At 29.7% G+C, this 72,089-nt stretch overlaps 1 protein-coding gene across 1 annotated transcript; it reads left to right on the top strand.

Moving 5' to 3' along the window:
- The first annotated feature begins 17,039 nt into the window (after nucleotides 1-17,039).
- LOC141904656 (uncharacterized) lies at nucleotides 17,040-58,916 on the top strand. Its single transcript, XM_074793288.1, has 4 exons — nucleotides 17,040-17,080; nucleotides 31,169-31,278; nucleotides 35,033-35,162; nucleotides 58,506-58,916. Exons 2-4 carry the CDS (start codon nucleotides 31,197-31,199, stop codon nucleotides 58,753-58,755), a joined length of 462 nt encoding a protein of 153 aa, XP_074649389.1. The 5' UTR covers nucleotides 17,040-17,080; nucleotides 31,169-31,196; the 3' UTR covers nucleotides 58,756-58,916.
- The last annotated feature ends 13,173 nt before the right edge of the window (nucleotides 58,917-72,089 follow it).

The following is a 72,089-nucleotide window of genomic DNA, read 5'->3' as shown; positions in this document are numbered from 1 at the left end:
TTGTTAATTCATCAAATGGAATTATAATATCTATGTTTAAATAATTTACAATCTTATTTAAAAAGAATTCATAATTTATTGAATCTGTTATTCTATTTTCCAAATGATACATTAATATTTGTTTAAATATTTTTTTTTATATTTTCCATATCTTCTTCTGTTAATTTAGGTTTTTCATAATAATCGTTAAATAATAAATATAAATACATTTTCTTTTGTTTTGTGTTAAATGTTGACGGAATAATTGTTTTTATAATATCTTTTTTAGTTATTTCACCATTTTTATTTTCTATTATTTTCATTTTTCAAGCCATTGCATATATTCTGGTGTATGATCTTCTATAGAAAATATTTTAAAAATTTCATCTAGATAATTTAATTTTGGATCTATGAGAAAATTTCTAGTTTTTTCTTCACCCCATAAATTCTTTTGCCATCCACAATCAACACAAAATAACAGTACCTTCTTGTCTTAAGGTCGCATAACTACATTGTGGACATTTTCGTTTATAATTTATTGGTAATAGATCTTCATTAAGCTCCTGGTATTTTCTTACGTTTTCTTTATGTTTTGTTGTTCTATTATGTCGATTTGAATTACTTGTTGTAATAATCAATTTACAATATTTACAATAATATGTTTTTCTTGTTAATATATTATATTGTTTTTCTAACTTTTCAACTGTTTCTTTATTATCTGGTAACGTTTTCTCATATTTTATTTTTTCTAATAAACTATTTTTTCTTTCATTGAATTCAGTTTCAAATTTATTAGAAATTTTATCTATATGTACTTTACGAAATTGATGATTCTCCCAATCTTCTATACTATATTTTCAGCGTTATATTTTATTCGACAAGGCTCGCAGAAATGATCTTTTATATTATCCTTGTCATAGAATAAGAAAGGTCTTTTTCAAATAATTTCAGGTTCAACTTCAACAGAATTACTATTACTTTCATTACTATCAACATTAGCCGTTGCGCCATTAATTTTACACTTCTCTGAATGTTTTTTAACATAATTTCTTGAGAATAATTTATTACATTTTGGACAGTTTAGTTTAGGGGGTTTATAATTTTCATCATGTTTTTTTCATATTTTCACATTTTCATATGTCGAGCCATATTACTTTTTCTTAGAAGTTCACCACAAATTTCACATGCTATCTTCTCATCCATTTATTAAGGAAAAATTTTATTAAAATTAATTTTTAGTGATGAGCGGTAATTTTTTTATGTTATAAATAATGGTAGAATTAAAAGAATACAGAATATTTGTTGATTCTAGAAAACTTACAAATTATAAATCACATAATTTACTAATACAATTAGATAGAGAATTTAAGAATTGTGTTGATTTAAAATTAGTAAATATAAGTTTATGTAACTCATTTTACAATATATCGGATAAAAGTCTAGAACATTTAATTTTTTCAATCTTTTACAAAAAAGGAATAAATGGTTTTTTATATATTTAAAACCAGGATTATATAATTTAGATACATTAGCACAAGAAATTAATAGAAAAGCTCGAGCTAAATTAGGAAGTGATTCCGGATTTAGTATTAGAATTTTAAAAAGTGATAGTTCTAATAAAATAAAGATTAGGTTAGCTAATGACGAACAATTTAAATTTACAGTAAGAAAACCTCTAGGTAAACTGTTAGGAATTAACCCAAATTGTTACAGCATACGCAGAAGGTAGATCAAACTTAATACCTTTTACACACTTTTATATTTATTGCAATTTAATTGACCCAACAAAAACATTTGAAGCAACTAAAGATACAATTTGTAATTCTAGTATATTAAATATTTTACCATTAAAAAATGTTAAACAATTTGGAACGCAAATAAATTATAATTTAGCTGAATGTGATTTTGAACCTAGTATTCCACATTTCAATAATTTTGAATTAGAAATAAGAAATCATAATGGTTATTTAATTGATTTGAATAACTTTCCTGTGATATATGAATTAGTTATAAGATGTAAAGAGTAATTTTTTCACTATATAAATGAATATAACTGTTGGACCGAGTATATGTTTTGGGTTTGATTTTAAACGTGAGAAAGAAATGAAATTTAACATTAATGATGTAATTACACATATCAAAAATATTGCATTTTCTAATGAAACAACATTTGAGTATGAAACAACAATAGATAAAGAAACTTTAAATGTAGAAAAGATTACTAATTTAATTAGATAATCTTTAAGATTTTATGAATTAGATGAAGGTTTTATCATAGATGATATCAAAAACATATTAACCAAAATATATGATAATCATAAAAGTAGTAATGAAATAAATGTTGAAATAATTATAAATAAGATAACTAAATATTTTGAAGATAGTAATTTTTTTGATTAAAAAATGAGTGATAATAAGTGGATAATAACTGGATTATATAATGGAGCATTACTATCAGTTGGAACTGTTGGTTATTCAATGGTATTAAAAAAAGTATTTAAAATGGGAAGTGTTAATGTTGATAGATTTGATATAAATGATATTTTAAAATTAACATTAGCAGTTACTTTATCTAATTTCACTATTGATTATTTGGAAAAACAAAAATATATTCCTCCCATATAAATGCGTAATTATTTTACTAAATAAATGGCTTCTGCAATTATAACTATTATAGGATCGGCAATTGTTAACGCTTTAGCATTTACTGGTGGCGGTTATTTATTTAAGCATATTGATAAAAATAGTTCATTAGGAGAACAAAGAAGACATAATTTAGCATTAGAGAAATATGATAAGGCAGCAGAAGAATACATAGAAAAACGACAAAACTATATGGATTATATTAACAAGGAATTATATGATCAGAAGATTTCACATAGAGATTTTCAATCAGTTGATGATGCAATGAGTTTATATAACGCAGTAACCATTAAAGAAAAATTACATCTATACAAACCACAATTATCAGATTATTATACCCCAAGTAAAGAACAACAGAAATATGAAATAATTTGGATTTTAGGTGGAACAGTTATTGTTATATTTGTAGCATATACATTTACTAATTAGTAATTTTTTTTCTAAATAAATGGAAGATAAAGTTGATAGTATTGATATTATTCCTCATGATATAAATAAAAATAAATTAAAAATATATGTAGAAAAACAAATATTAGAATTTGAAAGTGACTTAAAGATAAAAAAGAAAAAATATTTAAAAAGTAAAATTATATATTATCTTATTATTAGTGGTTCGGTTACAATTAGTTCTGTAATAACATTTCTAGCAATATTCAGTCCATTAACACCTTTAGCTATATCAATTGGTGTATTAGGATTAAGTTCAAGTGTTTTAACTGATATAAGTTCAAAATTAAATATAAAAAGTAATAAAGAAAAAATTAAAACTAATATAAAAGAAATTAATAAATTGAAGAATACACTAGATTATATAATAAGTTTGAATGGTCATATAACAGTTGAAGAACAAGATAAATTATTAAAAGAATTAATAAATTATTAATTTTTTAATTAAATAAATGGTAGATAGTTTTCCAAAAGCTTTCCAATATAATAAATCAATTAATTATAATATTCCAGCAATAGATTTTAATAAAGATATTCAATATAGAAATGAAGTTTTAGATTCATTAACTAATTTAGAAATTTATGTTACTGAAACTAATAATTTTAATGCAAAGATGGAAAATATATTTCATGCATATTTAATTAATTTTAAAAAATTGAAAGATGAAAAACAATGGTTATTAAAATCTAATATGAAGTATTGGCAGAACCAATTAAATTTTGCTGTTTATTTGTGCAACAACAGGTTGTGGAATTAGTTGGAATGATCATTTGAATAATTCTAAATATAAATTAATTCAAAGTTTATTTAGATTTCATCCATACTTTCAAATCAGAATAATATTAAATGAATTAGAGTGCGCTTTACCAGGATCTAGGCATTTTAAAGAATTAGATAATAATATTAATTTATCAAAGTTTTACAAAATTTGTAATGAATTTAATATAGATATAAATAATTCTGATTTTAGAACAAAAATTGGAACAATAAGATCACTTCCTTGCCCTAAAAAGATTGCAGAATATTGTGCACTTCCCATACCATCTAATAGTTTTTATAATATCTATAGTAATAAATTAGGTTATGGTAAAATAGAAACCAAGGATTTAGAAACAATTAATTTCAATAAATTACCGAAATTTTATGATAATTTAAAACAAGAAAACAATAATGGTTGGGTTTATTTCATTTTAGAAAATAATGAAGGTTTTACAAAATCAGGTATACAAAGAATAAATCAATCTATTAGAACTTATTTGATATGTATTTTAGGTGCGCAAGTTGAAACAAGATCCCCAATAATTGGAAATTTAAATACATCATTTGATACACAGAAACAATTCAAAGTATTATTTGAAGATTCTATTCATAATGATAAAAATAGATCGATTCCAGAAAACATTGTAAGATATTAAAATTATTTAGATAAATCACATATTAGATTAAATCATTGTATAGGCCCTAATCTTTTTATTATTTCTAATGATTTAGTATTAAAGATGGGAAATATAATTGGTTATAATAATCTAATTAAAACTGCAACAAAAAATAATTCATTTGGATTGAATGATATAAATAAAAAGATTATTACTGCTCCAAAATTAATGGAAGGTGAAAAAAATAAAAAACACATTCAATCAACAGGAACTAAAACTAAGAATATTAAATTAAATAATGATTCTAAAATAAAAGATTACAATACTGCAGAAAATATTAAAACTGATAATATTCAACATGATATAATTAAACTAAATGATGATAATAAATCCCATGAAAATACTAAATAAACTTGTATAGGAATTGTTATAGGAGGAATATTATATTTTAAATTTTAATTTTTTTATTATATAAATGGATGTAGAAGGAGAAGATATTGGAATGGATACGTATGATGAACCCGGCATAACTGAAGAACAACAACCTGATTTTAGTGAAACAAGTTCTAATGATGGTAATGAGCCAGGATATAATAATAATTTAAATATGCCTGATTATATCAAAAATGCAGAATCACAATTAAATCCTGAAAATTTAGACCCAGATTTAGTAAAACAAGATTTAGATAATTTAAACAAAATACCTAAATTAAAACATATAATTGAAAATTCTGAATTTAACATAAATGATAAAGACGTTGGACCATTAGCACATAAATTAAAATTTTTAGATAATGGTAAATGTTATTATCGTTTGAAAATTGATTATTATATTGATATCACTAATCAAAGGACAAAACTAAAAACAATATTAGCGGAATCAACTTTGAAAAATTTAGAAACATTTAGAATTAAGAGAATAAGTAATAGTAATGAAATAACTGATGTTACACAAAAAGAAAGAGATGATAATATAGACGTATTTAAACAAAGAATTAATGAATTATTTGAAATAATCAAAAAGAAATCAGAAACAGAAACAACTTCTGAACAGAATATAACTTCCAAAACTAGTAAACTTAAATCAAATAAAGTTCCAATTGAAAAACTTTTACCGAATGGATTAATTGATGCAACAGATCAAGAAGATTTAAATAATATATTTTCTGTTGAAGCAATTAGAGAAATTAAAAGTATAAGGCTTGCATCTGATAAAATTGCGCATGATAAAAGTATAAGAGATTTTAAAATTAGAACTTTAGAAAAAGAATTAACTGATAAAAATAAAGAAATAGAACAATTAAAGTCTGATTTAGATCATCAAGTAATTGATGAAATAGAATATAGACAAAAAGAATTACGTTTAGAAAAAGAAAAAGATGATTTAGAATATAACATAGAATTACAAAAAGAAGAAATTAAATTATTGTTAAAATCATATGATTATAATATAAATAGATTAAAAGTTATTTTTAAAGATTTTTTGATTAAACCAAATTCTGAAATATCATTGAAAGATAGAATAAAGTCATTATTTAAATTAGAAGGAATAACAATTCTTTCAATTCTAACAGCTGTAACTATGTTATTTACAACAATTGGTTTAGCAATATCAAATGCTTTAAAATCTACTCCTACTCCAAATAAACCGGATAAACCCCCGAATGATAATAATTCTATACAAGATAAAGTTAAAGATGGTTTAAAGAAATTAGCAAAATATTTATGGGAACTATCTAAAAAATCTGCTGCAGCTTTACCAGGAATTATTGCATCAATTGTTGGTTTTATATTGAAATCTGCTGGGAATATTCTTAACTTTGCTGCTGAACATATTATTTTATTTTTAATTACAGTTGTAAGTGCTATTATTTTTGAATATGATATCAAAAAGATATCAAGAAAAAATAATAAAAAATAAATCATTAATTTTTTTGTTAAATAAATGAGTGGGAGTTATATAAGTCCTTCTAAGATTTCTAGAATATCTAATGCTATTAAAGCAGAAAGATCACATCATATAATTACTCATAATCCTTCAAATATTAATCCCGATGAAACTTTATATGTTAGAATTCCTAGATTAACACAAAATACTTTTTATGTTCCAAATAGTATTTATTTATCAGCCGATATAAAAGTAACCGGTCATGATAATAATTATGTTGTCGATAATGTTGGGAGATATTTGATTAAAAAATTAACTATAAAGATTGGTTGAGAAACAGTTTTCTCATTAGATGATTATAATCTATTTATGCATTATAAAGATTTATGGTTAACTAAAGAAAATAGAAATAATATGATATTTCAGGGTATTCAATCGGAAAACCATAATAAATTAAGATCTGAAGCCAATAATGCAGTAGTAACTAATGCTGTAGATAATTTGATAAAAACGATTTATGGAAGCAAATATAAAATTCCATTAGACTTTGAATTGATAAATAATAATGCGCCTTTATATAAATACGCAATTCAAGAAGACGTTATATTCGAAATAACATTTGCTCCTGTTAATGAAATTGTAATACCTAGCGTTAATAAAGATATGAGTTATAAATTATCGAATATATGTTTAGAATATGATACAGTAACTGATGAAAATATTTCAAGTATAATTCAAACTAAATACAATCAAGGATTTTCATTATTATATGATTATATTGATAAATTTAAAACTGTAACTATTTAATGCAAATGATGAAATTATTAATGAGAATATTAACTTCCCAAGAAGATCTATTAAAGGTATATTAATATATTTAAAGGTATATTAAATTTTTACCATTGCAACATATACTAATGGCGCAATAAATGTTGATAATTATTATAATCCTGAAATAACAAAAGTAGAAATAACTATCGAAGGAATAGCAAATATAATATTTTGTCAAGGAATGAGAATGATAGATCAGTGGCCAGAAATTAGAAAACATTTTATGAATGAAAAAGTAAAATCATTTGAAAATTGTAATATTAATCAAATTGATTATTATACCGGTAATAAATATGCATTATGGTTAGATTTTAGAACAACAGAGGAAAATTCATTACATGGTTCTGGGAAAAAACTGCAAAATACTAAAGATGGAATACAATTATTCATGGCGAAGAAAAGAGGCAACAATTTCAAAATGCACATTTATATTATATCTGACGCACAATTAAATATTGTGAATTCACAATTAGATAGTATTCAATATTAGAAATATAAAGTTAAAATTAACGATATATAAGTGGGCGGTAAAAAAACTCCTAATACTAAAGAACAATATTTAAGAAATTTATATTACAACCCTGAGAGTTGGGTTACTTATTCTTCTACCAAAAATATATGGCGTCAAGTAAAACAAGATAAATTAGATAAGATAATCCCACAAAATTTAGTTAAATATAAAGATATAAATGAATTTATGTTAGAACAACCAACATATACAACACATAAAAAAATTGTTAGAAAATATAAAACTAGTAAAACTATGGTAAGTTATGTAGATCAACAGTGGCAAGGAGATTTAATTGATATGAAAAATGTTAAGAAACATAATGATGATTATTGGTGGATATTGAATATAATTGATATTTTTAGTCGTTATGTATGGAGTTTCCCACTTTATAGAAAAGATGCTGAACAAACATCAAATGTTTTAAGAAAATTTCTTTCGGATGATAAACTAAAACCAGAAAAAAAAACAATTTGATGATGGAAAGGAGTTTGATAATTCACTTGTTCATGAACTCTTAGATAATCATAATATTAAATATTTTTCAACAAAATCGGATAAAAAAGCGGCAGTTGTTGAACGATTTAATAGAACATTAAGAACAAGAATGTGGAAATATTTTACAGCAAATAATACTTTTAAATGGATTGATGTTTTACCAAAATTGATAGAAGGATATAATAATTCTTATCATTCTTCTATTGGAATGAAACCTATTGATGCTAGAAAACCTGAAAATGCTGAAATTGTTTGGAATAATTTATATGGAGCATTTCTTGTAGATGATTCTGGTGAACCTAAATTTAAAGTTGGTCAAAATGTTAGAATTTCTAAGTATAAAAAGATATTTGACAAAGGATACGATCGAAATTTTACTAGGGAAATATATAAAATAAAAAAGGTAATAACAACAAAACCATATGTCTATAAATTAGAAGATTTAGATGGTGAAGAAGTTGATGGCTACTTTTACGAAGAAGAATTGAGTTTAACTACTGAAAATCTAGAACAAGAATATAAAATTGAAAAAGTATTTAAAACAAAAACTATTAAAAGAAAAAAATATTCTTTAGTAAAATGGGTTGGATGGCCAGATAAATTCAATGAATGGATATTGTCAAGTAAAATTAAAAAATGTATAAATGAATAAGGAATTATTTATATTTGAACCTCATAATATGTTAATTTCTGGTGTAACAAATTGTGGAAAAACTTATTCTATATTAAACTTATTAGAAACTGTTTATAAAAACTATTTTGATAATATAGTATTATTTTGTCCAACATATGAATTTAATCAAACTTATGATAGAAATATTACTAGAAATAATAAATTTATTATATTAGATCCTAAAACAGTAAAAGAAAATTTAGATAATAATTTATAAAGGATCAAATACATTATTCATTATAGATGATTGTGCAAATTTACATGATTCAAAAATTAGAGAGAGTGAGTTATGTTATTTAGCTTTTTCTGGCAGACATTTTGGGATAACAACTTGGGTTTTAAATAAAAATTATAATTCAATTGTTAAAGACTTTAGAGAAAACCTTAGATTTCTAGTTTTATTCTACAATAAAGATAGAAAATCGATGAAAAATGCATTTGAGGAAAATGATATTATTCCACATGATTTACACAATGAATATATGGATAAGTTGAAAAATATTAAAAGATCAAAATTACTATTTAGATTACAACACCCATTTAAATATGAATTTATTTAAATTCAACTAGCTTGTTAATATAGTATATTTTTAGTTACATTCTAATTATTAGTAGTTGGAACAAAAGTCAACTAGATTTAACAATATTTTAACTAGCTTGTTAATCTAGTTTAATTCTAGTTACATTCCAGTTGAATTCTAGTTATTAGTAGTTGGAACAAAAATCAACTAGATTTAACAAGAAATAAATAAAAACAACAATATTTCAACTAGCTTGTTAATCTAGTTGAATTCTAGTTACATTCTAGTTGAATTCTAGTTGCAACAACACAATTAATTTTTTTGTTATATAAATGGGAGGTGAAAAGAAAATAAAATCTAAAAATGGTGATGTTCCAATTGAAAAAACTTTAGATGATTTAGGAATAACAGAAAACATTAATTCCAGATGATGGTGCTTTTAATAATGTTACAACAAATAATAATTATGAATATTATCTTTATTGTAAACATCAATTAGAAATATTAATAGCATCTGGAAAATGTAAAAATTTTGTCGGTAAAAATTTAACTTATTATGAATTAGATACAATGAAATCAGATGAAATTATTAGATTATTTAAGATTTATGAAGCCGCGAGAACAGCTAGAATTAATGACGCGATATCAGAAAATGTAGTAAAAGGTTATAGTAAATTATGTAATTATATACTACCAATTGAAGATGAAAATAGATTATATTCCGATTTAAAAAATGACTATTTAGTTATGACTGAATTAAATAAATGGATTGGATATTTATCATTTCAATTAGGCGGATTTATGACATTATTATCAACTGGGGTTATAACATTTTCAAATATTGAAAGTAAAAATATTTCTATAATAAATGAGCGAGGTGGAAGAAGTGAAGGAATTAACTGTGAAGAAAAAACCGAGATCACAGAAACAAATTGAATGGTCTCGGCAATTAGGAATTAAATCAAAAGAATATAAAAAAGCTGTAAAAGAAAAAATAAGTAATAAAAATGTTAATAAAAATAGTGAAAATATTGTTATTTCTACTCCTTCTAATGATAGAATATTTGATAAATGTCTATATTTTACAGTTGGATTTGTAATTGTATTCATTTTGATTGGGTGTAATTGGTATAAGAAATCAAATAAAATTCATGATATTTATAATTCTGAAACAACTGCTATCAAAAATGAAAATACTTCTGAAATTCCAAAATTGACAATAAAAAAAATGGATTAATATTTTAGAAAAAAAGCAAAAAAAATAATTGAATATCTCACTACTTTTGTCTATCTATGCGGAGCAATTAAATTGTCCAGATAAGTCATTTCGGATTATAGATATTCATTATTTTTATTAATTTATTTTGTTTTTACTTGAATATTGTATTACAGTCGTTTCTTATTATTAGTTTTTTGTTTAAATTGAAAGATGGCAGCACTGGGTGTGATGCTAAAATGAATATTTGAATTTGAATTTGAATTTGTTAATCAATTAACATGGTAATTGATTACTAATTTGATTAAAAATTATATCATAATTAAGTTAAAAATCCATAATTCATTCATCAGTTTTCATTCTTATATTCTTTTCATTCGGAATAATTTATAATTTCAAATTTCACATATTTTTTTAGCACCAGCAACATTTACTTTTAGCTAAGTATATAAGGCAATTCATTCAACCACTGGAGTTCCGCCGGGCTTGGCTTGCAGGGGCATTTCGAAAATGCACCTTTGTCCACCCTCCGTGGTTCTCCTTCAAGTTCGACTTTCGATCCTCCTTTCGGGGGTAAGGGGTTGATAGGAAATGCATTAGGCGCCTTTAATATAATGTGTTTCCTGTCAACCATTGAAGGAGAATTGGCGAGGTGTGGGTCACAGGGGTGTAAGTAGAAATGCTTGGGGATAGGTATCTCGTGGCGCCTCTCAATAACGGGATGCTTATCCCCTAAAAACTCTGTAAGTCAAGTCGGGTGGTTTTGCTAAAACTTACCGTAAAAACATTGAAATATTCCTTTTAATCACGAGAGGTAATATATCCTCCTGTCCTGTGTGTGTTGTATGTACTGCGTGCTTATCATATAACTGCTATAACAACAACGTTGAATTGCAACACCTGTTTGATCGATCAATATTCAAATGAAGCACTCTCTTATAATAACATGTAACAGATGTTTGACTGTATGATTGTTTTTTTTGTAAAACGACTAAGGTCATTTTGGATTCTAGATATTCATTATTTTTATTTTTTATTTAATCAACAATTTCTAAATCATGATGACCGTCTTCATTTTTCCCATGGTAGATTATTTTAAATCCTTCTAAATCTTTTAATTCCTCTGTACTCAATGAAACCCATTTATCAGGTAAAAATACTTTAAATTCTCGCGATGTACTAACATTACAGTAGCTTAAATTCGCTGATACTTTCTCTCCATATTTAGTTTTTATCTTTTCTAATTTCAATATTTTATGTTCAATTTCTTTTGTAACATCAACTAACTTTTTTATTTCAAATTTTTTTTTGCTGGTTTAATTCTGTTATTTATTGTTGCTAAGAATGCTTTTCTATCTCCCATTTATTAGGAAAAAAAAATTACTTGTGGTGGTGAGTGGTGTCTCGACCGCTCGACCTCTGGTATGAAAGCCTACTTTCCCAATTACTCATACATACATACATACATACATACATACACACATACACACATACACACGCGCACACGCGCACACACGCACACACGTACACACACACATATATATATATATATATATATATATATATATATATATATATATATATATATATATATATATATATATATATATATATATATATATATATATATATATACATTAATAGATGGGGAAAATCTTAAGGATTTCATCTAGACTGTTCCACATTTTTTTTGGGCCATTAACTTTAAGTGAAAAACGTCCTGGTATCGCAACGGGTATTGGAACTCTTTTGAAGGAAATTTTAAGGAAAAAAAGGGATATATGTGTTATCTCAGATAATGTTACAATAGCTTCGGTGACAAAAAAATAAATGAATGATAACATTTGTCTAAGTACATTTTGAGACAAAAATTTCGATAGTTTACCAATGTTACCAATAAATCTTGCTAATTTTTTGTAATTTGTGTGATGTGGGATTTCCAGTTTAAACTGCTATCTTTCTGAACACCAAGGAATTTAGTCTCATGAACTTATAATGGATAATCTAGCATCATTGATAAATATATTGATAGAATCTTTGAGTTTAGCACGGCTAAATACCATATAGTGTGTTTTAGTTAAATTCGGTGATAGCCTATTTGCACGAAACCAAATATATAATTTGGATAATTCAGAATTTACAATTTCAGTTAGAGTTGAATATTATCAGGAATATTATTAATAGGGTATATAATAACAATAATAATAAAAATAATAATAATAATAATAATAATAATAATAATAATAATAATAATAATAGTAATAATAATAATAATAATAATAATAATAATAATAATAATAATAATAATTGGGTATCTCCTATCAAAGTAAGAACAATTCCAGAAATGGAACTCATGGCTGAATTTCTCGTATCACGTTTGGCTACTTACATTAAAAAATCGATGGATTCTCGACTACATATTGCTACACATATTTGGTCCGATAGCCAAATTGTTCTGTCTTGGATTATTTCCGATAAACAATTAGTTACAATTAGAGTACGTTTGTTATGAATCGGATTTTAGAAATTCGAAAGTTGACCACTAAATGCATGTCATACTGGCATTACTGTAACAGTGAACGTTATCCTGCAGATCTTCCTTCACGTGGGATTTCTGCGGATACTCTTGCTTCGTGTGAATTGGAAAGAGCCTACATGGCTATCAGAGTCTCAGCTGCCAAATTTTCATTTTGATACTGTTTGTTGATTGTGCAAATAATTTTTTCGTAACTGTTACAGCTATGTCAGTTAGATCAAATACTTGTTACGGTATACACAAGGCTATGGATATTGATAGCTTTCATTCGTTGAATCGCCTGTTGAGAGTGACGGTTCGTGTATACAGATTTGTAAATATGCCACTGCGTAAATGTTTTGTCCCTCTTTTAGATCCAATCACTGTCGGAGAACGCGGATTTGGAGAATCAATGGGTGTTCGGTATTCAGAGTGAAGGGTTTGCTGATGTTACGTTCCAATTCGAAGCCACGACCAGTTTTGGTAAGACAGTTAAAACTTTTTTTGACGGATGGCGTCCGTCGCTGCGGGGGAGAATACAGATTGCTAGGCTTCCGGTGAAAACGAAGTACCCAATCCTGTTGCCGATAACCCATCGATTCACGTTTTTGTATCTCCGTTACGTCCATCGTATTCAGGTAATGCACGAAGGTGATAATGGAACAATAGCATTTGTTAGACAGAAAATTGGGTACCACAAATTTGTCGTCGTACACCTCTTTGATACAAAAGTGTGTGCCTTGTATTAAGGCTGGCACTGGTAAACCATTCGTGTTACCCGATTCGGCTCCATTACCCGCCCTACGCATTCAGAAAGCGCCACCCTTTTCAGTAGTTGGTATTGATTATACAGGCGCTTTGATCGTAAGAACCGAATCATTTGATGCAAAGGTTTATATTTGTCTTATTACACGCGGTATTTCTAGAGCATTACATTTAGAAGTTGTATCTGACCTAATAATGCTTCAACTTTTTTTCAACTTTTACATGCGCATCCGAGAAACTCTCGAAACTATTCAATCACTGAAAATCTTCCCATTCATGGCCCAGAATGGGGTCGAATGGCGTTTCATTCCAAAAAGAAGAGCTCCGTGGTTCGGAAGATTCTGGGAAGTGGTTAGTTGGAATAGCAAAAAAAAACTGTCTGAAAAGAGTCCTCGGTCGTGCAAAACTTAACTATGATGAATTGAACACTGTTGTCATTGAATGTGAATATAAAATTAATGATACCCTTTAACATATGTTGATAGTCGCGTTTTAGAACCAGAACCACTAACTCCTCCTCACTTAATGTACGAGCGCAGAATATCGACACTTCTGTAACCTATTACTGATGCTGGCGATGACTGAATCGTCGGCAGGAGCATCGCGCCGTACACGTGAGGCATTACTGGGGTAGATGGAAAAAATGAGTACCTCGCCGCACTCAGGGTCAGTCCGGAAATAATCAGGAAACAGTGAAATTAGGTGATATCGTTCAAATCCACGCGGAAAAGCCTCGTCTTACATGGCGTTTGGGTATCATTGAAAAGTTGAATCGTGGAAATGATAATTGTGTGCGATCGGCGGTCGTGCGAACCGCTAAGGGTCGAACGAGCAGACCCATTAATAAGTTGTACCCGCTTGAGATAAATCATCAAGAATTCAAGAATAACAGGAGGCACAATCAGAAAAAGTGAGTAAACTCATTCGCCCAAAACGAGCTGCTGCCGTTGCAGCCTTGCAGAAACTTTGCTCCGGGAGAATGTCGGGACTCGGTCCTATGGAGTGACTCAACTCTGTTGTTATTACGAATGTCACTCAGCTGTCCAGTGAACTGTATATTTCCGAATTCAATACTATTTGTTATTGATGGTCTGTGACCGTCATATTCGCTGCATATAAATATCTGTGTATTAATAAATCGTGACGCATTTTGCAAGATCAAACTGATCGTCGTACTGGGCTCTTGTTCTCTGGTCGTCTCTCTCGTCTAATACTACAAATACATCGCTATTTAATGATGGCTTTTTTAAAGAATGATCGATATCATATAAGAGATGTTTATTAAGTAGTAAGTAGTAAGCTACGTTTTCCGATTAAAAGCACTGTCGAGTGAATCCGCTGACAACAGGATTCGGCTCTTTTTTCCTTCCATGACACATCATATTCGAATCAATTAATGTACCTCATTCCATTCGATAGGAGATATTCATGAGTCAGATCGAGATCGTCGATTAGTCAGAAACCGTCACCCAAGTTCAATCGCAACAGGTCAAGGACAAGTGGCTTCTCCCGCAATTTAAAAGGATGTCAGAAATGTCAACGCAACAAGTTTATTCAACACAGCGGTGCACCTTTATCTCACCAGCTTAATGTATGGATGTTGTGTTTCTATCATTTCGGGGTTTCTATCATTTTACTTTTATCTCTATTAACACATTAACACATTTGTGTAATCAAAAGATATGTGATGTATTTTATTATTATACAATTCAAATAATCCCAAAGGATCGGATTACTGTTGTGTACGTACTACCTAGCTGTTTTAAATGATACCGAACCGGATGGGCTATCATTGTATTCCACAGACATTTATCAGGCGTCATCATCTTTGTCCTTCCTTTTAACTCAAAGTCCTTCCTTTTGATAAAAAAGTCCTTCCTTTTGATAAAAAAGACCTTCAAAATTTGATTTCTATGTATTTTTCACGTGCAATCCTGTTGTGAATTCGACTTTTGAAGTATTTTAGTACTTAGGCCCGGTAATTAATTCACTTGTTAATGAGATTGATATACAGGAACGTGTTATGGAATTACCCTGGAATATATGACTCGTCTGATACATGACTAGTATTCCGGCCAAGGCATTGCGAAAAGGTTCCCATATGGGCTCTCATTTTACTGGAAAGCACTTTTTTCCGAGTGAAAAAGTCCTTCCTTTAGATTCTAAAACGGCCAAAAAAGTCCTTCTAGTTCTTCTTGTTATCATGGCCTTACTACTGGAAACCCAGTTTATTGCTTTAAGCAATACGCTTTCTTAAATGGTGATTGTGGGCTGCTAGGTGATGCACTTTATTGGTTTGTCAGTACGTATTGTTGATTTCAATGTTTTTTGTATCAAGATGTGTTTATTTCTGATTATGTTATATACATTCATAAATAAAGTGGTTTATAAGAAATTCACATAGAATACCACATCTTTGTTTCGTTCTTGTGGAGTTCAGAAAAAAATGAAACATATAATCAGGCTTTTAATGAAGAGAGTTCATTTAAGTGAAACAACTAAAGGAAAACAATAAAAAGAGAAAAAGAACACATTTACGAGAAGAAATATCATACGACCGTACGCACGTGCGTTTGTGGTATCCAGGTTGCATTATTGGTTGCATTTATGAACCTAGGCTCAGAAAAAGCGTACAACCTATATTTGTGTAATAAATGATGTAGTGTTTGTCGGTGCACGATTTTATGTTGAGGAATTATTTTCTGTCATGAAACCCAGCCAAGATATATTTCCATCAAATTAATTCTTTATTGCGCATCAAGTTTGGTAACACAGCAAGCTGGTATGAAAATATACGAGTAGGTTACAGTAAAAGCGACAGGCGAGGTCATGGACATTGGATAACGCATGGTAGGTATGGGAAAATAGAACCATGGTCGAATTGACTACCCCTAGTTCACATGAAATGCGTGGATGAGCTAGGAGGTTAATCCAGCCTCCATTAAAGCATGCTAAATTATATTGACAGCTTTCTATTTTCTAAGTCCTTAATTGATTTCGCCAAACTAATAACAGTATCATTAATAGTCAGACGGGATGCACAACATGTTTTCCCTTTACTGCAATTACAGGTTCCCACAATTTGATGACCCCGATGTTATGCACATACGTAGATATAATGATCGCCCTACCAACTTATATTACGTAATCAGTACAGACACCATTAGTCATCATTTGTAATCGCATAGGCTTAGAACACATCGCACGTCAGTTTTTAAGGTATGTTTTATAGGAAAAAGAAATTCATGTACGTTTTCAAGATTTCTTCAAAGATCAACTATCGCTTGATAAATAGTTTCTGTTTTTAACGATTATGTTAGGCCACACAAAGAAATACCCTAGTTTCTCATCAGATTTTTTTCGGAAAGCGACGAGGGCAGGCGAATTTTATTTCTATTGCTTTTTTATAAAAAAGTTGATATAAAAAGCTCAACCTGACACTTATAGAACAGACGCGGAGGGAAGTTTTTTTACCAATGCCAAACAAATACCAGTTAAGCAAGTAGAACACGCAAATAACTTTAATTAGAATCCCCAAAACCTATAAAATCAAACTATATCGACTCATTTAATCGAAACTGAGACAATCACTTTCGCTAGTTTCGCGCTTCCTCGAGATGAAGTCAAAGGAAACGAAACTGGCGCTGTTTTTTGTCATCGTCAATGTGGATTACCAGCACGTCGAGGATGAGCATACAAACGCCCACAGAAAAAAAGCCACTGTCGTACACTACACAACTATGCGGGCGAGCGGGTTTTAATTTTTTATTAGAAAAAGACGATTGATGCTTTGTCGATGCGCATTTGTCTTTTTGATTTTTATTAGAGGGACGTTTTTCATGATGCGGGCGGCATTTGACTTTCTTGAGAAACTAGAGTATTTCTTTGCGTGGCCTTATGATAAATTTTAGCGATTATAAGTGATAGATTACATATATATTACTGATTCAAAAGTGTAAATTAGGAGAAATTTTTACATCGATTTACAGATTCATCTAGTTTTGAAATCCCGTGCATAAGGTAACGTTGCATCGAGATATCTGGTAAAAAGTAGGTTCAAATGCGGAAATTTACTTCCATGTTCGCCACAGGGGTGCGGCTGATTGATTGAAGGCGTCCTTAATATAGAAATTAAATTTCAGATAGCATCTGATAGCATTTTTAATGATGGTCTGATATTAGCTCGACTGGAATACTTGTTTTATCGTTTATATTGTATCCAAATCTTGATTGATATAAATATCTTGGCTGGGACATGATGGAAAAGAACAGACCAGGCATCACAGAAAACGGGAGAAAACACTTTTTCGTCACTTGTTGTCTATCGTAGGAATCACGATAGAGTTTTACTTGCTTCCTCCAAGCTGCCAAAATGGCTTGAAAAGACTTGAGTGTTTGGATTACGTGACTAGCATGGGGGAGGGGGGGGGGCAGTAAAGTAAGACTGGCCTCCGTTTTGGTATGTTCGCCATAAAGTGATTCGCAAGCCAACCACAAAATAGAGGGGTATGTATCCATTCATTATCACTGCAACCTATGTATGTGCCTGGGGGAGCACCAGTGATCGTAATTATAACGAAAACATCGGCCAGGAAAAATCAACATAGGTGGGATAGCGGAACCAACTGCACTGGCACAGGCACCTGTCCTCACTAACTACATTATACGATGACTTTCCTCGTATACCAATGACATTTCTTGGTTTAGGGCATAGAGAAATAAATGCCACTTTCATCAAAACTGCAAATTCGACTTCCATCATTTCGTAAATCCTTGCCGCCTTCGAGACGTGTTATCTCTTTTACAAAATTGGAAAATCAGCAACCAATAACCTCCTCTGATGTGCAAAAAGCTCTTGGGACCGAGAAGTTTTTTGAGGATTTGACAACAAGGTGTGGGTGGCGTGTCATGAAGGGATTGTACGATCCTTTCCAGATTTGTTATCTTTTAATATGGTATTTTTGTTGTCCGCATTCATACATCGTTGGACGGTATCTAACAGTTCTTCTTAGGCTCTCCCTTTTTTCCCCATACTCTCAATCCAGTTACACAACTTGCTCTCAATGTCTTATCCTAATATGGGCTGTGGGCCACTCTTTTCGATTACTTCAGGCCCTTCAGCTAGTCTGTCTCTTAAAGTAGCCTCTGGTATACCATATGCCCGACTAGATGCCCGAATGATAGTTCCCGTTCTGATAAAGTTTAATCGCTTTTCTAACGTCATCCACGGAATATGATCGCCTATAAGAACCCCTTGCTATCCTAAAACAGTCGATTTTTAACTTTAAACTGAAATCGCCTTAACAACATCCTGTACATTACTTGTAGGTCTAGTTATTTAAATGATATCGACCAAATCTAATTTCGCCTCAATCGTGAGTAGATATGAAAGAGTCCCAACTGATGAAAATTAATACATAATCTAAAATTCATCTGGAAATAGGCCAACAACAAGAATGTGCTTGTGTTCTTGAGATTTTCAATGGAGGTGGTTAAAAATTAGATTTAATCCAATAACACTCCAATTGGGATATTTCCGTTTATCTGGAGTATCAAATTGAGGATTCCACCAATGACATGTTAGGAACCGCCAGGTTCGCTTGTAGATAGTTGTCGTCTGCGTTCGATTCCATCTGCATTTCGAATAGATCTTAATCATCTTTTTTCTTAGATGAATCAATACTTAAGAAAATTACACCGATATACGAGTAGAAGGATGATATATTTGGTGTGTGCTGTGATACTATATGGGATGGGGAGTCTAAAAATCCATTTCAAAGTTCATTGAAAATGAACTAATTTTGACAACGATCGACCTACTTCTCGTCACGCAATCTGGCGGGATACCTGGTTTTGCTACATTCTCAATGAACCCAAATAAAGAAACCATAATACAATTTAAAGATTCTTATGCATTATTCTTTGTACGAAGCATTTTGCCTGAAAATAAATTCAAGTATTGCAAAGTAATCAATATTCTGATTTTTAGTTCTCTTTTCCAGTAAAAATTCAAGTAAAAGGAACATATCCTTCAGGTATAATGGTGTGAAATAAAGTAAGATGGTTAAAACGATCCTTTTATGTCAAATCCACACAAATCATACCAGTTTTTGGCGTAGTGTTTTTTTGCGTACCGTATGCATAGCGTTACCTAAATTTAAGGGAGAAAAAGAATTATTCAAACACGTACTAACCTCATTATTACAAGGAACCGCCAAGTAAAAATTCTTTTGACAGAGTGAATCTACAGAGATCCTGAAATCTAAAAGATGTATAAGAATCATTGCTGTCAAATCATAAGTTTTTTTGGTTAAGGGGGCTCCTAGGTGTTATATTTCTAAAATTTCCAATCACAAGATATTGAATTGAGTGACAAACTAGAACCCCAAGTTAATTTTCAAAATTGTTTTTGGACCAGATTATCCCACGGCCAGTTTGGTGTATAGGAGTAAAATATCAGTTTTTCTCAGAAGTAATAGGGAATATGAGGGTTCATACCAAAGGTCGAAGGGTCGTGCTCATAAAAAATAAATTCTCGTACGCTAAAATTTATTTTTTATTTTTTACTCACTCACCCCTTCAACCTTTAACCTGAACCCCCATATTCCCTATTACTCCTAATAATTTCATATATATGAATAATATATAAATGAATAACTTCTAAAATCAATTTTGATAAAAAATTTGATATTAAAATGGAAGCACTACTAAGAAGTACTACTGTCCAACATGTAAAATCAATATAGATAAATCTCAAAAAGCAAGACATAATAAAACTAAAACACACTTAGAAAATAAATTAAGATTATAATGTAAAGATGATATATTAGAAACTAAATTAGAAGAATTAAAGAATGAATAAGAAATATATAAATGTGATACGTGTAATCAATCATTCAGTAACAAAAGATATTTTAAAGAACATTTAAAATCTAAAAGTCATATTAGAATATATATGAATAATGATATTTTAGGTGAAGATTATTTTGATAATGATAATAATAAACCGAAGACAATTAAAAGAATAAAAGATATTCTAAATAATAAGAAATCATATATGGAAAATGTTAGAAATTATATTAATTCATTAGATAATAAAAAAGATATTGAAATAACTGATGCATTTAAAATTGATATTGGTCCCGCTGCAATCGAGTTTAAATTTCATGAAGGTAAAACATTAGAAGAAAATAAAAAACATTTAGAAAATATGAAAAATATTATAAAAATAATTACAGACGTAGAATATCCTAAAATTAGTATATCCGCTTAAGTTAGATTTTTAGAATCTGAAGATAAACAAATATATAATATAAATTATCATTCACAACATATCATTTCGAAACAGCAAATAGATGATAGGTTAGATAAATTTTATAATGAAATAAAAAGTAAAATAGAAGATAAATATTTTGAAGGATCTGGTTTAATATTCGATGAAATAATATTTATGACTTTACATGTGTACAATACAAAATATAAGTTAACTAAATCAAAACAAATTGATGAAAATAATTTATCATATTATAAAGATGATAATATTAATGGATCAAGTTATATCAAATTACCATTGAAAACTAATGCTATCATAAATGTACAAAATGAAGATAATAAATGTTTTTTATGGACAATAATTAGTTGCTTACACCCAACAGAAGATATTACACATAGTTTTAGATTAACAAATAATAAACAATTTGAAAATAATTATAAGAGAGACAATTATCCTGTTAGAATTAGAAATATTCCAAAAATAGAAAGTGATAATAATCTAAAAATAAATGTATTCGATTTAATTAAATTATCAAATACAAAGGGCAATAAAATTGAACATTATACATTAGAACCTTTATATCTATCAAAAGATTATGATTCAAATGGGGTTATAGATATATTATATTATGAAAATCATTATATGTGGATAAAACAAATAGATGTATTTTTTAGAACAGAAAATGATCACCATAAAATATATCTATGTAGAAAATGTATAACTAAATTTAGTAATGAAAGTGCATTATTAAATCATAAACAATTATGTGAAAATCATGATTATTGTAAAATGATTTTACCAAATGAAAAAGATAAAATATTAGAATTCAAGAAATATAATTACAAGAATAAAGTATTTTGAATCATTAAATAAAGAATTAACTGATCAAGATAGAAAAGAAATATATTATAAAAGAAAGAAATTAAATTCTGAAAATGATTTCTCAGAAGAACCACCAAAAACAAATACTATTAAAAAGATTCATCAATCAGCTGCGTCTTTTGGATTATATATAAAATCAGACTACCCAGAACTAATTGAAAGTGAATATTATCATTATAGAAATGAAAATGTCATCAATCATTTTTGTGACTTATTAATTGAATATGAAATAAAGTTTAATGAAAAGTTAAATGAAAATAAAGAAATTATAATGACAGAAGAAGATAAAGAAGAATTTGAGTTTTCAGATAAATGTTTTTATTGTGAAAAACTATTTAATTTTAAAGATTAAAACGTTAGAGACCATGATCATTTGAATGGAAAGTTTCGAGGCGCGGCGCATGAGAATTGTAACTTACAAGCTAAGAAAATAAATTTTGCTCCAGTAATATTTTATAATTTTTCAGGGTATGATGCTCATTTATTTATCAGACAGCTATGTCATAAAATAGAAGAAATCAATAATGAAATAGCAAGATTAAATTCAAATAGATCAAAAGATAAAATACCAATTTATAAATTTAAAATGTTAGCTAAAACATCTGAAAATTATATATCTTTCCAATTTGGATTCCTAAGATTTATTGATTCATATAGATTTTTAAGTAGTTCATTAGATAATTTATCAAAATCATTAGTTGATGATGAATTAAAGATATTAAAGGAACACTATCCAAATAATAATGATTTTCAATTAATGAGATATAAAGGAGCAATTCCATATACATTTTATAAAAATCATAATGATTTTAATATAACTGAATTATTAAAAGAACAATTTTATGATGAATTAAAAAATGAATATGTTAAAGATGAAGTATATAATAGAACATTGAATATTTGGAATCATTTCAAAATAAAAAAATCATGGACAATTAGTAGATTTATATTTAAAATCAGATGTATTATTATTAACTGATATATTTGAAAGATTTAGAGATGTAAATCTAAAATATTTTAATATTGATCGATGTCATTGTTATTCGAGTCCAGGTTTAACTTGAAATTGTGGTTTAACATTTACAGATATAAAAATGGATTTGTTAACAAATATAGATCAATTATTGTTATTTGAAAAATCTATAAGAGGGAGAGTTTCAGGTGTATTAAGTGATAAATATTTCAATGTGAATGATAATCCTGGCTATAAGTTATTATATATAGACGCAAATAATCTATATGGTTGGGCAATGATGGAACCACAACGTTATGGAGTATTTGAAATAACTGAAGTTTTACAGTATGAAAATAATAATCTAAATGGTTAGAAAAATATATAAATTTTAACACCAAACAGAGAACTAAAGCTAAAACTGATTTCGAGAAAGATTTTTTCAAGTTAATGAATAATGCATTCTATGGTAAGACTTGTGAATTCATAAGAAATAGAAATGATATTGAGTTAGTTAGTAATGGTTTAAAAGAATTAGACATTTACAAACATATCCTAGACTTATTGGTAACAGAATATTTGATGGAAATTTAGCTGCAGTTAAAATGAAAAGAACTTCTATGAAGTTTAATAAACCAATTTATGTTGGAGCTTCAGTTTACGAAATATCAAAATTATTAATGTATGAATTTTACTATAACGTATTACAACCTCATTTTGGGAAAAAGCATACAGAAATTCTATACTTTGATACAGATAGTTTCATATTAAAGATAAAAACTAATAACATAACAGATGATTTACAAACATTAAAACATCACTCCGACTTTAGTAATTATCCAAAAGATCATGAATTGTTTAACAATGATAATAAAAAAAAGTCCTGGTAAATTCAAAGATGAATTAGGAGTTGAAGAAATGATAGAATTTATAGGTATTCGATCTAAGATGTATAGTTATAGAACTAAAGAACATGAAGCCAAAAAGTTAAAAGGAATAATTAAAAGTGTAGTAGAAAAAAACATTCATTTCAAAGATTACATCAATTGTATATTCAATGAAGAAGCAATTATGTTAGAAAACATAAGATGAAATGTTTAAGATCAGAAGATCACGAAGTGTTTATTGAAGAAATAGAAAAAGTTAGTTTGAACCCATTCGATGATAAAAGATATATTTTAGATGATGGAATTCATACAGTTGCTTATGGTTGTAATTTAGATGAATACTTAAAATTTAAAAGAGAAGAAACAAAAGAGAACGAGATAATGAAAAGAATTCTAACGTGTTAATCAAATTTTAATAAAAATATGTATTATAAATGGAGAGTAAACAAACACACAGTGAGAACAACAAATTATTTCTAGATAGAATTAAAGATATAACAAATGTAAAATCTGTAGATTATAAATTCAAAAAGTTAACAGAATTAACAATTCATAAGAAATATCTAATTACAAATATTGATACAGTTACTAACAAATATGGAGATAAATTAGTTATTCACTTAGAATATGAAGGATTAAAAGGAAATACATATAAATTCAGAACATATTTACCAGATAGATTTCATAGGTTATCAAGTGAAGATTTAGAAGAATTATGTTCAGGTGATTTCTATTTCATATATAAAGGTAAGAATGAAAAAGGGCACCATGAAATAGATTTCGAATAAGAAAATATGTAAAATAAATGGTAGAATTAAAAGAATATAGAATATTTGTTGATTCAAGAAGACATACAAATTACAAATCTCATAATTCACAAATACAATTAGATAGGGAATTTAAAAAGTGTGTGGATTTAAAATAAGTAAATATAAGTTTATGTAACTCATTTTACAATATATCGAATAAAACTATTGAACATAGAGCCTTTTTAATACATTATCGCAAGAAATTAATAGAAAAGCCTGGTACGAGTTAGGTAGTAATTCCAGGTTTAGTATAAGATTTTCAAAGAGTGAGAGTTCTGATAAAATTAAGATAAGGTTGACTAATAGTGAAAAACATAAATCTATGGTAAAAAAAACTTATAGCAAAAATGTTAGGAATTCCACCAGATAGATCTTTTACAAATATTGATGCTACAACAAACTTAATACCTTACACGCATTTACACGCATTTTTATATTTATTGCAATTTAATTGATGCTACAAAAACATTCGAAGCAACTAAAGATACAACTTGTAATTCTGGTAAATTAAATATTTTACCATTGAAGAATGTTAAAGAATTTGGAATGCAAATAAATTATAATCTAACAGAATGTGATTTTAAGCATTGCATTTCACAATTCAATAATTTTAAGTCAGAAGTAAGAAATCACAATGGATATTTAATTGATTTGAATAACTGTCCTGTAATTTATGAATTAGTTATAAGATGCAAAGAGTAATTCTTTTGATATATAAATGAATATAACTGTTGGGCCAAGTATATGTTTTGGGTTTGATTTTAAACATGGTAAAGAAATGAGAATTAAACTAAATGATGTAATTACTGATATTCAAAGTAAATCATTTAACAATGCATCAATAATTGAAAAAGAAAATTATAATATAGAAAAAGTAATTGATTTAATCAAGACATCTTTAGAATATTATGAATTAAAAGAAGATGGAATTATTGATGATATTAAACAAATAATAACTGAAATATATGATAATCATAAAAGAAGTAATATTATAAATGTTGAAATAATCATAACTAAGATAATTAAATATTTTGAAGATAGTAATTTTTTATTAATAAATGACTGATAATAAGTGGAAAATAACTGGTTTATATAATGGAGCATTATTATCAGTGGGAACTGTTGGTTATTCAATGGTATTAAAAAAAGTATTTCAAATGGGAAGTGTTAATGTTGATAGATTTGATATAAATGATATTTTAAAATTAACGTTAGCAGTTACTTTATCTAATTTAACTATTGATTATTTAGAAAAACAGAAATATATTCCTTCTATATAAATGCGTAATTTTTTTACTAAATAAATGGCTTCTGCAATTATAACTATTATAGGGTCAGCAATAGTTAACGCTTTAGCATTTACTGGTGGTGGATATTTATTTAAGCATATTGATAAAAATGGATCATAAACAGAACAAAAAAGACATAATTTGGCCTTAGAAAAATATAATAAAGCAGCAGAAGAATATAGAGAAAAAAGACAAAACTATATGGATTATATTAACAAAGAATTATATGATCAGAAAATTACGAAAAACTTATTATGAGTTTATATAATGCAGTAACAAATAAAGAAAAATTACATCTATACAAACCCAAATTATCAGATTATTATACCCCAAGTAGTGAACAGAAGAAATATGAAATAATTTGGATTTTAGGTGGAACAGTTATTGTTATATTTGTAGCATATAAATTTTACTAATTAGTATTTTTTTGCTAAATAAATGGATGATAAAGTTGATAATATTGATATTATTCCTCATGATATTAATAAAACTAAATTAAAATTATATTTGGAAAAACAAATATTAGAATTTGAAAATGATTTAAAAGTTTAAAAGAAAAAATATTTGAAATCTAAAATTATATATTATTTTATTATCAGTGGTTCAGTTACAATTAGTTATGTTATAACATTTCTAGCAATATTCAGTCCATTAACACCTAGCTATTGGTGTGTTAGGATTATGTTCAAGTGTATTAACCGGCATAAGTTCAAAATTAAATATAAAAAGTTATAAAGAAAAAATAAAATCTAATATAAAAGAAATAAATAAATTAAAAAATACATTAGATTATATAATAAGTTTAAATGGTAATATAACAGTTGAAGATAAATTATAAAAAGAATTAGACTAAGTTAATTATTAATTTTTTAATTATATAAATGGCAGATAGTTTTCCAAAAGCTTTTCAATATAATAAATCAATTGAATATAATATTCCAGCAATAGGTTTTAATAAAGATATTTCATATAGAAATGAATTTTTAGATTCATTAATTAATTTAGATATTTTTGTTACTGAAACTAATAATTTTAATGCAAAGATGGAAAATATATTCAATATTTACGTAATTATTTTTAAAAATTTAAATGAGGCAAAACAATGGTTATTAAAATCTAATATGAAGTATTGGCAGAATCAATTAAATTTTGCTGTTTATTGTGCAACAACAGGGTGTGGTATAAGTTGGAATGATCATTTAAATAAACCAAGTTTACCATTAATATTATCACTTTTTAGATTTCATACATATTTTCAAATAAGATTAATATGAGATGAATTAGAATGTCCTTTACCAGGTTCAAAATATTTTAATGAACTAAATAATAATATTAATTTTTCTATGTAAAATAATAACAAATTCAGATTTAAGAACACTAAATTGGAATGAATTACCAAAATATTATAATAATATACAACAACAAAACAATAATGGATGGATTGATTTTATTTTAGAAATAGTGAAGGATTTACTAAAGCTGGAATACAGAGAATAAATAAATCTATAAGAATATATTTAATTTGTATTTTAGGTGCGCAAGTTGAAACAAGATCACCAATCGTTGAAAATGATAATACTTCATTTGACGCGCAGAAACAATTTAAAGTTTTATTTGAAGATTCAATTCATAATGATAAAAATAGATCGATTCCAGAAAATATAGTTAGGTACCAAAATTATTTAGATAAATCACATATTAGATTAAATTATTGTATTGGTTCCAATTTATTAATTATTTCTAATGATTAAGTTTTAAAAATGGGAAATATAATTGGTTATAATAATCTAATTAAAACTGCAACAATAAATAATTCATTTGGATTAAATGATATAAATAAAAAGATTATTACTGCTCCAAAATTAATGGAAGGCGAAAAAAATAAAAAACATATTCAATCAACAGAAACTTAAACTAAGAATATTAAATTAGATTAAATTAGATAATGATTCTAAAATAAAAGATTACAATACTACAGAAAATATAAAAACTGATATTATTCAACATGAAATAATTAAAACTAATAATGATAATAAATCACATGAAAATACTTAATTAGCTATAACTTGTATAGGAATTTAATAGGAGGAATGTTATATTTTAAATTTTAATTATTTTATTATGTATATGGATGTAAAAGGTGGAGAAGCTTATGAAATGGGAGAAATGGGAAATAATAATGATGTCAATACTAACAATGATGATTATGTGTCTGCTGATACTAACATTGATAATGATAATGAAACGGCATATAATTCTAATTTAGCAAATAGTGGTTCTAAAGCCCCATCAACAGACGAGTTTGATAGAAATGCTGAACAGAGAATAAATCCCGAAAATGTAAATCCACACCCTAATCATTGTTATCTATCGCGTCTTTGCGTCGAATTATAAAACGGGGGTGAATTTTTACGGCGGGAAACTTTCTTGGGGATTTGATCGGGATTGTCCGGGGGCAATTGTCGGGGGGGGGGGCAATAGACCTGGAGACAATTGTCCGGGGGAATTGTCCTGATACCGTCGTTGCACAACAGGATTCGTTAGCCCGATGGAATCTCGAGCCCGAATTAGCCCAGCACAACAACGACAACCGGACACAATAACTTCTGACGCTAAGTTGCTGAACACTGTATCCTAACGTGACGTTTACCGGGGATATATGTATACGTTCCCACTGTCCAAGGGGCGCACCTAGCTATGCACACATCATCTCAACTCGGCGTGGCGGTATATTTTCGACCCTCTGTCAAGTTAGAGTAAAAGAGGCGACGAAATTTTGTCGATTTGCCACTGAAAGATTTGCCACTGGGATTTGCCAATATAATTTTTGGGACATATTCATATTTCAGCAATATTTTAGAACAAGTCGGCTTAATTTGTCGATTTACCACAAAAAAGATTGCGATATGCCGCCATATTAATGCGCCAATTTGTGGCGATTAAAACAAGTAGTCAAAAATGACGGAAGCAATTTCAGTCATCGAAATAATCTCGACTTGAAAAATAATAAATCGACGAAAAGATGCGATATATAACGATTAAATGGGTCATGAAGAGGTTTTGAAAACAATTTTAAATCTAATTTTTTTGTATAAAACGTTCACCGTATGCATTTATGTTAGTCTCGTGAAAAAACTTTTAAAATATCTTTATCCAAACTCGAGAAAAGCCCGTAGCAACGGCCCTAGCAACAGGATGCTCGCGTTTGCGCGGTGATGTTGATGACGTCATTCTGAGAACACATCACCTGCAGCACACTCAGAAGCGTTATTATACAATGCTCATTTTCGTTGAATATCGCGCTAATTTTACCGTCTTTTGAATACCTTGGCTGCGTGTAGCTATGAACTGTACCCACAAAGGCAGCGACAAATTTTAGTGGCCGAAACCAAAGATTTGGCCCCAAGATTATGGACCGTAGGAGCGAGAACACCCGGCCTGTGTGTAAATAGCTTTACACTTTAGAGAAAGATTCTATTACGGCAAATATTACGGCACACATAAACTTGGATACACAAAATTTATGTTTTTATCATCTAAGAGCCTTTTATCCTGCTAAGTGACGCTATTTTCGCGAATTAAATACGCAGTAAGAGATACGCGCTTTCCACTGCATATAGTACTGGCTTTCCCTAGTGACCCACATCGCTGTAGTATGTACAACATACTGACTGTATGTATGCAGCACACATTACTATTACACGGCCGGGATGGCGCAGGCTGGGCTGGGTTTCAGAAACAAATTCACGGTTTCAGGACGCTTTTATGGTCCAGTACTGGATAAAAATGTCTCTACCCACAGAAATATCTGTGATGTCTATATTGGTCATCCCCTCCGCGTGGTTTTTACAGAGGGAATGACTTAATGACGATGACCGAATGCTCGCTGCTCCAGACGTAGAAATACGCTGTACACTATAGTCACAAATTCCTTCGTTCTAAGGCATCGGGTCTAAATTAAATGAAATAATTTCGACTGTCTATTAATACCAACTGTTGGCTTCCTAAATATCAGACGTTTGATTGGAATCTGATGTATTTGAGTCATTATTTTGCACTTATCACTGTTAGTATCGCCCGTTTCTATACACTACACCATGTTGTTTTGGTTTGGGTTCTCAGAATGTTGTCACACTTCCGGGTTGGGAAGGAATCAGCGCGGCCGATCAAAAGCCCCATTTCAACACTAATTGAAGAATTAAAAATTAATTTCTTGACCACTAAATCAATAAATAGGGTATAATTGATGATAAAAAATACTTTTAGCCATATCTCAAAAACCTCTTCATGACCACTTTAAGCATCGGAAATATGTCGATTTTATTAGATGTCGCACGACAACAACAGGCGCTTATACGCTTCCGCAAGCTTCAGTATTTATTGCTTGCGTAATAAATCGCGATATATCGCGTTTTGTTGATAAAATTTTCAACTAAACGCGGTAATAGATGGTTTTACACGACACGAGTTCCAAATACGTTTTTGTACCCCACACCTCCACGAGACTTACGAGGGACCTGTGATCCTAGTCACGTTGGCAAGATGCTTTAGTAACCCAGGATGAGCAGCAACCAGGGGCCGGTTCCATAGTCGAGATTTAAGTCCGAATGTTATCGGCAAAAAGTCTAAAGGGGTCACAGTTTTCCCGGATATGTCATTGAAAAAATAACAGAAATAGTTAAGGACCTACACTCGCTGCTTGTTATGATTGGTTTGATATTTTTTGTAAGTTTCCATCATTCAAACCATACTGGGTTTTAAGTTTACAGATTAATCCTCTGTGGCATTTTACTTTGTCGAATTCCACGCTACTGCACCGGAGAACGGTAAAAACTTGAAGTGTCATTTTTGATTATATTTAAATTATAACAGTTATGATAACAATAATGATAATGCAAAGCTCAAACAAAAATTAAGTGAGTTCCGAGTAGGAAAAAGCCAATTACATTAGCTGTTTAGCGTATGTTACGTATGTGAACTATCGTATGAACATAAGCATTCGACAAATTAGCGCTACGTGAAATTTGAGCATGGTTCTTTCCAAACCGTGGTTTTTTGAAAGCTTTAATATCCAACGTCAGGGCATCACGTTGAGTACGTATGTTAAAAAAACATAAGTAAATAATTATAAAAAATGGGAACGAAGAATGCGAATGATCTCAAATGTATGGCGAATAATCCATGGTTTACATGTACTTGTCCTGTGTTCTTTCAGTGAAACTCTTGGTAAATTAGTTATAAAGATGATCAAGGCAGTTTTGGTGCTGTTGACATTAGGAATCGTCTGTCTGTTAGAATCTGAATCGTTGGACTTTCTTTCTAGTGGTAAGTCTATTTAAAGATTCATTGCTTCTCAAAAGTAACCCCCCAGCCGATTTTATTCTATCTTTGAGAGTAAAACCAAAGTCATCTTTCAGGCCAGGTACCCATTTATTCCAAGGTGGAGACAGGCAATGGGGATAGTAATTGTAGATATTGGGGTTTAACTCAAAGGTCGAATTTTGAAAAATATAAAGAATATCATTATTTTTTTATCACAATCATAACAAATTTCAAATTTATTGATTACTCCGCGGGCCTCGCTCCGCTCTTTTCAACCATTGAGTTTAAACTTCAATATTTACAACAACTCTAATAATTTCATAAATATAATATCAATATGATATTTATATATATGATATTTATATAATGTATAATATATTTATTCGAGAATCAATTTAAATAAAAAATGTACATATTATGGAGAGTAAACAAACACAAAGCGAAAATAAAAGAATCATTTCTAGATAGAATTAAAGATACTACAAATGTTCAATCTGTAGATTATAAATCTAAAAAGTTTATTGACATAATATAAGAAATATTTAATTACAAATATTAATATAATTACAAATAAATATGGTGATAAATTAGTAATACATTTATAATATGAAGGACGGAAAGCAAATAAATATAAATTCAGAACGTATTCACCTGATAGATTTCACGTTTCAGAATTTGTTACTGAATCATATCAATTCATCAACTGATTGGAAATCTCGGTGTGAAATTTTCTGATTATATGATTATTTATTAATACAAGAGGACTTCAAAGTCCTGAGGTTCGAAGAAGCAAAGTCTGATGTATAACTTATAAATTACATAAAAGAAAGGCAAATTATGAAAAAGAAATTAATATTCCATTAGAGAAGTTTGCTTGAAAAAATTCAATTTGTTCGCCGTTTGCATTGCGCACGTGGTAATGTTATCGTTTACATCTGACGTCATCGATAAAATGAGGCACGCAGCTGATCCTGCCTGTCAATCAACATAATTGGTTTCCACTAAAAATGTGCTTACTTGAAAAACTATGTTGTGTATCAATCTGGAATTTTCGGCACAATATCCGATGCTAAATACCTTGCTTTAAAGGTTTATTTGGTGTAAATCGGATCAAAAATGTTTCAAATATATTGTTCATAACTTTTGAAGTGGAGGCCGGTAGCGGTGTCGTGTGTAAGGCTGTACGCACGGGTACTGGCGCTTACAACAGACGCAGCATTGATGGTGTGTTCTTCTGCTGCTTTTTATCATAAAAAAATATCAATTCTTTACATCTTGAAGCTAATTCATAAATTACAGGAAAATTGTTTAAATCAATCAAATATCCATTATGATTTCTAATTTCTAACTTAAATTATTGAATTGAGAAATGCAAGGTTTAAAATCACATTCTGATAAATTATGATTTATTTGCGTTCCAAACATTTTTCAATGGTGAAATATTAAAAAATACTAGAATTACAAGTTATACTTTGATTTGCTTCAAATGTTTTCGTAGGATCAATCAAATTACAATAAACATTAAAATGTGTAAAGGTATTTAAATTTGGTGTAGTATCAACATAATGTATCCGTACATCTGGAGTTATTCCTAAAATTTTAGCTAATGGTTTTTAAACTAATAATTATTCTCATTTTAACAGAGCTATCACTTTTAATGAGTCTTAGTCCAAATCCAGCAGATGCACCCATTTTTGACCGAGCTCTTCTATTAATTTCTAAAGATAATGTACCTAAATTATATAAATCCTGGTTTTAGATATAGATAAAACCATTTATTTTTATTTCTATCATGAATTAAAAAGACTCTTATGTTCAATAGTTTTATCCGATACATTATAAAAAGAGTTACATAAACTTTCATTTACTAACTTCAAATCAACGCAATTTTTAAATTCTCTATCTAATTATTGTATTAGTAAATTATGAATGAAATTTATGATTTATAAGTTTTCTAGAATCTACATATATTCTATATTCTTTTAATAAATCTAATAAATAGATCACTTTTTCATCTTCACTTTTATTATATCAAAAAGAGCTAAAATCGAAAAAAAAAATATTTACAAAATTTATTTTAATTCAATATCTCACTACTTTTATATCTATATGGGGCAATATTTAATTTATTTCAGTTACTTGATATCTTTTTTTAATTATTTCATATTATTCAGATTCAATAGATTCTATTAAATGACACCGATCTTCATCTTTTCCATCATATTTCAAATGAAAATGATTATTACTTAAATCTCCCAATTCTTCATCTGTTAATTGAATATATCTTTCAGGTAATACAGTTCTGCATTTATGCACGCTGTTTAATCCTTCATAAATTGAATGCGCACTCATTCTGTTCCCATATTTGGTATAAATTTTTCTAGTTTATTAATATGATATTCATCATCTTCTGATAAATCATTTAATTTTCTAAATGAAAATTCTAATTTTTGGGCCCGAATCTTGCATTTAATTTATTCACAGTTATTCACAGCAACCTGTGATTTGGATATTATCAGAGCCTTTCTTCTTTATTTATTAATGAAATAACGTCACAAACTTTCAGATTCTCATTTGATTTTCTCAGTCTACCGTAAACCGATCAACGCTGAAGCATATCTCCATTTCTTTTCGTTTACTACTAAATCAATCAAAATTGGTCTCGCTCAAGGCCTCTTTCTCGGTGCACTACAGATCTGCGTTGAAACCTTCCTTTCGGCTGCATTTGACCAATCCAACTCTCTTAAAAAACTTGCTTACCCTGATCACATATTGAAAATCGCTATTTCTAAGGCTAAATGTACATTCCTAAATTCTAAACTTCCAGAAGATAAAAAAACATTTAGAATTCATTGTAGTTCCATATATACCTTTTTTTTAAAAGTCTTGTCCCTCTCTCCCTTTATTGGAATAACAAACCATTTTCACGTATGAAAACAAAATTAGCAAGACTTTTGTAAAAAAACAATCAATCTAAACCATTGGACTGCTAATCACCGCTTATTTCCGCTGGCCCTCTAACCTAAATACTGATAAAGGTTAAAGAGCATATGCCATCAAAATAGAATATTATGAAACATTCAAATCGGCAATTTCAGCACGTCCTCACTGTTATTGTTTATCTTAGCAGGTGCGTGTTTCTGACGTCATCTCTGACAAACGCTCGCGGCTTTCAGTCATTTCACTACACATTTCATGCGATATTTTATCGTTTTGCGAGTGATTTGAATTAATTAACTCTTACCATTGTATATATAGCGTTGCTACCGTTGTATATGACATGACAATCGTATATCAGTGAGCAGCGCTGTATGTCAGTGAATACGGTGAACAAATGGTGTTTATTTTATTGATTATACATAGGCTACGCGTAAGAGCGCGCACACGTGCTTGTGTTGATTGTCATAGGTAACATCATAAATAGCGCCACCCGTGGGTTGAATATGAACTATACGCACGGAGTGAAGGATAAATGGATGACTATTCCGCTAACTATTATGGCTAATTCGTGCTCCTTTTTTCAATAAGTAACTCTCACGTCGGTCTATGTATACTAAAGTTTCTTCTGGTTAAGAATTCGCGAAAAGAACAATTTTGATGGCCCTTTAATACCGTATCATACAAATGTAACAATGATTATAAACGTGTGCATCTTCCTTTATCCTCATTTAATTCCCTGCTGTAAGTTATCAAATTAGCTGAAATGAGCTGGTTCCGATGATTCCTACTCATCTATGACACCAATCTAAATTTATAGATAAATGCAACGAGTTGTTTCCCGATGAAACGCATCTGAATGCAGCAACTGGTAAACACGAGATTTTTGTTAAAGAAGGATGTAAAACATGCGTTTGCGAGTCAGATAAACAGATGGGCGTATGTAACAGGTAGATTCATTATGCTAAGATTAATTCTTGTATATATTCTCTTCGAAATAACAAATATTAGGGAGCATCTCAAAATTTCAATAGTTCCCTCAATTAGAATAACTGCCTAATTGGTTTTAGCCCCCACCCCACCCCCCTTGATTAGACACATGCCAAAATTGGAACTATTTTCTAATGAGAGACCACAGGACATTGTCACGTGTGTTTGATCACAACTTTTAATTGAAAAATATACATACATACACGCGCACACACGCACACGCACGCGCACACGCACGCACGCGCGCACACACACACACACACACATATATATATATATATATACACACACACACACACACACACGTACGTACGTACGTACGTACGTATATATATATATATATATATATATATATATATATATATATATATATATATATATATATATATATATATATATATATATATATATATATAATATACATATCGATACATATCGATAAACAGCGGAAAGCCTCAACCCCCCACCCCCTTCAGCGAGTTATTCTAATTGAAGTAACTTTCGAAATTTTGAAATGCTCCCTAACGATAACGGGATTCTGTAGCCTGCCGTGTACTCGTCGTATGTGAGCGTAGGGTTGACTCGCGAGTGCTTAAAAGACGATGTTATGACTTTTGTATGATAATCAGTTTTCTAGTTTACATCGTACATTATGAAATATCCTTGTGTGTACTAGTTTTTGTCACAATTGATTACTTTGCTACATCATAAAAGGCTTCACATTTGCCTGCTTGGGGCTGAATCTGTTTCTGCGCATTGCTACTGACGTTTGGACTGTTGACCTCTGTTTGTATAAAGGAGAATTTTATGACTCCCAATTTAGGTAGGTTTTTCTATTAATATGATATTTTGAAAATACTTTGTCCATTTAAATTAAAACATTTTCATTATTTTATTTGCAGTAGTTAATCGCTAGTTGGATACTAAGATGATAAAAGTGCATTAATACTTCTCTAAAAAGTTGAGTTTTAAATTTCATGGCGAAAATTATTAACTAAATTGCCATGGCAACAGAAAAAGAACGATTGTGTTAAGTCGGTATGGCGGCGGGATTCGAACCTGACAGGTATAGGCTATTGCGTTCGATTTCGTAACGAACAAAATCCGCCCACGAGATCCGTCCACCATTTCGAACGTCGAACGGCCGTAAATAGATGCTGGGAAAGACTGCTCCCAAGAATACCTATCGATCACAGTGCCTATCAACCAGGAAGAAGCACCACAGAGCAAGTAGCTGCACTAAAACTACTTTCCGAGAAAGCGATTGCATCAGAAGGATACGATATCTACCTTCTTACGCTTGATGTGAGCAAAGCGCTTGACACAGTAGACTGAAACAAACTTCTGGAAGATCTCTACCAAATACTAAATCCAGACGAGTTTCACTTAATGCACATCCTGATTACAGACCTCGGCCTTCAAATACGAATCGGAAATACAACAGGGACAAGTTTCATCACCAAGAAAGGTATCCTACAAGGTGACTGCCTCAGCGCTGTACTCTTCATTTACCTAGCAATTACACTCAACCCTTAAGAGAATCACAAGGATCGTAGCTACTGCAAGAAAACAACTGACACCTGCGTAAAAGAACTACGAAATCATAATTACAAAATTAGAGGAACGGAAGATTTCTTTGAAATAGGCCTAGAGCCTAAATACAAATTGTACCTTCAATTTCAAAACTCAGAGCTCTAGAAACCAACGAGACGAAAACGGAAGAACATACTGGGCCTATATCTAGGGAGAGTGAAGAAAACTGGAAAAAGTGTAAAATGCTTGGCTCTTTATTGGACACGGAATCAGACATCAACAGAAGGAAACATCTAACTCTGAACGGTTATAACACTTTAAAAGATATTTTTAAAAGCAGAACAGTTAGCATGGAAACGAAAATCCGAACTTTTAATGCCTATCTCAGTAGAATATTTCTGTATAACAGCGAACTATGGACTAACATAAAACTGCATAAAAGAACTGCATACAAGAACGGATACTGTGCCTGGAGTAAAATCATAGAAGACGACTAACTTGGCTTGGACATCTGATGCGTCTACCATCTGAAACACCAGTACGTAAAGCACTACGAGAGGCCTTGAGACCAACTGAAAGACCCAGAGGACGACTCCGTAAAACCTAGCTGTCAAACATAACAAGATCTTTCTATGATTTGCATAAACCTCAACAATAGAACACCAGAAATTGAAATCATAAAACAAATTACCCGGTACTACAGATCGTGAGCAGTGGAGAAACTAAGTACACAACATCTTGGCGCAGCGGCGCTTGCTGATGTAACTGATGATGCTGATGAACCGCCGTTTTTTCAGTTTGTCTATTGTCTACATTTATTTTTATCAAAAGGTAAGTAACATCATATATTTAAATTGCTAGATCGCATTAGAGCGCTGGACGAAAAGCCTGTTGAAATGAGCAATTATAGGCTAGACGAGGCAACGAGCCATCCCTCTCTACGGCTCTCTAAACCAATTCAAATTCAAATATAGTTTTTACTTTTTATGCTTACGCCCTAAACGTGAAGTGATTTACCACCCCACACTACTGGCGCTATTGTACTTTCGTATCTCCTCCCAAAATGGTTTATTTTAGATATTATTGGGAAATAAAAGTCAGTTTAGATTCGAATCCAGATTTTGAAACACTTTTCGTTCAGCGGGTATAGAACAAACTACTGTCATGGACTTGATTTCATGTAAAATTCAATTTGTTACTGGGTTGCACTTTTCATAGGTTGGCAACCCCGCGCCTTGAAGTCCTTTCTTTACCCTGGATCCATTGGTTTAAGCACGTGTGGTGCTCCGTTGAATTTCCTCCAGATCTATATGCAAAGAATAATTAAAATTAGCTCAAATAAGCTTTATATACACCTGGCAGACCGGATTTTATTCTTAGATTAAATACACACAGGCCTTTCGAGGAGACCCGGCCGCAAGAATTTATTTTTACAAATTTCCAGCTCGATTTTCACTGACCCAGCTGCTGCAGAGAAACAAGGTATATATCATTTGTTAGCCTAAACATAAGTTTTGCTGTTTCTTTCGTAGAATCATGACAAATGAAGTGATGGCACAGTTTAACGTGAAGGGCAAGGTAAAAAGAGCATTCGAAAACACATGTGTCAAGCCATAAAGGGTAAATATAATTTCATACTGGGTTTTTATTGCACTTTAAAATTGTTCCATTAGTTTCAGATAACGAAAACAAAGGTAGGTTAAAATTGAACATATTCCGGATTAGGTTTAGAATTTCTGGACTACAAACTCTTTATCGGCTGCTTTGATTTGGTTTACAAATGAGAATTCCGCAATTCAATATTGGTACCAGACCTGACTATGACTACTATTTTAGGGTAGTTACTACTCTTTTCTAAAAACTCAACTACAAACTTCCAAAAATATCCAATAATATACTCTATACTCTATTTTCGATGTCAAATTACTGTCCTGTTATGAAGATTACTTCAATCAGGTAGTCTGGTCTGCAGTAGAGACCAATGAAAACTTGCCTGAAATTGATTTGACTATATCTAGATGGTAATCTTTTTCAGAATGTGTATTGCGGCGTGTCTGGGGTTCTCAAGTCCATTGGAAATGCATTGAAATATGCCCCCGACCGCAAGGGTGGTGGTGGTAGATAGGCTTAAGGTGTGAAGCTTAAGTACCTAATTGTTAGAACGAAAAGTATTTGATGAATACAGTCTTTTGATGAAGTCCAATCTTATGTCCCTATTTTTAGTGACTTGTTATTGATGGCAAAGTAGGCAATTGTTAATTTATTTTTGTTTAAAATAAAGTTTTTTTTTACATTCAATAAAAGAAAAGATTGTTTTTCTCTTAATCAATGTTACTGCCTAGGAAGAATGGAATCTGCCAACGTAGAGACAACGATAGAACAACGTGAATACAACGTTGGGACGCCATAATATTTCAGGCGTTTTTACAACGTCAGAAAAATACGTCTAGAAAACTTCCATTTTCGACCTATTTTCCAACCAAAAAAAAAAACAACGTCAGGTACGTTGGTTTTAGACGTTGTTTTTACGTAGTACCGACGTAGAAATGCCAGCTAGGAATGAGGTCAGCAATCGTGGGTTTTTTCACAGCAAACGCGCACATCCTGTGTACGGGAAGCTGGTGAAAATAGCCGATTTTAAAGTCTTATTTCTCAGAAATGGCTTTACCAAAATTAAAATTAGTAACCCACATATCACTTACACACATATCACATAGAAGAAATAGGTTTTACTCAATATTCTATTTAGAGGGCACTTGACCTAAGTCAAAAATTAACAGTTCACTTGCTAAGCAACTATTTGTGGCATAATTAGTGTGACACATTGAATATAAAAGACAAACTCAATTCTTTTGAACTAAAAGATTACACTATAATTCATTACACAGATAACAATCGTGGTCTGATGCTATATGGACACAATTCCTTGGTTTGTAATATCAGAAGAGAGACAACCTCAAGCGCCATATGGGTTGATACTAGAGTCGAAAATACTACTGTCTGTTTTGGGCTATATTACAGATCGCCCTCTCAGTCACCCGACGAACGTCCACCCAACGAACGTCGAACATTTTTTGCAGACCTTAAAAAGTCTATTGTAAATGTACAGTCAACACTTAAAACAAACTCTACCATTTTAGTATATGGTGATTTTAATGCAAAAAAAAGTTTTTCTGTAAATCTGATACTACCGATACTGCTGGTAGAGAAGAAAAAGAAACCATAGACGAGGTGTATATGAGCCAAATAGTATCAGAGCCTACACGTATAACGGCAAATTCCAATTCATGTATCGATCACATTATTACGGACTCACCAGGCAGAACAACTGCTCATGTAGGCCCACCGATTGGAAATGCTGACCATTCAACAGTATATGTCAACGTTAATATAAAATGTTCTACCAAAAACTCTGTTAACAGAATAATTTGGAAGTACGATTCATGTGATAAGGATTCCCTAAATGCAATTATCTCTGATACTAATTGGCATGACATATTAAATGACAATAACGTAAATAGAGCGACTGAAAATTTTATCAAACGCCTATTCCCATTAATTAAACAAAATATACCTAATAAGGTAATTAAGTGTACTAGTAGTAGCCTGCCATGGTTCAACGAATCAGTTGACTCTGCTATAAAGTCGCGTAACCGTGAGTAATAGGGATAATAGGCTTTCAAGCCAAAGGTCGAACGGTCGAGCTCGTAAAAATGAAAAACATGAAAATAATTACAATTTCTACTTGAATTACTCGCGAAACTCATAAAAATGAAAAATAAATTCTCACACACTCGAATTTATTTTTCATTTTTACTCGCTAGAAAAAAGTGTGAGTAAAGTGTGAGTGAAATAAATTCGAGTGTGAGAATTATTTTTCATTTTTTATGAGTTTCACTCCTAATTCAAGTAGAAATTGTTATTATTTTCATGTTTCTCATTTTTTAATGAACTCGACCATTCAACCTTTAACCTGAAAGCCCATTACCCATATTACTCTTAAAATAATCATATACATGAATAACATTTAAATTGACAGATTATTCAATATAAAAGTATATATCTACAACATTATTTCAATATTCATATTTGTGTGAGTTAGATTTTTAAACATTAAAAGTGTTAGTAAAGTGTGATTGAAATAATGCATAGCTGTTTATACTAGAACATGATTCTATTTGAGCCTATAAATCATTGAACTTCTAAAATCAATTTTAATAAAAAATTTAGTATTAAAATGGAAGCAAATAAGTACTACTGTCCAACATGTAATATCAATATAGATAAATCCCAAAAAGCAAGACACAATAAAACTAAAACACATTTAGAGAATAAATTGAAACTAGAATATAAAGATGATATATTAGAAACTAAATTAGATGAATTAAAGAATGAAAAAGAAACATACAAATGTGATACATGTAATCAATCATTCAGTGATAAAAGATATTATAAAGAACATTTAAAATCTAAAAGTCATATTAGAAATAAGAATAATGATATTTTAAGGAATGAAAAAGGATGACGTTAGTCGAAGAAAGGGAAGAGGATTCTAAAATGTTAATCAATTTTAATAAAAATATATATTACAAATGGAGGAACAATCACAAGCTATAAATATAAACAATAATGGTGTAATAAATATATGCTATAAGAAATGTAATAAGTGTGAATTGAATAAATCATTAACAGAATTTAATAAACATAAAAAAAAACTAAAGATGGTAAAAGTTGTTATTGCAAAACTTGTAATAAACTATATAATAAACAATATCGAGCAAATAATCCTGAAAAATGTAAAGAAAAAGATAAACAATGGAGAGAATATAATCCAGAAAAGTGGAAAGTTTATAATAAACAATGGAGAGAAAACCACCCAGAATATATGAGAGAATGGAGAGAAAATCACCCAGAATATATGAGAGAATGGAGGGAAAATAATAGAGAGAATATTAACAATTATCAAAATGAAAAATATCAAACAGATCTAAATTTTAAAATGAAAAAATGTTTGATAAATAGATTAACACAATTATTCAGTAAAGACAGTCACTCATACACACTATCTAATTTACTAGATTGTTCGGATGAATTCTTCAAATCATGGATAATATTTCAATTCGATGATAAAATGAATATAAATAATTATGGTAATTATTTTCATATTGATCATGTGTTGCCTATTTCTAAATTTGACATGAATGATGAATATGATAAAAAGTTAATTTGGAATTGGAAAAACCTGAGACCTCTTGAAAAGAAGGAAAATATGATTAAACATGACAAACTAGATTTACAGTTATATTTAGAACAGTTAACAAAAGTAAAGAAATTCATTGAATTATGGAACAATAATCCAAATAATGAACAATATGTTGAATCTTTATTGAGTGGTTAAAGATTAATATATCTCAAATAAAATATAATAAAAATTACTTACCTTCAACTAGCCATTATTTCTATTTTAATTTTTAATATTTTCTTTTCAAAAAAGAATACTTTATATCACAAATAAAAAATACTAAAAAAACAATAACTAATACTAAAATTCTTTACCTTTAACTAAGCTAGTATTAATCTAAAGAGATACTGGTATCATTTTATAATACTTATAATATTTTTTAAATTAAATTTCTCTAATATAAATGTCAAAGAAATCTAATAAGAATACTATTGATATTGAAAAAACATTAGATGATTTGGGCATTAGTGATAATAAAGATACAGTTGTAACTAATTGTGCTCAAGTTAATTGTAATATAGATTATGAATACTATTTATATTGTAAGCATCATCTAGAACTATTGATTGCCGGTGGAAAAACTAAGGAGTTTTTAAATAGAATCATTATTTTTCAAGAACTAGACTGTATGAAACCAGATAAAGTAATAAAATATTTTAAGATTTATGACGAAGCTAGATTAGCTAGAATAAATGATTCTATTTCAAATGGTATTGTCAAATGTTATTCTAAGTTATGTAACCAGTTAATACCAATTGATGATGAAAATAAATTATATAGTGATTTGAAAAATGACTATTTAGTTATGACTGAATTACACAAATGGGTTGGTTATGCTTCATTTCAATTAGGATCGGTTATGACATTAATTTCTACTGGTGTCATAAAATTTTCGAATATCAAACCTATGGAATATAAATCAGGTAAGTACGAAACAGATAACGCTGTACTACAACCAAACGTCGAAACAGAAAATGAATAAGAAAAAAAATTAACTAAAATGAATGAGTGATAGCGTTAAGAAAAAGGCTAGATCCGAGAAACCAATAAGGGTAAAAAAATATTTTAAAGCGTAAGGTTTCAGCGAACTCTAACTCTTTTTGAATTTTAACCTATTTTAATAAAAATTTGATATATAAATGTGCACAAGATTAATTAAAGTTCCCGCGAAAGACATGAGTAATAAATATATAAATTCAATATTATATTATTTAACTGTTAACAATAGTTTAGCAGATATTTCAGGAGTAAATATAAATAAGTATAATAAATCTGAAAATAATGAATCAATTGAAACATCAGATATATTTTGCGATAATATAATGCTATATAAAATCATGTTAGAAAAAGAAATTATTAAAGAAAATAGAAAAACTTTTCTAAACGTTAATCAGAGAAAGATAACACATTATGAAATTAAAGAATGTTTTAATCAAGGAGATATTATATTGGATAACTTAGCTATAAAAATTACACGTGTTTTAACAATTCATGATGATAATTCAAAATCATATATATTAAGTAGAATTAATCAAGAATTAAAATTAACAGATTATATTGCTGTATTTAAAATTTCATTATGCAATCAAAATTTAAATGAATTAATACAGAAAATGGATAATATTGAAAAATTATTAAATGAAAAAAATTACAATATATTAGATGTAGATGTGACACAAGATTTTAAAGGATCATTTAATTCAGATGAAATAAAATCAATGTTCGAAAATAGAAAATATAAAGTTCTAAAAGAATTTTCCAATAGTTGTGTTTCAGCATTACATAAGGATGATAAAATAAAGATCTATAATAAAACAGCATGTCCTTTTTGGTTAACTAATATTTCATACAATATTTCATATATTTCAACTAATTTAACAGTCTTATTCGTGATTTATTTCATTTAGGTTATGAATATACAATGTACACAATTTAATACTTAAACAGTTAAACAATCTAGCGGGTTCATTGTAATCCTCTTTTATTAATGATAAATGTAAATACATAATTGAATATGATTTATACTTTTCCAAATATTTATAATAAATCTGTGAGATAAATAGATATTGAAACAGAAATATATATGATAAAACTATTTATGTACTAGACGTACGAGTAAGAATCCAAGATTCTTACTTTCTTGGCAAGAATCTTACTTTCTTACTCGTACGTCTAGTACATAGATATATAAATTAGTTTTTATAAAAATCATAAATATAAATTATTAATCTAAATATTGAAATAGTTATAATATTATCTATTTTTATATTTTCAACCAATTTAACAGTCTATTGCTTAATTAGAATTAGAATTATACAGTTTATCATCTAATTCATGAATATATTTATGAGTTTTTAAACTCTTTTTATTCTTATATCTTTTATTACATATTACACAGCATTTAATATTATCTATTCGATCTGATAGATAATTTATATTTTCTTTCAATTCTGTATATCTAATTTTACAAGAACATTTTTACAACTGTTTTATACTATAAATTGAAAAAGAAAATAAACCTGTAAGCATAATAATTGATTTAATATTCTGTTGATTTTTATATATTAGATGTAATAAGTTTAATATATTTTCACTCATTTTTATAGTCAAATTATATGAAATTAAAAGATGCTGTTTTAATCCTCTAAATCATTTTCTAAATTAACTTTTTTATTCTTTTTATTCCTGTGATTGTTCACATTTAACTTCTTTAATTTATTATTTTCATTCATCAAATCTTTTGAAATATTCTCATAGTAAAAATATAATGCTGCTAATATTAAACCTCCAGCAACTAAATAATGTTTCAAATCACTTTTCCCAGTTGGGATGAAACCATCCATTTATTTAAGAAAGAAATTAAACAGTTTAAAAAATATTAAATATTTATATGTTTCAATTCAAATAACAATTAAACTTACTACTAATTCTTTATGCCGCTGAGAATTATATTTTTGCCTGTGCGTAATCAATTTTATCACCTGATATTCTGTTATATTATTCTTAATCATTTCTTTATCGAAAAATTCATTTGATATGTAAATATTTTCATCATTATGAATTAAAATTAGATGGCGCAATTTATTTCTAAAATATCTAGGATTAATGAAATCAATATTATATTCAGAATCATCTTTCAGTAGTTCTAAACGCTCGCATTGCTTAATTTTCATATTGTTAAGTTTCATTTTTCTTAAATAATCAGATTCTTTACGTATATCACATACATTTATAAAATCATCAGAATTTATCTTTAAATATTCAGTATATTTTTTCATCAATTCAAAATCCATTTTATCAATTATTTCAAAATGATTGTGTGTTATTTTCTTTACTTGGAAAATAGGTTTTTCTAATTTTGATAAAATAAAGTGTCTATCAGGGCTATGAACGCCTATTTTTAACTTTTGGATGATTTTTTCTATCGAAGACAATTCAAAATAATTATTATTTAATACGTCTAATTGTAATGTTTTTATCAATAATTCTCTTAAATCAGTAGTAGTTTCATAAAAGCCTTGATCTGTTAAAATATAACTGAAATAAAGATTTGTTATACATTTACATTGAGTTGAAAAACCTCTAATTTCAAAAATTGTATTATTGTCAATTCCAGATATTTTAGGAGTATAATCATTTAATTTTACTTCAGGAATTATTTCAAGTTTTTAAAATTCTGTCTCAAATAATTCATTATCAATATCTAATTGTTGCTTTAATTCATTACAAATTTTATTTCCATTTTCATCTATATCTTCTTGTAATTGTTAAAGTTCTTTCATTTCTTATAACTTTTTAAATTCACTTTTAGATAATAATTTTAAATCAAAATCTTCTTCAATATCAAGTGCATCTAATTTATAAAAAGGTTTAGATTTTATATTGTATCTCTTTTTTAAAGTTGTAAAACTAATTCCTGTTTCACGTAATTTAAATCTAAATATAAATTTATTCAATACTGTAAACATTGAATTAGTTGAATATATAACAGTTGCTCCTTCAGTTTTAATATATGTTTTTGCTTCAATAATGAGTTCTGATTTATCATCATTTTGATCAATTGTTAGGTATAAACATGGGATATTCTTAATTGTAAACATTGATAAAATAAGTAAAAAGGAGGACTCTTCAATATTTTTACTTATCCTAGATTTATATCCTATAAATTTCCTTGCTTATAAATCACCATAATAACAGAAATAGAAGCATTTTTCAATCAAATCATAAATACATACAGTCTGTTGAACCTCATCAAATAATGATTTAAGTTGTAAATATGTAGGTGAATAGTAAATATTTTCTTTTTTTAAGTATTGTTTTATTTTTTCCATCACTTTTAATCGTCTTTTAAATGAAATACTTGTTATTTCAATTCTAATCAATCCTGTTTCAATTGATTTTCCAAATGATTCTTTTAACCTCTCTTGATAGCAATTTATGTAACTCATTAAATTTGAACCGAAATTTATATTTACACCAGGAGATTTGAATGGAAAATTATTTTATAACTTTATATTTTCTATTTTCGAACATTGATTTTATTTCATCTGAATTAAATGATCCTTTAAAATCTTGTGTCACATCTACATCTAATATATTGTAATTTTTTTCATTTAATAATTTTTCAATATTATCCATTTTCTGTATTAATTCATTTAAATTTTGATTGCATAATGAAATTTTAAATACAGCAATATAATCTGTCAATTTTAATTCTTAATTAATTCTACTTAATATATATATATGATTTTGGATTATCATCATGAATTATCAAAACACGTGTAATTGTTATAGCTAAGTTATCCAATATAATATCTCCTTGATTAAAACATTCTTTAATTTCATAATGTGTTATCTTTCTCTGATTAACGTTTAGAAAAGTTGTTCTATTTTCTTTAATAATTTCTTTTTCTAACATGATTTTATATAGCAATATATTATCGCAAAATATATCTGATGTTTCAATTAATTCATTATTTTCAGATTTATAATACTTATTTATATTTACTCCTGAAATATCTGCTAAATTATTGTTAACAGTTAAATAATATAACATTGAATTTATATATTTATTACTCATGTCTTTCGCGGGAACTTTAATTAATCTTGTGCACATTTTTATATCAAATTTTTATTAAAGTAGGTTAAAATTCAAAAAGAGTTAGAGTTCGCTGAAACCTTACGCTTTAAAATATTTTTTTACCCTTATTGGTTTCTCGGATCTAGCCTTTTTCTTAACTCCATCACTCATTTATTTTAGTTAATTTTTGTTCTGATTCATTTTCTGTTTCGATGTTTGGTTGTAGTACATCTGTTTCGTTCTTACCTGATTTATATTCCATAGGCTTGATGTTCGAAAATGTTATGACACCAGTAGAAATTAATGTCATAACCGATCCTAATTGAAATGAAGCATAACCAACCCATTTTTGTAATTCAGTCATAACTAAATAGTCATTTTTCAAATCACTATATAATTTATTTTCATCATCAATTGGTATTAACTGGTTACATAACTTAGAATAACATTTGACAATACCATCTGAAATAGAATCATTTATTCGGGCTAATCTTGCCTCTTCATAAATCTTAAAATATTTTATTACTTTATATGGTTTCATAGCATCTAATTCTTGAAAAGTAATAATTCTATTTAAAAACTCTTTAGTTTTTCCACCGGCAATCAATAGTTCTAGATGATGCTTACAATATAAATAGTATTCATAATCTATATTACAATTAACTTGAGCACAATTAGTTACAACTGTATCTTTATTATCACTTATGCCCAAATCATCTAATGTTTTTTCAATATCAATACTATTCTTATTAGATTTCTTTGACATTTATATTAGAGAAATTTAATAAGAAAAATATTATAAGTATTATAAAATGATACCAGTATCTCTTTAGATTAAAACTAGCTTAGTTAAAGAATTTTAGTATTAGTTATTGTTTTTTTAGTACTTTTTATTTGTGATATAAAGTATTCTTTTTTGAAAAGAAAATATTAAAAATTAAAATAGAAATAATGGCTAGTTGAAGGTATGTAATTTTTATTATATTTTATTTGAGATATATTAATCTTTAACCACTCAATAAAGATTCAATATATTGTTCATTATTTGGATTATTGTTCCATAATTCAATGAATTTCTTTACTTTTGTTAACTGTTCTAAATATAACTGTAAATCTAGTTTGTCATGTTTAATCATATTTTCCTTCTTTTCAAGAGGTCTCAGGTTTTTCCAATTCCAAATTAACTTTTTATCATATTCATCATTCATGTCAAATTTAGAAATAGGCAACACATGATCAATATGAAAATAATTACCATAATTATTAATATTCATTTTATCATCGAATTGAAATATTATCCATGATTTGAAGAATTCATCCGAACAATCTAGTAAATTAGATAGTGTGTATGAGTGACTGTCTTTACTGAATAATTGTGTTAATCTATTTATCAAACATTTTTTCATTTTAAAATTTAGATCTGTTTGATATTTTTCATTTTGATAATTGTTAATATTCTCTCTATTATTTTCCCTCCATTCTTCCATATATTCTGGGTGATTTTCTCTCCATTCTCTCATATATTCTGGGTGATTTTCTCTCCATTGTTTATTATAAACTTTCCACTTTTCTGGATTATTTTCTCCCCATTGTTTATCTTTTTCTTTACATTTTTCTGGATTATTTGCTCGATATTGTTTATTATATAGTTTATTACAAGTTTTGCAATAACAACTTTTATCATCTTTAGTTTTTTTATGTTTATTAAATTCTGTTAATGATTTATTCAATTCACACTTTTTATAGCATATATTTATTACACCATTATTGTTTATATTTATAGCTTGTGATTGTTCCTCCATTTATAATATATATTTTTATTAAAATTGATTAACATTTTAGAATCCTCTTCCCTTTCTTCGACTAACGTCATCCTTTTTCATTCCTTAAAATATCATTATTCTTATTTCTAATATGACTTTTAGATTTTAAATGTTCTTTATAATATCTTTTATCACTGAATGATTGATAACATGTACCACATTTGTATGTTTCTTTTTCATTCTTTAATTCATCTAATTTAATTTCTAATATATCATCTTTATATTCTAGTTTCAATTTATTCTCTAAATGTGTTTTAGTTTTATTGTGTCTTGCTTTTTGGGATTTATCTATATTGATATTACATGTTGGACAGTAGTACTTATTTGCTTCCATTTTAATACTAAATTTTTTTATTAAAATGGATTTTAGAAGTTCAATGATTTATAGGCTCAAATAGAATCATGTTCTAGTTTAAACAGCTATGCATTATTTCAATCACACTTTACTAACACTTTTAATGTTTAAAAATCTAACTCACACAAATATGAATATTGAAATAATGTTGTAAATATATACTTTTATATTGAATAATCTGTCAATTTAAATGTTATTCATGTATATGATTATTTTAAGAGTAATATGGGTAATGGGCTTTCAGGTTAAAGGTTGAATGGTCGAGTTCATTAAAAAATGAGAAACATGAAAATAATAACAATTTCTACTTGAATTAGGAGTGAAACTCATAAAAAATGAAAAATAATTCTCACACTCGAATATCTAACCCTCGACCGTTCGACCTTTGGCTTGAAAGCCTATTATCCCTATTACTACCGTCCATATAAAAGGTTTAAAAGTACTTGGTCTAATGATCTCTATTTTTTATATAAAGCAAAGTCAAGGCAGGCGAATGTTGCTATATCCACTGCTATTTCAAACTATGAATGGAAATTACTAGACAACCTAGATAATTCCGACTCTAGCTGTAAAAACTATTGGCGTATTATTAAGAAGCTTTTAGGAAATAAGTTCTCTAACAACATCGCATCTCTGATTGATCCAGAAAACAATTATCTATGTACAAGCGGTTATGATAAAGCTAATCTAATTATGCGCTGTGTTAGTAAAAAGTTTCATACAGACCATGGATTTTTCAATTTGCCTTTCTTTCAAAATAGATGCGATGATAATCTTGAAATTGGTCATACTGACCATGTTGAAGTATATAACATTCTAAACAAACTCCCATAAAACAAGGCGTGTGGGCCAGACGAGATTACACATAGGATGCTGAAACTAATAGCACCTAGCATCTCAGGAATCCTAGCAAACATGTTAAATAAAATGATTGATAATGGTGTTTTTCCAGAAATATGGAAACTCGGAATAGTAACATCTACATATAAAAAGGTGCTAAAAGTAACCCGGATTATTGACAATTAGTTGTGGAGGACGAGGATGTTAGTAGTTATCAGGGTTTCAGACCAAAGGAAGAGCGGCAGACTCATCCGCAGTCATCCGAACTCATCCGCACACATAATTGTTTTCTATATAAAAGGGAGACAGAAAGATAAAATAGAAAAAATTGATGAAAAAAATTAATATTATTGTCCATATTGTAAAAAATACATATTAGTAAAATAAATACCGGTACATCACGACATGAAACACTGCAAATGATATGATAATGTTATAGATTTTGAAACTCGAGAAAATTCCAATAAAAGAAAAGAACGATTGAATAATATGAAAAAAAGATGAAATTGAATGTGATGTTTGTAGTGAATTTATATCAAACAGGAATTACAATAGACATCTTGAAACACAAAAACACCAACAAAACTTAAGTAAAAATATTTTAGATACAGAATATTTTGATGATAAAGAAATCTATTTCAAACAAACCTTAGAAAGACAATGTGGGAAATTATATTGATTCATCAGAAATAAAGATACAATTGAAATTTTAGAAACATACGTAGTAAAATTTGTCCTGCTGCTATTACATTTAGATTTTATAAAGGTATAACAATAGAAGATTATAGCAAATATATTGAAATAGTGGAAAAAATAAGTGATTTTGTGACGGATGTTGAATATCCATTAGATTACCATTTACAACAAAAGCAATTGTATGTATGTGTAAAAGTAGTTGCATATATGTGCAAAATGAAGGTAATACATGTTCTCTATGATCGATTATTAGTTGTTTACACCCAACGGAAGATATTACGCATACATTAAGAACAGGAAATTACCGGAAATATGAATCATTATATAAAATTGATCAATATCCAGTAACTATAAAAATGATTCCTAAAATAGAAAAAGTTAATAATTTATTAATTAATTATACATTAGAAGCTTTCTATTTAACAGGAAATTATGACGATGAGAATTTAATGGATTTATTATATTATAAAAAAGATGAACATTATATGTTGTTAAAACAAATAGATTTATTCTTTAGAACAGAAAGTGATCACCGTATCAAAATATATTTATGTAGAAAATGTTTATCTAAATTTATGGCAGGAAATGGTTACTGAAACATAGAATTATAAGATAATAAAGATTTTTATATAAAGATTTTAAAATAATAATGCCAACAGAAAAAGATTATGAATTGAAATTTACAAAGTATTATTTTCACAAAAGAGTTCTTCGTGGAAATTTGGGGTTCTTCAGCACCTAAAAGGGTTCTTCGTGGTATAAAGGGGCGAAAGATTCTTCAAAGAACCCGAAACTTCTATTCATTTATAGGATCATAGAAACCCTCGTTTCTGAATAAATATTTATTTCGGCACATTTTAAGAATAGGAAATTTTACAAAATATACTCATGATTTCGAATCGTAATAACTTGGCCGGTAAAACAGAGACCAAACGACGTCACCTCTCGGATTTATTCTTAAAGGAAAAGGAAATAATTTGGTAAGTTCAAACTTCTTACTGGATAATATTGTACCTGTACCCTCAAATCAAAATATGAGGCCTACAGTTGTATACAACTTTTCTGCAATCCACTCGGGCCAATTTTCAGATATTCATTCATTCACCACTTCAGGTAAAGGTTAGTCAATTAGACAAGTGATGCCCCCCTTCACACGTTTCATTTCCTTTGTTTCCACTACAGAATATTTCACGACTAAATCGCCATTCATCTCGCTATTCAGAATTCAATATCTATATGCAAGTTTTAACTAGAAAGTGATCATACAAACATTCATTGTAATGCACAATTTATAATTAATTTTCTTTGCAACATGGCGAGAGTAGGTTATTTAGGAGAGAATTTAGGTCAACATGACGTTTTTCTTTGTCACGTTACTAGGGTAAAAAGGAAACTGAAATTCATATTTTAAGACATTATTTCCACCAAGTTCATGAAATTGAAACTGTTTTATTCACAGACACCAAGTTTTTAAGGTAATTCTGGAGATATTTTGCTCTATTCTAAGATTTTTGTTTTCTCGCTTTAGGTTTCAACTATGAACACATGACTGGTATAGCTATCTAGGCTGTGCTACAAGATCAGCACAGTCACATGGACTAATACCTTAACCAGACAGAACTTTTCCTGAGTGGATGCAAACTCTGGACATTCTGGACATTCGAGCATTGCGGTTCTTTGACACTTTCAAATCAGTTTTTAATTGGTGGATATTCTAGAGGTGTTACATGGAGATATTCGGATGCGCTTTGTTTATGGATTACGTTGAAAGAGACGATATGTGACTCACTTCATATCATTATAAAGGCTATTTAAAATGGCTGTCAATGTATACCCATGTCAAAACTCTAGTCGTTTATATTTAAGTTTTTTCAAGGTTCAAATAAGAGACACGTCTGACTTCAGCTCTTTGAAGAACCATTAGGGTTCCTCAACAGTGACAAGCCGAAGACCCCCTTATGGTTCTTCTGGAGAACTGTTCGCCAACACCATGTAATTGACCATGTGCTCTAAAATCAAAATGATTTATATTTATATTAAATTCATTACATGTTTTATAAAACTTAGATAAATCAATATTGTTATTTATTTCATTAAAATATTTTGATCCCAGCAAAGGAGATTCTAATTCATTCAATATAATTCTAATTTGAAAAAATATATATAAAATCTAGATATGGTATGAATTAATTTAAAATCAGAATATTTTAGATTTTTATCTAAATTATTCAAATGATTATTCCAATTTATACCACAACCTGTTGTTGAACAATAAACAGCAAAATATTTTTGATTCTGCCATTATTTCATATAAGATTTCATTTTCCATATATTATATTCATCTCGTGTAAAAGTAATTTCATACGTATTGAATATATTTTCCATTTTAGAAATAAAACAATTTGTTTCAGTAACATAAATTTCTAAATCAATTAATGAATGCAAAACTAAAATTCTATATGTAGTATTTTTACCAAAATTTGTTGCTGGAATGTTATATTTAATTAATCTATTATATTGAAAACCTTTTGGAAAATTATCTACCATTTATTAAATAAAAAAATTAATAATCAATTAATTCTTTTTATAATTTTTCTGGTTCTTCAATTTTTACATTCCATTTTAACTAATTATATAATATAATGTATTATTTGATCTATTGATTTCTTTTATATCAGATTTAATTTGTTCTTTATTACTTTTTATATTCAATTTTGAACTTATTCCAGTTAAAACACTCGAACCTAAACCTAAAACGCCAATTGATATAGCTAAAGGTGTTAATGTACTAATCCACTAATAATGAAATAATATATAATTTTACTTCTTAAATATTTTCTCTTTTTAGCTTTGAAATCATTTTCAATTCTAATATTTGATTTTCTAGATATGATTTTAATTTAGATTTATTTATATCATGCGCATTAATATCAATACCAACCATTTTATCTTCCATTTATATTGTGAAACAATTAATAACTAGATACTTTATATGCTACAAATAATACAACAACTGAATCACCTAAAATCCAAATTATTTCATACTTTTGTTGTTCTTTACTTGGTGTATGATAATCTGATAATTTAGGTTTATATAGATGTAATTTCTCAGAATTTGTTACTGAATTATATAGATTCATTGCTTCATCAACTGATTTAAAATCTCCATGTGAAATATATTGATCATATAATTCTTTATTCATATAATCAATATAATTTTGACTTTTTACTTAATGCGTTAACAATTGCCGACCCTATAATAGTTATAACTGCAGATGCCATTTATTCAATAGAAAAATTACGCATTATTGGAGGAATTTAATTTTGTTTTTCTAAATAATCAATTGTTGAATTAGGTAAAGTAATTGCTAATGTTAATTTTAAACTATTATTTATGTCAAATCTATCAACATTAATATTTCCCATTTTACATACTTTCTTCAATATCATTGTATACCCAACAGTTCCAACTGATAATAATGCTCCATTATATAATCCATTTATTATCCACTAAAATTACCATCTTCAAAATATTTAGATGATTTAGTTATAATTATTTCAACATTTACATGTATAATATTATTAGTTTCATTTTCATATAATTCATTTCCATACCGTTTGTGGGTTTCCCGTCTATTCTATATGCTCAAAAATTAAAGAAACTGTTTAAATCGAATTTTGAAATGGACCTTCAATGCTCATTCGTAACCACTAAGATTAAGAATTTCTTTTCACTTAAATATCCGACTCCTAAATCCTTGAAAGCTATGGTTGTCTAAAATACACTTGTTTATGTGATATAAACACTGCCTATATAGGTAAAACCAATAGACACCTAGTAACAAGAGTTAAGGAGCACAAACTTAAGACTTCAGCAATTGGTCAACATCTATCAAACTTCCGTGACTGTCAGGTCTCGTTTAGCGAAAAGAATTTCAAAATTTTAGATAAAGGTTCCTCCGATTTAGATTGTAAAATTAGAGAAGCACTTTTTATCAAAACTCAACAGCCCTCCCTTAATCAACAACTATTCGAACACGATTCAGGATTCAGTCTCAATGTTTTTAGATAATTAACCACTATAGTCAAATATCTTCACTCAGTAATTTAGATTGTGTGTAATTAGTTATCTTTATATTATGATTATCTTGTCACTCAGTAATTTGAAATTGTTTGTTATTAGCTTCGTCTTATTCTATATAAATACCAGTATGATATGTAAATTCAATCACTTGCGCTATGCCTGAAGAGGGGATAATGTAACTCCCGAAAACGTTCGCTATAATAAATATATGTTACTCATTAGAAATGAGATTTGTACTGTTTTTGCTGCTATGGATTTTTAATTATCTAGACTCTCTACCCAAGATCTAATCTTAATTTCATTAGAACTATCACTTTTAAAAAATCTAATTCCAAATCTGGCATCACGCCCTAATTTGAGCTGGGCTTATTCATTAATTTTTGCGCTATTGTCTCTAAATTATATAATCCTGGTTCTAACAATAGAAGGAACCATTCATCGATTTTTCTATCAAAAATTGAAAACTTTAAACGTTCAAGAGTTGTATTCGAAATATTATAAAAAGAATTACATGAACTTATATTTACTTATTTCAAATCAACAAAATTTTTTAATTCTGTATCTAATTGTATTAGTAAATTATGACATTTATGATTTTTTATTTTTTATTTCACTAAAGAATACCTTTTTCTTCTAATGTTTGTGATTTTAATACTTTTTCAATTTCATATTCTTTCTCATCCGGATTTGATACAAATGATAATAATCTTTCTATAATTGATACTTTTTTATCTGAATGTGTTGAAAAATATTCTACATTATTATATAGAATATTACTAACTTACCCCTTACTAACAACTTAGGCTTTCCACTGACTCTACACACTACATTAACGGTCTAAATCTATTATAGGCGTATCCCCCAAAAAAGCTAGGCATTAAGTAGGAAGCCAGCGATGATCATTGTTTTGTTTTGTTTTAACCACTAAGATTAAGAATTTCTTTTCACTTAAATATCCGACTCCTAAATCCTTGAAAGCTATGGTTGTCTAAAATACACTTGTTTATGTGATATAAACACTGCCTATATAGGTAAAACCAATAGACACCTAGTAACAAGAGTTAAGGAGCACAAACTTAAGACTTCAGCAATTGGTCAACATCTATCAAACTTCCGTGACTGTCAGGTCTCGTTTAGCGAAAAGAATTTCAAAATTTTAGATAAAGGTTCCTCCGATTTAGATTGTAAAATTAGAGAAGCACTTTTTATCAAAACTCAACAGCCCTCCCTTAATCAACAACTATTCGAACACGATTCAGGATTCAGTCTCAATGTTTTTAGATAATTAACCACAATAGTCAAATATCTTCACTCAGTAATTTAGATTGTGTGTAATTAGTTATCTTTATATTATGATTATCTTGTCACTCAGTAATTTGAAATTGTTTGTTATTAGCTTCGTCTTATTCTATATAAATACCAGTATGATATGTAAATTCAATCACTTGCGCTATGCCTGAAGAGGGGATAATGTAACTCCCGAAAACGTTCGCTATAATAAATATATGTTACTCATTAGAAATGAGATTTGTACTGTTTTTGCTGCTATGGATTTTTAATTATCTAGACTCTCTACCCAAGATCTAATCTTAATTTCATTAGAACTATCACTTTTAAAAAATCTAATTCCAAATCTGGCATCACGCCCTAATTTGAGCTGGGCTTATTCATTAATTTTTGCGCTATTGTCTCTAAATTATATAATCCTGGTTCTAACAATAGAAGGAACCATTCATCGATTTTTCTATCAAAAATTGAAAACTTTAAACGTTCAAGAGTTGTATTCGAAATATTATAAAAAGAATTACATGAACTTATATTTACTTATTTCAAATCAACAAAATTTTTTAATTCTGTATCTAATTGTATTAGTAAATTATGACATTTATGATTTTTTATTTTTTATTTCACTAAAGAATACCTTTTTCTTCTAATGTTTGTGATTTTAATACTTTTTCAATTTCATATTCTTTCTCATCCGGATTTGATACAAATGATAATAATCTTTCTATAATTGATACTTTTTTATCTGAATGTGTTGAAAAATATTCTACATTATTATATAGAATATTACTAACTTACCCCTTACTAACAACTTAGGCTTTCCACTGACTCTACACACTACATTAACGGTCTAAATCTATTATAGGCGTATCCCCCAAAAAAGCTAGGCATTAAGTAGGAAGCCAGCGATGATCATTGTTTTGCCGAGTACTCATTTGCTACCATATGTACTCATATCATAGCACCAGTGGAAAGGTGACCTTAACTGCAGTTAGACCAAGAAATCATGTCTAACATTCCCTGGTTAATGGATTCTCACCTTAAAATTACATGAACTCTGCTGTCGCTGTCATCGATCCGAGTCGTCAAGTGAACGCAGAAGTAAAATTCCATATGAAAATCCCTACCATTTCTGTCCACATTACGTTCATTTGAGCCAGAAATCTTCAGGAAAAAACCAACGTAAATTGATTTACGAATAGAATTAATCAATTGACTCATTTTAGAGATCATAGTTCGTTAAAGTCCTTAAACTCGCCATGAATTTGCGATAAATTTAATAAGAGACTTGTTGCGCACCGGCTGTATATTGTTCGCGGTAAATGACGGATCCGCACTCATTGTAAGTCTGAATCCGTGTTTACGGTGTTGAGTTTGACGCTCGAGGTCGTTCGGTAAGTTGTAGGCATTTTGTGATGTATTCTTGTCGCTGTTTAGACCCGGTAATTACATAATAATTACTATACGCAAATTCTAAATGGTCAGAGGCTGAGTTATATTTCTGTCAGAATTGAAACTAACGTTTATAAGCTGTTAGTATTCGAATCTGAGAGGAGATACGTTTTATGACATTTGTCTCGAAAGTGGAAAAGGTAATACTCATGAGAATTACAAGACGGCTTCTGCAAAGCAGCAGAACCCTTATTTATTCTGATTGGCATCTCAACCAGGTTGATTGGCAGGTCAATTATTTTGATAGGAAGTAAACTTTTGATTGGCATCTCAAATTTTATTTTATTCAGCATGTCAATTATTTTGATAGACATCATATATTATTTTATATCCATTGATTTATCTTGTGCAGAGATGTAAGAGGCCAAAGGAAAAAAAGGATAATAGTTGATTCCGAAAAAATTTGGAAATTTTTCAAATTCTAAGTGTTCTCAAATCCAATTTCACAGCATTTTTATTTTACCTTAAAAATGAAAAAAAAAATGGAAAACCGCCAAAAACGGAAGTCTTACATCCTCTACTTGTAAGCTGATGGCTGCAAGTCATTTATCTTGAATCAATGATTCTTCTGTACATGGCGACGTCCCGTATAAATATGTCAACAAATTCCATCCAATGGTTCAGCCTGTGCACTACTCAAAGGACACACGGGTAGACGGTAAAATAATGTAATGAACGACTGGCAGAATTATAGGGTGGGCTACATATTTTACAGGCTACACAGAAATTTCAATTCAATACGATTTATTTTCTCATACAACCAGAATCAGCAATGTAGAAAACCTGTTATCGCTGTTTTGCTATTTTTAACTACATACATATATTTATTTTCCTTGTCATTTGGATAAGTTGTCCATTTAAGTCAGCAACTTTAACTAATCATATGGTACGATCTGTTTCTTTTAAAATTTCAGTTGTTCTCCCGACGTGTCACAGCACGGGTACGCAAATCCATGTGAGAACGCAGAATTTTACCATGGTTTATTCCAAACACGTTGTCACCAGGTTGGACAATACGTGGTTAAGGACACTAGCGAAACATGCTGCAAGCAGCAAACAGTCTGCGAGGTTGGAAGCTATCAACAATATTTCGATCAGAACAAATTCAATGAAGTGCAAAAAACACTGGAAGAGTCGACAGCTGCCTGTCAAAACCTGCACTAACAGGCTTAGAATGCTTGCTCATTTCCTATTCATAAAAATAAAATCGACTGAAGCTCTAATATATCATTGAAATATATTTGTAACATGGCTGCATAGTTGTCGAAAGTCATACACAGCATTAATGCAGCTGTCAATCTCAATTGGGAGTCAAATTTCCATCCCACAGGATTCCATTTTGGTCCTTTGCTTTTTGGAGTTAACCTTTAGTTAACATTAGTCAACAGCATGACATTCATTGTCATCTTTATGCTGATGGTAATCAACTTTTTATTGCTATTAGTGTACCTGATTTATTCCCTTCATGACAGGTTTTGTCTGATGGAACTGAGGAGCAGGATTACTGGATGAGGAATAATTTCCCCAAATTGGTGATAAAAACATACCTAATATCAGAATCAATACCCCCACGTGTAATTTAGTGTACACATATTATTGATTAGCGAAAATAGCCATCTTCGATGGGTTGAAAAATTCTTCTCGGCTTCTAAGATGTCAGCCTTAAAAATCCCGATTGACCTTTCCAATTAAATCTCCTCAAGCAATGTCACGACATGCCCCTCAATTCCTCGATCTATAACAGTAAATATTTTTGCAATTTGTTCCATCAGTACTGAGAGTGACTGGTTTGCGGGGCTGGTATACCCCTCCTAAATTTTGATACGCTCTTTAAATGTCAATTCAAATTAACCTTTTTAATTAATATTCAAGCAATCCTTCCTTCCTCCTGTAAGCCTCGAGTAATCCAGATCTCAAGATGCCCCTCAAGCAACGTTTCCTCCCAGAAGCCTGGAGAATGTCTAGGCCTTTCTTGACATGCCCTCTATTCCTGGATCATTACTATGTCTAACAATAAGTATTTGTATATAAATTTGTTCACCCTGTACTAAGAGTCGCTAGTAATTAGATTATAGTTGTTTCAATTCAAAGGTCGAGCTCATAAAAAATAGAAATAAATTCGAGTGTGCGAGAATTTATTTTGGAAAATACGTACGTACGTACGTACGTACGTACGTATGTACGTATGTACGTATGTACGTATGTACGTATGTACGTATGTACGTATGTACGTATGTACGCATGCATGCATGCATATATATATATATATATATATATATATATATATATATATATATATATATATATATATATATATATATATATATATATATATATATACATATATATATCATAGGCCAGTAGTAGTCTTTCTGAAGGGCCTGACCTACCTAGTCAGCGTTAGGACCCCGATTCTTTACAGTGGTTGCAGCGTATTGGGATTTTTTTGAAGCCTATGAGACTGAAATAACTAGTTGACGTGAACCCACGCCGAAGGGAATAGTCTGTGCAGCCAATGATACAGATTTCCTCCGCCAGTTTGCTTAATTTTTAAGGCTTTCGGCCCATACAAATTCAACATGTCCAAGCCCTAGCCCTGCTAACAAAGGCAATATACAGGCGCCTAAGCCATACTGTGTCGGTCACAATTTTCGAATTTGGCTCGAACGTTTCGACACGTATGCCGATTTCAAGGGCGGATCCAGGATTTTTTTAAGGGAGGGGACCAGGTATAGAAAGGGCATTTCTCTACCGTAAGGGCACCCCGACCCGTGGTACGCCGTAGGCGTATCATCTCTTAGCGTTTAAGCCGTAACGGGGGGGGGGGGTCTGGGCGTCCTCCCCCAGAAAATTTTGAAATTTGAGTGTCCTCTAAGGCCATTTTAAGGCATTCTAGTGGTGAATCATGAGATAGGGAATCAGCATAAATTCCAGTCGAAAAATACAGATCTGCCAGTTATTTCCAAATTTAGTGTTCTTCCAATATAAAAAACCAAACTTATTCAAAGAAATATATACTATAATTCAATGTTAAAATATACATTTTTTATTTATCTATTTATTCATTCATTTGAGAAAACAACTTGCATATTAAACAAAAAAATAATATTTATCAGAAACCTTAACATTCAATGCATCAGAACTCAACCCAAAATTTTCAATACCGGTAAGCTTTCTCCATAATGTAGATGACATACTACTTCTAACTAAGTTACTTTATAATATAGAGTAATTTATAATATAGAGTATTTAACAAAACTGCATCATTTGATTATTAACTACTGATTCCCTGTGTCAGATTCATTGCATTAACATTCATTCACAACAAATGTCCATTGCACAGAAAAATGATATTTACAATATTAACTATTTAATTAATAAAAACTGCATCATTTGATTAACTATACTGATTGTCTATGTCAGATTCATTGCATTAATATTCATTCACAACAAATGTCCATTGCACAGAAAAATGATATTTATAATATAGGGTATTTAACAAAAACTGCACCATTTGATATAAAGTTCTAAATCTGATATCAGTTTCATTGCAATAATTTTCACAGATTTAACCAAATTGTTATTCAATGTCTTACCCCAGTATACATTATAATAACATTTCAATTTGAATTAATCAATCAGCAAAATGGTCGTTTTTTTCACTTCAAACGATGATTTCTATGTGAGATCTAAGAGAAAACCCCAACAAACCATACATTTTTTTAAACTACGCGGTCATACCTGTACGCTTATCTCATTTATTTGTATAATCCACGCGATGGGTGAGCTCACAAGCTCAAAATCGAACAAATATACGAAAAAGTCACCTCGCACTATCGCGCTGGCGGCCATTATCACGTGACGTGCATAGGTTCGGGCTATGTTAATAGAACCGCGACAAGTCTACGTCTGTAGACTTGAAAAAAGGAAATATTTGCTAATAATACCACCCCTCAGACGAATGTTGCACTATATTTTCATAATACGGATATTTTATTAATCAACAGAACTTTTAATAAATTTTGTAATGTTTTTCGAAATCTCTAAGCCAATCAATGCGCGTGAAATATTTAGCCCGTTACTACGATATCACGTGATTAATGGCCGCCCAGTTGATGACAAGTTGAACGCCGTGTTCGTCCTCATTTTCGATTTTGAGCTTGTGAGCTCACCCATCGCGTGGATTATACAAATAAATGATATAAGCGTACAGGTATGACCGCGTAGTTTTAAAAAATGTATGGTTTGTTGGGGTTTTCTCTAAGATCTCACATAGAAATCATCGTTTGAAGTGAAAAAAACGACCATTTTGCTGTCCACCATAGAATCGGTAGACCTCCATTTTGAGCTTTCTCTCGTCAAAAAAGGTGATTTCGTTGTGAGATAATTGTCGGAGAGTGGTGGTTGAAGGCTCGTTCGAAGCAGAAAGTCTTCTAGGTTGTATTAAAGCTTATTTCATGTGAATCGGTTGAGAATTCTTGGAATTACAGTCGATTGAAGTGGAGAAGTCATTGTTAGATTGAAAATTTGTTGCCACCCTTGTTATTTTATTATACAGTTGCAGGGATACTGGTACCCCCATCATTGGTCTCATCCATTATCAGTCGTGACCCGTCCCTGTGGAATGGGATGCACACAGAATTTCTATAGTACTGCTCTGGTGATGTACTTGGCGTATTGTTACGATGTTGCTGTCTGCCAACAATTCTAGGCATTTTGACAGTGCTACCTACTTCAATGCACAATTGGGAGGCCTCCGCGTACCATTCTTTGAATTTACTGGTTACCTCATTCCGGTTATGCTTCAACTCACTCATAACACTATCGAGCAGGTTTACTGCTTCGTAACAGTCAAGGTCACTTAACTGCAATAGGGATGCTATTGGTTTTGCAGGTTCCAGGCAGTTCTTAACGCAGAACAAACATATGATAAACTGAAACGATTTTAATGTTGGAAGGAGACCTTGTGCTTTCACTTTAGTATCGGAATCCCACGACCATACCTCGCCACTGTAAATGTTTTGGTGAAGTGCTGGCGTAACCATTGCATCTAAACATGTCACTGTCTCGGAAAACATGTCTATGAATGATTGGCAGCAAGTATGCCGCTCGACCCATCTAGTTTTACATAGACCAAGCAGCTTCTTTCTTTTGGACTCACTTTCGAGTTTTTTTAGCACTCTCTCAAAAAATTCTTGCCGTTTCGGTGAATTTTTGAAAAACAAGAATGTTTCATTTAGAGAGTCTATCATGTTTCTAACACTAGGAAGTTTACATGCAGCAGCAATGGCTAAGTTCAGACGGTGGCTACTGCAATGAACAAAAAGAGCCCTCGGCGAAACTCTTTTTACGCGTCCCTGGACACCTTGCGCTTCCGCTGACATGGCTGATGCTCCGTCATATGACTGACCTCGAAGGTTGGCTTCGTCTAATCCATTAGCCTTCAATGAATCAAGAATGGCTTTTGCGATTTGCTCACCCGTTGTACGTTCGAGATAACAGAAGTCAAAGAAGGATTCGACAATCTTTGGGTTACCAGAATCATCCGTATTTAAGTAACGTAAACATAAAGACAGAATTTCCTGGTTCGCGTATCCATCAGTTACTTCATCTGCCATTATCGAGAAAAATGGTGATGGTTTGCCAGCTTTAATCTCATACGTAAGCTTATTGCGCAGATACTGGCCGATTATGCTGATTATATCGTTTTGTATTGTCTTACTTGTGTACCTGGAATTTTTGTGACCATTTTCTAAATGAGTACGCAACACAGGGTCATGCATAGCAAGGAGATCTAAAACAGCTAGAAAATTCCCCTTGTTCGATGAATCATTAGTCTGGTCATCCTGATGGCCACGTAAAGCAATCGACTGTTTTCCGCAAAACAAAATTGCTTCGACTATACATTTTAGAACATGAAGATTATTTTCAAACATCGCCTGCTGTTATTTATTCATGATGTAATCAAGCTGTTGACGTGGACATTTAATGGTACGCAACGCATCTTGACCGGCTGCCATTGCATCTTTATGTAACTAAGAATCATTGTGGCCATCTAATGTACCGTATGCCTTTTTATTTTTTGTTGCTTTACCTCTAGCTTTTTTGTAATTTGTAAATGCGCTGCTGACTAAGGCTCCTGTTTCGAGGTTATTGTTAGACTTTCTAAATACAAGGCAGTATTTACATAGACCGCCACCAACATCTGGACTGCAAACCAACCATGGATATTCATCGAGCCATTTACGACAGAAGTATAACTTCTTCTCTGTTGACGCATTACGCTTCACAGTCTGGTAGGTAAAATCCAGATAATCTTGCAGGCGGGACCCAGTGTTCTTTTAAATATTTACATTTCTCAAAATTGTTCAGCTTGGAGACGTCAATGTTATCTTTTAAAATGCTTCCAACATCAAAATTTCTATTATCTAACTTTTCTACATGTGGTACCGGTATAGGCTCTGAAAAATAGGTTACAATACTTTGATGAAAATCAGTTAAATCACAATGACATTAGTCATCAAAACACAATGATTATCCGACATGCTGGTGCTACATTACTAAAAATGTAATAAAAACAAGTTTATATTTACCTGAATTATTATTATTATCACCAAGAATAGTTTCTTCAGCAGCATTAATAGAATCAGCAGTTTCATGTAGCGAATTATCAGCAACGGTATTGTCAGCAGTTTCCAGTAGCGAATTATCAGCAACGGTATTGTCAGCAGTTTCGAGTAGCGAATTATCAGCAACGGTATTGTCAGCAGTTTCGAGTAGCGAATTATCAGCAACGGTATTGTCAGTAGTTTCGAGTAGCGAATTATCAGCAACGGTATTGTCAGCAGTTTCATGTAGCGAATTATCAGCAACGGTATTGTCAGCAGTTTCGAGTAGCGAATTATCAGCAACGGTATTGTCAGCAGTTTCGAGTAGCGAATTATCAACAACGGTATTGTCAGCAGTTTCATGTAGCGAATTATCAACAACGGTATTGTCAGCTGCAGTTTCGAGTAGCTGTGGCTGAGATACGCTGCAAAACAATATTCTAAATTTAGCATCTTTTCAAAAGATAGAAAAATGGCACGATTGTCCACAAAACAGCAATGATAAATCAACATGCACTGGCTGAATTTAAAAATTTGCCCTTAACCAATTAACCAACATGATCCGGCTGACCAAACTTGCCCTTTTTTAAAACAAATGTGCCCTTTTCACTTTTCTAAAACACGCACGATTGCCCCTCACTCAAAGTTCAAACCAATAAATGTGACCTTTTAGGCAAATAAATCTACATGACGCAGTGCATGGCAGACAAAATCTGCCCTTTTTAAAACAAAAGTGCCCTTTTTCACTTTTCTAAAACACGCACGATTGCTGCAGATAAATGTACCGTTTGGCCACTATTTGAAGATTTTGATGTCCTCTGTACCCTTTTATATGCAGCCAATTAGACTCAATAAAAACGAATTGAATTGGATTGACTCTGAAGAAAAAAATATCGGGGGAACAAATCAAAGAATTTAAGAACTTTTACTTACAAAAAACTTTCCAATTTCTTGCATCGTTTTGCTTCAGACTTTAACAGTATCTCTCGATCACGTTTTAATCGTCCTTTCCGCGGCATGATGGTATAATTTTAGATATTAAATGTGTATTGTATGTACTCGTACATGTGGTATTGTTGTTGTTGATTGCAGTAAAACGACCTTGAACGACATAAGGCGTCGCACTGTAACCGGGATTTTTTCATCATGGGTTCGAATCCCGAATTGCGCTGAAATATTTTTTCTCTTCAGGGGGAGGGGGTACCGATAAACTCCCCAAAAAACACCTCATTTATATTTTCATTGGTTCAATTTCAAATAAGAAATTTGTTTTAACGTTTTTGCTGCAAAATATTTTTTGGACCTTTTTTGATAGGGGCACACTTGAATTTTCAAGGGGGTGGACCGGTCCACCCCTGGATCCGCCCTTGGATTTGTGTGGCATAAAAAGGACAGCGAGGTCAGGAAGCAACACCTGTTGATGAGGTTGGACCATGAGGCCTACCAGGCTGTTTCGAACCTGGACCTCAGACCCTCATTGACGTACGACAACTTTTGCGCTCAGCTCCGCAGTCGATTCTAGCTAACAAAGACTGTGGAGGATTTCAAAATGTCTCTACGCAGTCGAGAAATGAGAAATGACGAAACGTTTGAACATTTTGCGGATGCGATCATGGAATTGGACAGAAATGCGTACCCGCACATGTCAAATGACGTCCAGGATGAATTGGCCAAGGACCATTTCATGACGAGCGTGAATTTATCAACGGTTGCGCGTCAACAGTTGTATGTGTCAAGGCCGTCAACGCTGAGTGAAGCAGTCTGTCAAGCTCGGTCACTCGAAACGGCAAGGAAGTTGACTGAAAATAAGACTTCAAAGAAAAATTATGTAGCCGAGGTGTCTGTGCCCTGTAACCAAGTACATTCCTCTACAGAACTGTCGGAGGTAATGCAGCAAATGCGATTAATCACTTCTCGGCTCGACGAAATTGAAAACGTGTTCAGGAGCGCTATGGCCCATCAACCTCAACATGCCTCTGACCGTTAGGCCTACGGCTCTTCTGACCGTTTTGGCTCTGACCGCTGTTGGCGCTGTAGGGATGCGGATCACCCTGGTAGTACTTACCCTTAAATAGTATGCTATAAGTGTAATGGTAGGGGCCATTATGCGAAAGCATGTACCCAGAGGCAGCCGGGAACGGGATGCCGAGTTCTCAGAGGGGCAGAGGGAGCTCACGAAGATAGATACACGCCCCAAGTCTATGTGTAACAAGTACGTTCCGCCAGCCAGCAGAAAATTAAACGTTTTGAATGCGACTAGGTTGGGCAGAAATGTTGAAAGTTTTTCTGAGGATGAACTTTTTCATGGTTTTCGTCAACAGGAGATTTAAACCACCTGTCTCAACGGCCCAAATTATATCCTTAGATACCGCGAACCCTCCGGAAGATGAACTTTTTCATGGTTTTTGTCAACGGGATGGGATAGCTACCCCCCCCCCCATAGTGTATATACCCCCCCCCCTGCCCAGGATATATGTGAGGAAAGAGTTGCTAGTGAACGCGTTACACGTAAACACCTACCGCAATCAGACCTTTCAAGTGGGGATGTTTCGCCGCAAGATACTACGAACATGAAACCTCAGAGCCCACCAGGGGTGGCGGCCGATGTTCCACTGAAGCCAGCTACCCGCAGCATTGGCCATATTCAGTTGAATGACACTGGATTGTACGTAAATGGGTTGATCAATGGGAGATCAAATGCTGTCATTTTACTGGACACAGGGGCAGCATGCACTGTCCTCAAATCATCGCTGTGGGAAGCGAGTCAACTAGTGGACGATTTGCCGAGCTGAAACCTGTCGACGGATCACTAAGCACTGCGACAGGGCAGGAAATGAGGCTTAAGGGAGTCGCTTTCAGATCAAAGGTCGAAGGGTCGAGCTCGTAAAAAAATGAAAATAACAATGATTTACAGTTGAATTAGTCGTGCACACTCCTAATTCAACTGTAAATTATTGTTATTTTCATTTTTTACTCACTCGCCCCTTCAACCTTTAACCTGAAAGCCTATTATCCCTATTACTCTTAAAATAATCATGTAAATGAATAACATTTAAATTGACAGATTATTCAATATAAAAGTGTGAGCTCTTATAGAATAGATATACAGATATATTTACAACATTATTTCAATATTTATATTTGTATGAGTTAGATTTTTAAACATTAAAAGTGTTAGTAAAGTGTGATTGAAATAATACATGATATAAATCATTGAACTTCTTAAATCAATTTTAATAAAAATTTTAGTATTAAAATGGAAGCAATAAGTACTACTGTCCAACATGTAATATCAATATAGATAAATCCCAAAAAGCAAGACACAATAAAACTAAAACACATTTAGAGAATAAATTGAAACTAGAATATAAAGATGATATATTAGAAACTAAATTAGATGAATTAAAGAATGAAAAAGAAATATATAAATGTGATACATGTAATCAACCATTCAGTGATAAAAGATATTATAATGAACATTTAAAATCTAAAAGTCATATTAGAAATAAGAATAATGATATTTTAGGTGAAGATTATTTTGATAAAGATAATGATAAGAAACAGAAGTCAATTAAAAACATAAAAAAGAGATTAAACAATAAAAGACCATACATGGAAGATGTAAGAATATATATCAATTCATTAGATAATAAAAAAGATATAGAGATAACCGAAGCATTTAAAAGTGATATTGGCCCAGCAGCTATCGAGTTTAAATTTCATAAAGGAAAAACATTAGAAGAAAATAAAAAACATTTAGAAAATATGAAAGAAATAATAAAAATAATAACTGATGTTGAATATCCTAAAATTAGTATATCAGTTAAAGTTAAATTCATAAAATCTGAAGATAAACCAATATATAATATAAATTCTCATTCACAACATATTATATATAAACAACATATAGATGATAAATTAGATAAATGTTATAATGAAGTAAAAACTAAAATAGAAGAGAAATATTTTGAAGGATCTGGTTTAATATTTGATGAAATAATATTTATGACTTTTATAACACAAAATATAATAAGTTAACTAAATCAAAACCAATTGATGAAAATAATGTATCATATTATAAAGAAACAGATATTGAAGCATCGAGTTATATTAAACTACCATTTAAAACTAATGCTGTTATAAATGTACAAAATGAAGATGATAAATGTTTTCTATGGGCAATAATTAGTTGTTTACATCCTGCAACTTATAATATTTGTAGATTAACTCATTATAAACCATTTGAAAATAATTATAAGATAGATAAGTATCCTGTTATAATTAAAAACATCCCAAAGATAGAAAGAAATAATAATTTAAGAATAAATGTATTTGATTTAATCAAATTACCAAATACAAAAGGTAACAATATAAAACATTATACATTAGAACCTTTATATCTATCAAAAGATTATGATTCAAATGATGTTATAGATATACTATATTATGAGAATCATTATATGTGGATTAAACAAATAGATTTATTCTTTAAGACAGAAAGTCATCACCATAATAAAATATATCTATGTAGAAAATGTTTACATAGATTCAGTAATGAAAGTACGTTATTAAATCATAAACAATTATGTGAAAATCATGATTATTGTAAATTAGTTTTACCAAATGAAAAAGATAAAATATCAGAATTCAAAAAATATGATTACAAAAATAAAGTTCCATTTGTTATATATGGAGATTTTGAATCATTAAATGAAGAATTAACCGATCAAGATAGAAAAGAAATATATTATAAAAGAAAGAAATTAAATTCTAATGAAAATGATTTTTCAGAAGAACCACCAATAACAAATACTATTAAAAAGATTCATCAATCAGCTGCAGCTTTCGGGTTATATATTAAATCTGATTATCCAGAACTAATTGAAAGTGAATATTTTGATTATAGAAATGAAAATTTTATCAATCATTTTTGTGACTTATTAATTGAATATGAAATAAGATTTAGTAAATTATAGAATACAAATATAGAAATTATAATGACAGAAGAAGATAAAGAAGAATTTGTGTTTTCAGGTAAATGTTATTATTGTGAAAAGATATTTAATTATAAAGATAAAAAAGTAAGAGACCATGATCATTTGAATGGAAAGTTTAGAGGCGCCGCGCGTGAGAATTGTAACTTACAAGCTAAGAAAATCAATTTTGTTCCAGTTATATTTCATAATCTATCAGGATATGATGCGCATTTATTCATCAAACAGTTATGCCATAAAATAGAAGAAATTAATAATGAAATAGAAAGATTAAATTCAAATAGATCAAAGGATAAAATACCAACTTATAAATTTAGAATGTTAGCTAAAACATCTGAGAATTATATATCATTCCAATTTGGGTGTTTAAGATTTATAGATTCATATAGATTTTTAAATAGTTCATTAGATTCTTATCAAAATCAATAGTTGATGATGAATTAAAGATATTAAAAGAATATTACCCAAATAATGATGATTTTCAATTAATGAGATATAAAGGAGCAATTCCATATTCTTTCTATAAAAATCATAATGATTTTAACATAACTGAATTATTAAAAGAACATTTTTATGATGAATTAAAAAATGAATATGTTAAAGATGAAGTATATAATAGAACATTGAATATTTGGAATCATTTCAAAATAGAAAATCATGGGCAATTAGTAGATTTATATTTAAAATCAGATGTATATTATTAACCGATATATTCGAAAGGTTTAGAGATGTAAACCTAAAATATTTTAATATTGATCCTTGTCATTGTTATTCAAGTCCAGGATTAACATGGGATTGTGGATTAAAATTTACAGATATAAAAATGGATTTGTTAACAAATATAGATCAATTATTATTATTTGAAAAATCTATAAGAGGAGGAGTTTCAGGTGTATTAGGGGATAGATATTTCAATGTAAATGATAACCCCGGATATAAGTTATTATATATAGATGCAAATAATTTGTATGGTTGGGCAATGATGGAACCACAACCTTATGGAGTATTTGAATTAACTGAAGTTTTACAGAATGAAAATAATGATAAATTTGATTGGAAGAAAAGAATTCTAGATATTGGAGATGATTCAGATACTGGTTACTTTTTTGTTGTAGATTTAGAATATCCTGAAGATAAAAAATTTAAATCTAGAAATCTAGCTTACTGCCCCGAACATAAAACCGTAACTCATGAAGAATTATCAAATTACCAAAAAAGAATTAAACCCGAAAATCATATTCATACAGAAAAGTTAATGGTAACTCAAGAAGATAAATATAATTATGTAGTACATTATAGAATGTTAAAATTTTATCTAAAACAAGGAATGGTTCTAAAAAAAGTACATAGATATATTTTATTCAGTCAATCTAAGTGGTTAGAAAAATATATAGATTTTAACACCAAACAGAGAACTGAAGCTAAAACTGATTTCGAGAAAGATTTCTTCAAGTTAATGAATAATGCATTCTATGGAAAAACTTGTGAAAATATTAGAAATAGAAATGATATTGAGTTAGTTAGTAATGGTAAAAGAATTAGACATTTACAATCATATCCTAAGTTCATTGGTAACAGAATATTTGATGAAAATTTAGCCGCAGTTAAAATGAGAAGAACATCAATGAAATTTAGTAAACCAATCTATGTTGGCGCTTCAGTTTTAGAATTATCAAAATTACTAATGTATGAATTCTATTGTAATGTATTACAACCACTTTTTGGAGAAAAAAATATAGAAATATTATATTTTGATACCGATTCTTACATATTAAAGATAAAAACTGATAACATAACTGATGATTTAAAAACATTAAAACATCATTTTGATTTCAGTAACTATCCTAAAGATCATGAATTGTTTAGCAATGATAATAAAAAAGTTCCCGGTAAATTCAAAGATGAATTAGGTGGTGAAGAAATGATTGAATTCATTGGTATTAGATCTAAAATGTATTCATATAAAACTAAAGAACATGAAGCTAAAAAGTTAAAAGGAATAACCAAAAGTGTAGTAGAAAAGAATATTCATTTCAAAGATTACATCAATTGTATATTCAATGAAGAAGTTGAAGAAATTGAATTGTTGAATTGAATTGGGTTGAATTGAAGAAATTGAAAAGATAAGTCTAAACCCATTTGATGATAAAAGATATATTCTGGATGATGGAATTCATACAGTTGCTTATGGTTGTAATTTAGATGAATACTTAAAATTTAAAAGAGAAGAAACAAAAGAGAACGAGATAATGAAAAGAATTCTAACGTGTTAATCAAATTTTAATAAAAATATGTTATTAAAATGGAGAGTAAACAAGCACACAGTGAGAACAACAAATTATTTCTAGATAGAATAAAAGATACTTCAAACGTCAAATCAGTAGATTATAAATTTAAGAAGTTAAAAGAATTAATAATCCATAATGAATATCTAATTACAAATATTGATAGAGTTACTAACAAATATGGAGATAAATTAGTTATACACTTAGAATATGAAGGATTAAAAGGAAATACATATAAATTCAGAACATATTTACCGGATAGATTTCATAGATTATCAAGTGAAGATCTAGAAGAATTATGTTCTGGTGATTTCTATTTCGTATACAAAGGTAAGAATGAAAAGGGGCACCATGAAATAGATTTCGAATAAGAAAATATGTAAAATAAATGGCGGAATTAAAAGAATACAGAATATTTGTTGATTCAAGAAAACTCACTAATTATAAATCTCATAATTTACTAGTTCAATTAGATAGAGAATTTAAGAATTGTGTAGATTTAAAATTAGTTAATATAAGTTTATGTAATTCTTTTTATAATATAACGGATAAAACTATTGAAGATAATACTTTTTTAATTCATATTGGAAATGTAGATAAATGGTTTCATA

The sequence above is a fragment of the Tubulanus polymorphus genome, chromosome 4 (assembly GCF_964204645.1).
Source record: "Tubulanus polymorphus chromosome 4, tnTubPoly1.2, whole genome shotgun sequence".
NCBI classification, from domain to species: domain Eukaryota; kingdom Metazoa; phylum Nemertea; class Palaeonemertea; order Tubulaniformes; family Tubulanidae; genus Tubulanus; species Tubulanus polymorphus.
The sequence above is the reverse complement of the archived record's forward strand: the minus strand, read 5'-3'. Positions and strand labels throughout refer to the sequence as shown.

Bases quoted from the DNA above. Each gene is read 5' to 3' on its own strand.
- LOC141904656 (XM_074793288.1), top strand. From the start codon at position 31,197: ATGATCAAGGCAGTTTTGGTGCTGTTGACATTAGGAATCGTCTGTCTG. The intron at 31,279-35,032 runs GTAAGTCTATTT...CTAAATTTATAG, and splicing joins GTTGGACTTTCTTTCTAGTG to ATAAATGCAACGAGTTGTTT. The intron at 35,163-58,505 runs GTAGATTCATTA...TTAAAATTTCAG, and splicing joins CAGATGGGCGTATGTAACAG to TTGTTCTCCCGACGTGTCAC.